The 72,089-nt window shown below is 40.2% G+C and overlaps 4 protein-coding genes across 7 annotated transcripts in view; 3 read left to right on the forward strand and 1 right to left on the reverse strand.

Annotated features, from left to right (window-relative positions):
• Positions 1–35,305: 35,305 nt before the first annotated feature.
• Positions 35,306–43,590, forward strand: skor2 (SKI family transcriptional corepressor 2). Its single transcript, XM_076079856.1, has 7 exons — positions 35,306–37,682; positions 38,403–38,466; positions 39,151–39,228; positions 41,693–41,758; positions 41,909–42,007; positions 42,217–42,284; positions 43,534–43,590. Exons 1-7 carry the CDS (start codon positions 35,709–35,711, stop codon positions 43,588–43,590), a joined length of 2,406 nt encoding a protein of 801 aa, XP_075935971.1. The 5' UTR covers positions 35,306–35,708.
• A 2,702-nt stretch (positions 43,591–46,292) lies between these two features.
• On the forward strand, positions 46,293–47,930 carry ier3ip1 (immediate early response 3 interacting protein 1). The gene is made up of 3 exons (XM_076079794.1): positions 46,293–46,447; positions 46,769–46,870; positions 47,156–47,930. Exons 1-3 carry the CDS (start codon positions 46,357–46,359, stop codon positions 47,209–47,211), a joined length of 249 nt encoding a protein of 82 aa, XP_075935909.1. The 5' UTR covers positions 46,293–46,356; the 3' UTR covers positions 47,212–47,930.
• A 2,253-nt stretch (positions 47,931–50,183) lies between these two features.
• Positions 50,184–62,914, forward strand: hdhd2 (haloacid dehalogenase-like hydrolase domain containing 2). Of its 4 annotated transcripts, none has more exons than XM_076079792.1 (9): positions 50,184–50,241; positions 51,699–51,808; positions 51,980–52,082; positions 52,239–52,344; positions 53,406–53,490; positions 53,592–53,757; positions 53,927–53,977; positions 54,389–54,452; positions 62,082–62,914. In XM_076079792.1, exons 2-9 carry the CDS (start codon positions 51,708–51,710, stop codon positions 62,183–62,185), a joined length of 780 nt encoding a protein of 259 aa, XP_075935907.1. In that variant the 5' UTR covers positions 50,184–50,241; positions 51,699–51,707; the 3' UTR covers positions 62,186–62,914. The 4 variants fall into 4 exon arrangements, with proteins under 4 accessions (XP_075935907.1, XP_075935908.1, XP_075935905.1 ...); XM_076079793.1 differs by lacking the exon at positions 50,184–50,241 and adding an exon at positions 50,248–51,548; XM_076079790.1 differs by lacking the exon at positions 50,184–50,241 and having other exon boundaries at positions 50,248–51,808.
• The window catches only part of katnal2 (katanin p60 subunit A-like 2), a 16,081-nt gene continuing 5,972 nt past the window's right edge, over positions 61,981–72,089 (reverse strand). Inside the window, exons 13-16 of the mRNA XM_076079789.1 lie at positions 64,612–64,722; positions 64,106–64,268; positions 63,834–63,936; positions 61,981–63,119 (exon numbers count right to left, since the gene is read on the reverse strand). Coding sequence (XP_075935904.1) covers positions 62,980–63,119; positions 63,834–63,936; positions 64,106–64,268; positions 64,612–64,722 — 517 coding nt within the window. The 3' untranslated portion in view covers positions 61,981–62,979. The remainder of the gene's footprint in view (positions 63,120–63,833; positions 63,937–64,105; positions 64,269–64,611; positions 64,723–72,089) is intronic.

Genomic DNA, 72,089 nt, shown 5'->3' on the forward strand with positions numbered 1-72,089 from the left:
GATGATTTCTAATGTTCAGGGAGGGACCGAAGCACAGAGAAGATGGAGGAATGGAAGGATGGAGAAATGGCAGGATGGGGGGGGGGGGGGGGGGGGGGGGGACGCAGCAGAGAGGTGCACAGGTAGGACGAACTGAGTCTTTCTATTGTTAAACCTCTCAACCCCCACTCACCTGCTGTCTGGACAAACTCATACACACATTTTATTTTACATCCTACTGGAAACCATGAAGTTAACCCTAAAGAGGCCAACTATTTGTGGCTGAATTTTGGGAAAATATGTATAAAATGTTGCACAAGACATCTCGAATCCATTGGATAGAAGAAGACAAATGAAGTGTTTGAAACTCTCACTCAGTCTAAACATCATGGAGCTTCAGTGAAGCGATGCACAACATGAGACATGGGGGGTCTTTTCAACCTTAAAGCTACTTAAAGCTGAGTTGTGCAATATTGGAAATATTAGATTTTTAAGGCGTCCAACAAAAGAACCAAGCCCAGTTTTCCAATGAAAGAAGCTAGCAGCGCTAGCTCCAAAAGTCGCTAAATCTAGCAGGAAAGTCGCCAAGTCGGCAACACAACAGCCCGTCCCTCCAAAGCCACTCCCCCAAAATAATCATTATGAACGTAAACATCGAACATGTCTACGGTGACACGCAAGGAGTGCACGGAAAGAGTGCACGCAGGTAGGCAGGCACTTAGGCCTACCTACCAGTGCTGATTTATATGACGTCTGGGCTAGCCACTCTAAATCTAATTAGATTACATTACAAAGATTATTGTGTACAATGCCGAGTATGAGATGAGTCATCAAACGTATTTGAAAGTTTTACTACAAGACAAAAGGGACTTTTTGTCTAGAAATACTCTTATTTAGCTTATAATGAGAAATAACTGACCAAGTAACTTGAGAATTTTACTTTTCATTTCCCGTTTTTGAAAGGTAAAAAAATAGGCGGGTAGCATAAGGAAAGGTTTTTAATCATTATTGTTTGTGGCCATGTGTACAATGTGTGTGTGTGTGTGTGTGTGTGTGTGTGTGTGTGTGTGATATCTATGTTTGTGATTTTCATGTTTCAATGTTATCTCTCTTTTATTTGGACACACACACACACACACACACACACACTGAAATAAAGCAAAATGACTTGAATGATGAAACCTTTAGTGAAACAAATGAGTCATCTGTGGCACCTTTATAACAAAAAACTGTTCCTAAGGATTCTAACTTTGTCTTCCTCGATAAAACGTTTTATTTGTTTTCTTGAGTTTTTCCTTATTCTAATATTTCAGGCGACACTAATAATAGCTGATGCTGCATGCTCGATACAGACTGTGAAATCCTCAGGGACAACCGCGTGATTTTAACCATATTAATGCATTTTTAAATGGACTATGGATAATTGGATGAAGGTACACAGACATCAATAAATACTACTAATGAGATAAAGGCATCGGTAAGTACTTAAACAAAGACATTATGTGAATAAAAAAAACAGTGCAGTACATTAAACATACACATGTACACGCATACATTTACACGTACATACAAGCGTACATACATAAATGTATAAATAAAAATCAGTCCGTTTAAAGCACAACATAAAATAGGTATGTTGTGGTTATGGAGCATTAGCAGTTGTATTTACCATCCTGACCATCACTTAACAGAGCTCGCTGTCTGTGTGTGTGTGTGTGTGTGTGTGTGCACATGTTTGCGGGCGTGTTAAAGCTTTTAGTGGAACAGAGACCGAGCAATTCCTCTTCTCTAACTGTCAGAGAGACCTCATCTCATCTCTGATTGTTGTTCTGTGGTTCTGGCAAACAAACACACACACACACACGTGCACGCACACCTCGAGAGTGCAGGTCCCTCCTGGTTTGCCCTCCCCACACACAACACTCCACCTCTGCCCTCACACTCCTTTTATGTTCTTAAATATTGATAAGTAGCTTTGCAACATTAATATCTTAGATGGCTTACAAGAACACTTAAATAAAATCTCACTCCCCTCTCTCCCTCTTCCTCCCCCCCCCCTCCCGGCCTCTCCTCCAGCCTCTCACTTGTTTTTCATTTGTGTAATGCGTTCGTCTGTTTGGGAAGTGGGGGGAGCAAGAGGATTATATGGAGTGTGTGTGTGTGTGTGTGTGTCTTTGTATGTTTGTATAATAAAAGTGCAGGCCGACTTCTTCCTTGATCTTTACAGGCCTTTTGGCATATAAGTGTGCAAAAGAGACAATGTGGTGTGTTTTACAAGAAAATGAAAACATGCTAATTATTTCTGATTGGCATGTATGTTATTGAAATGTCATACCTGGACACCTTAAAATAACATATTCACCCGGTAAATGGTCATACATCAATAACTCAGCGCGTGTTACCTTCAGGAAAGAATCAAAAAAACAGAAAACAAGTGTTGATGAACTGAAGTAAATGAGTTTACGCTGCATAACCCGAGTCTCCTTTATCCAGTCGTATGCTCACCACTTCCCAAACACGTGCACCTTTGCTAAAACCTTATAATTCAAACACTTCTGCATAAACGGGTGAATAGCATGCCTTCTCAAGTGTAAGACTGTTGATGCCGAAGTGTTTAAATAGTAAAGTTTAAGCGAAGATGCACGTTTTGGTAATTAGTGAGCATACGACTGGCTGAGTGAGACTTGGATCATACTGTGCATGTTGTGTGAGAGTTTGTAAACAGACGTTTTGATAAAGTTTCGCTGTTGTTAAATGTGGCCCCCATATGTACCATACAATACACGACAATACTTGATCACTTTGGGGGGGGTGAAGTATTCCTTAAAACATACATACTCGATGATTTACATTACAGTGTTAATGTTTACTTACAGGTAAAAATTATTTAAAAAACAAAGACAAAGAAAGAAGTCATTGTATTAACAGGTGATGCACTGCAACATGTCCCAATATGGAATGGAATGAAAGAAATATTCATATCCACCTAAGTCTTTTTTTTAGATCAAGAAAAATATGCATACAAAAACTGATTACAGTTTTTTTCCCCCTTTCAGACTTCAAATTATGCTCATATTAGGTTCCAACTTACCTAAAAGCACCAAAAACAATATTGTGTTCTGTAATTCTCTGTAATATTAATTCAACTCAATGTGAACACAATCGATGATATGCAAGTACTTGTATGTAATCGTACGATAAATAATCATAATTTGCTGTAATTGTATTGTGAATGCTGTATTACACAGTTTTCACTATAAGGCAGCTGTGTTATCCAATCTGTAAAATGCCCATGACAATAAACACCACTGTGTTCACTTTTAAGTCGATTTTGGAGAAACATAACTCACATCTAAAATGTTGCTGCCTTGCATTTGTCTCTGTGTCATTAGAAAAGAAACGGAGACAAAAGTGAGTGAGAGGGAGCTTGAGTGAGTGAATAGAAAGAAAACATGGACATAATCTCATTTAACAAGTGGAGAGAAGCTCATTTCACTTACAAGGGATGACAGCGACTTGTTAACACTTAACTGGCAGTACACGGATAGTGTGAGTGTGAGTGTGTGAGTGTGTGTGTGTGTGTGTGTGTGTGTTGACTTGACAAGATTTAACCCCGCTGAGGTCCCGAGAGGCTGATGGAGAGTTTTAAAGGGATTAGAACAGGATTAGAGACCAACTGGGAGGGATTAGCCCCCCCCGACTCTTATAGCTGCTCACATAGCAGATACCAGACACACAATGCCTTTGACACACTCACACACACACACACACACACACACTTACACTGTGACCTCTGGACACTGTTTTGTCTTCCTGTGTCGTCTCCCCAAAAGTGTTACACTAAAATGTCTCCTGCGTGAGTGAGAGAGAAAGAGAGAGAGGGACATTTGAGGAATTACAGAGTGGTGAAGTGGATGTCGTAATACATTAGAATTAAGAGTGTTCATAACAATACCAATAGATGATTTTAGGCAACTCACTGTGCAATCACATTAAGCAGCTGGTGTGAAAACAAATAAACCGATTCATTTGAAATGAGACATTTCTTGTGAAAATATGGCATTTCTCAAAAATGGTTTCATCTTTTTTAATAGGGTAAGAATTTGACATTAGCATTGTATGTGTATTCTCAGAACTACACAGATCAACAAGAGCAATGATTGTACTCAAAGTTTTCAGAGTCTATATGTACTAGTGCTCATTTTATTTACCTGCAGTCAACTTTTCTTTAAAAAATGCTTCAAAGTCGAATCACTCGAACAGATATGCCTAAAAATAATCTCAGAGACTCCCCACATCGTGGGTTTTATGTGAATACACACACACACACATGCACACACACATACATGCACACACAGACAAAAAGAGCCTCTTGACCGCGTATTTACCCGAGCGCAGCCTCTTCCTTCAACAAGATAAATATTTGGTCCAGAGCGTTTGCCACTTTTGTGTGTGCGCGCACTACGTGTGTGTGTATGTGTTTGTCTGTCTGTGTGTGTGTGTGTGTGTGTGTGTGTGTAGCGAGGCGGTTTTTCCGGGGGAAGCCAAATGGAGAAGAGTGATAGGCCGACGTGCGGCGAGGTTCATCAAAGTCACGGCGCGCGACGGCAGTCATTTTTCATTGGCTGAGGGGTCCCGCGCACCTGCAACCTGCAGCAGCCAGCCCACCTGAGAGGGAGGGAGGGAGGGAGGGGGGGGGGAGAGAAATGAGAGAGCCAGAGTAAGAAACAGACATGAGGAAGAGCTTCTGGAAGAAACCAAGAGCATAAAGAGAGGGGGAGAGAGAGGGAGACACTGGTGGTTGGGACAGTTTGAACGACAGCGTTCTCCCTTTTACATTTCACACCCGGGCGCTCCTCGCACCGCTGGGGGGGAGGAGGTGTGTGTGGTGTGTGTTGTTTTGCTCAAGGGAGAAAGATGGGGAGATACATTCTGAAGATGTTATTATTATACGTTTACCTTGTTTTGGGCTCAAAGGAGGACAAAAAAAAAAAGGACACACACAAAGCAAGTGCACACACACACACACACACGGATAGAGCACATATCCACGTACACACACATGCAGTCGAAACTATGTAACTCTTGTTGAGGCTACATTTCAGAATTCAAACAGAGTGGGAACATGGCTATGGATTATACCCCTTCCTCTTACTGTATTTACTGATATCCGTAATTATTCGTACTTTATTAAAGTAGCTGTATTTACTATTCTGAACATTAATATAGCAGCCAACAACTATTAGCTGTAAAGAATGTCTACCTGAGCAGAGAATGAAGTCGCTCCCCCTCTTGTGTGTGTTGTTATCCGAGCTTCTCCTTGCTTTAGACAGCTGATAACGTCGTCCCGACCGACGGTTCCTTCTCAGGTAAACATTTTTAGCATTGTCAGCATTGCCGTTGTTAGCACTGTTAGCTCTCGCCATATTGAGAGCCGTACGTTGCACCTTTAAAGAATATTCCAATTCATTACAATGTGGGTCTTAGTTTTAGCAATCATAGTCATCAACGTAATTTGCTTGACCGGGGAACCTAGCAACATTGCTTCAAGGAGACAAATAATGATAAACTCATGAAATGAGTGCTTGTGCACATACATTTGGGTATCTGGAGTGCCTACCAACCCACTATCTGTGAAATAAAACAACCCAGTCAGTGTGTTTGCAACCTGGCTGATTGTTTGACCGCTTTCACCAATGCAGACTTTGCAGTGTTATCACAACCGATATATAAATGATGGCCAAAACTATCCTTTAATCTCATCTCTGACTCCCTAAATAACTCTCAATATCTACTGCAAATAAACAACTTTTCTTGTTTCGAGCATTTCAAACGATTCAGAGGACTGAACCTGTCGCTGTTACAGCATGTCTGTCGGGAAATATATCGAGAACATTGTAAGTGTAAGAAATGTAGGTGGGCCTCCATCAGCCAGTCAGAAACAAGTGTTTTCCTTAATTATACCGTTTATTCAGAATCTGTGTTTTACTGTACCAGCTCAGAGTATATTAGGGTGGAATGTTCCTCAAATACTCCAAACAAGTTATAAGTAAGTTTAACCCTAATAGTGATTTTGTTTGCATGTATGTGTGTGTCTGTGTGTGTTTGTGGTGGAGGGGTATGTGTGTGTGTGTGTGTGTGTCACCTGCAGAAGGTTTGAGGTCATCATTACCGTGTGATGTCCATCGCGCCTGTCAACACACGTTTGATTGTACACACACCTCGCCGCTGCCCCCGGCGATAGAAACCCAGCGTCTGTCCGCTATACTACACGCTATACTGGACCCATCACTCAGCCACTGTCACACCGACACACACACACACTTACAGAGACACACACATGCAGGTAAAGACGCAATGTGACAGAAACACACGCTCACACACACACACACGGTCCAGCAGACACACATATCACTTACACACTCCCTCCCGCCGCTTGGGTTCAAGCATACACACCCTCGCTCACTCACAATAGACGGCTTACACTGGAAATGAAGCTAATCCATCACCTGGAACACACACACACACACACACACACACACACACAGCAGGCCTCGTCACCTTCACAGCTCACCTACTATCATTGTGGCATCCATGCCTGCTGGACACTGTAGCTGCTGCGATGAATTCATAAATGCACAGACACATGTGCACACACCCCCACGCATGTATGAGAATTCATGCACAAGCAACCAAAGAAATGGAAAAAGGCCTTTTTGTTTAAGTTCTGTTTGTTTTTTAAAGTTCACATACAGTGCGCTTTCATCCTTGCTTTTGTCTCTTTCGTGTCATGTATCACTTCATCTGATGGTGACCTTCAGTATTTTAGAAAGGCGGTACAAATCTTACAACAGCAGACACTTCCACAGATATGTTATTGAAAGAAATTAAAGCACAAAATACACAAAACCATGAGAGGAAATCGTGGCGCAAATGCTGTCAAACTTTTGAAAATGGCAAAAGAAATAATAGTTAAAAAAAAAAAAAGATCAGGTGCAAACAAAACGGGGGGGAAAGGAAGGAAAAATGAATGTTATCGGGACACCCAGGAAGACATTCCAACGAAAAATGATGAAAACAGGGGCTTTGGCTTTGGGGCTCTCTGACCCCTTGGTCCCATAGGTCTGTGTTGGTAGGCCCATTCAGAAATCCATCCATGCCTGTCCCCCTGCATTAATTTAAAAGTCACATGTAAAAGCCCAAAAAGAAAGAGAGGGACAAAAGCACAGAAATAGACTAGCACAGGTTTGCACATACCGTATGTACTTTGAAAGAGTTCCTGGTCACTGTAATCTTTCATTCTCTCGATACTGGCAGTGAAGAAATTGCTTGTGTGACTTAACTGTCAGAAATAGTGGACAAAATCCAAAGTCCTCGTCCCGTATAGAGTGAAACTGGTGTTGCTTTTTTGCCGTGACAAAAGCCGCCATTAACTCACCCTTGAAGTCCATTTTTTGAGCAAATGCACTTTGATACTTTCCATCACTGAAGCACATGTGTAATGAATAGTGAATAACAACGTCTGTATTTCATTTAGGCGTTTCGGGGGCCTGCTATTGTGCTCGCTTCTTCCCCAGGTGGGATTTCTAAATGGAACAGAAGGCATTGTAAATGTTATTAGTTCCACCAGTACCGTTCCCTCTATGACAGGTCTAGATATCTTTTGTTATAAGAGGCCTATTATTCATCCAAACGAAAACTCTTTCACAGCTTCGACCAAAAACACAACCCACAGCTGTGACTGATGCAAAAAACCCAAAGCAATATGATCCCCCAGAACAACAAGAACACAACAAAAATTCCTCTGAGAATCACATGGTGTGCATGTTTGACAAATGCTCGCCGGCAGCGCTGCAGTCTCGTCCGGCAGCTCGCTGAAGGCTGCGGCGAGCGTCGTTTCAGTGCTCTCTTGTTACTGGGCTGTAAATTCAGCGGATGGCTCCTGTCTCTGCGTATCGATCCGCTCCGTCACCTTGAACCTCGGTATTGACACATGGGGCGCCGCTGAGCGGGGTGGGGGGGGGGGGGGAAGCGGCAATTTACCGCCCCTCAATTATGACATTCATAGATGATGTCACAACAGGGGCACGGGGGGCTTTTGAGACGCACGCAGTTCGCCGGGGGATTGGATCCATCTATTTGAGCTTGTGCGCCAAAACACACACACACACACACACACTCAAACACACACACCAAGAAAAAGGCTTTCCGTCCTAAACAGCGCTTAATGGCACCCTGTGTGCTTGTGTGTGATTTTTATGTGCGCACACACAGAGCAACTCGATGAGTGTGTGTAGCACCTCTGACAGCCGACCTAATGTCTGCTGTCCTCTCATTCCCCAGACAGATGGTTCACTGGACCATGTCATTAGCAGAATACAGTTGGCCATTATAATGTCATATTAAATAGCAGATATTAAAACATTCTCTGCTCCCAGCTGAAACCCTTGGCTCTCTATCTATTGTTTAGCACGGCCACGTGTAGCAGTAAAAGCCATGTAATTACTGTGCAACAGGACACAAACATTTTTAATGTCCTGCTTAAACTGTACAGGTTCAATTTTGTACTGTTTGCATAGAGTAATTACATAGCTGCTGAGCTGTAGCCTGGAGCTCAATCAATCAGATTTGTGAACAGGAACATCTCTTTAGGGAAACCTGAAAAGAAAATTCTGTTCATTTTCTCAACGATGATTATGTGCAGTAGCCATTCTTGACCAATAACATCCACTATTGTTTCAAGGGTTCTACAGTGTGTATCTTTATCTCGGAGAGTGTAGAACATTTTTAAAAAAGGGGTAATACTTCTCTTGCACTTAGGACATGCCATACTTCTTTGTGGGCTGTCTGTGATGCATTCATTTAATTTCCAATTCTGAAAATAAGCCTTATACATGAAGCCTTTTTTTTTTTTTTTTTTTTTTACTATATTCAACCAAAAAGTCTAACAACACATTTTGCTGTATTTATAGTTTTCTGACTTTTTTTCCCTCAGAAAAACAAAGGTTGAGACAAATATTTGGAATAAATATTTTTACGAATCTACATTCCAACTTTGACACAATAAATGACAACAAGACACACGTTCCAACAGAAAGAGAGTGGCCTGTGTTTTATAGCAGTGTGGTTTCAATAAGTGCATTAGGAAATGACTTTGTATCTTTTCCAGCTCACACACCAAGTTTGACTTTCAAGCAAATGTCAGTATTTAAAGCTGAACAAATACAGCACTCATCCATGCTCTTCCAGTATTATCAAAAAGAGCAAACGACTCTCTGCTTTTAAGGCCTTTTGCTTCCTTTAAAATAATTATGATCCTTCAATGACCCAACATTGGGTGCTGACCTTCACATGAGGTACACTGCTATATTGCATTACAAATGGATTTCAAATTGAAGCCATATCAGATGTCACATATCTGATTCAGTAAGTAGTGGCCAGGGGCCGCCCAGCCATCGTTAATACTGTATTCACAATCCATTGATGAGATCATGAAAAACCGGGTGTGTGCATGTTTCTTGTGTGTTTGCCCTCTTAAGACTCACCCCCGCATATACTGACACTCATAAATACACACACACACACACACACACACAGAACGAGAGACACGCTCCCCAGGGCCCGAGTGCTCTCAGTGTTGACCGTTGAGGATGTGGGTCAGAGTAAAGAGGGCAAAGAGAGAGAGGCTCTCAAAGGGCCCCCACAGATGGGCCATAGTCACACACACACACATGCGCGCACACACTCTGTGAGGTCAGGGTTCACCTGGAGAAGCTCTGGTCACCGTCCATCCATCAGTTTTATTACTGAGCCATGTCAAAACAGAGTGGACGAGCGATGGAAGACAGAAACAGATTGTTGAATTGGAGAAAAAAAAGACCAAGAAGGGGCTCTTAAGACAGTAAAAGTCTAAGAAAAATGTATGAATACGTTTCCTAAGTGTACTTTGTCACTTTCTGTCTCTGCAAAAACTCACATGGCCTGCATGTATTTATGCATGTCTGAATGAGTTCATACATCATATGTACTTTAGAATGAGGTCTCTTTTAAGTGTGTGTTTCTGTGTGTGCATATGTCTGTCTCTTCTTATTTCACAGAGTTCTCCCGTGGGAGAGTGGCGGCCATTTTGTCCTGTCACTCCCCTGTGCTTTTTCCTTCTTCGCCTGTCCAATAATGACAGTTTAATTTGCCAGCCAATTACACCTGAGCGGTATTTAAATGAGCCAATCAGGACTTCTGACAGGATGACTAGTCGGTCCAGTTAGCACTCAGGCGCAGAGGTCGATGTACTCTCCGACGCACTTAGTGATACTGATTGTACTGTTTGGAGGCTTGAGTATACAGTATTTTATTCCACTCTATTCTTTTCTATTCACATCTTTTTAGCAGACATATCACTACTGACAGTATACAGTATGTAAAACATGCAGTATTCAAAAATAATTAAAAAAAATGATGTGAATCTTTAAAACATCTTTCAATTCATTAAAATAATTATAGTTTTTTTTATGGGTTGTGTAAGCAAGTTTGAAAGTTCCATAATTTTTCCCTTTGGGTTTAGAAAATAAGAGGAAGGGAAAGTAGAGCAAAGGCAACGAAACAAAGCAAAACGAAACAGGACGAGAGATCGACGGGGGTCGATCCTGATCCCCTCTTGCCCCGTGTGTAAATAACGTCTAAGCATCTTATCCTGCTCATTTATGTAATGGGGGGGACTTTACTGAAACACTGTGTACATAAGCTTCTCGAGGCCTTAGATGTATTTACACAAGCATGTGTATGAGTGTGTGCGTGTGTGTGTGTGTGTGTGTGTTTGTGTGTGCGTGTGCACTACTTGATTAAACAGCCCCTTTAATCTCAGCTGCTTCCTGCTTTCCCAAGGTCCCCTCCAATAAGAGTAACTACCTCCTGACCGCACAATAACTGTAACTGTGCTTTTTAATACCGAGCGATGGTAAGTAAAAATAACCTGAGTCTAATATCTTCAGATTAAATACATCTTTTACAGTCTAGCTTTGACCTGCTGTGCTGCTTTAAGCTGTTCACACACACACACACACACACACACACACACACACACACACACACACACACACACACATAAGCACTATGCATGGATGCATTCACACACACTGAACACATATACTTAAAAACACAGTGGCATAACCTCACTTAAAAATATTAAATATAGCTAGAAGGCTTTGCAAATTGCACTTGTGACCTGACCTGCGAGGCTTTTTGGCACCCTGGAAAAATGACTCTGCTTGATGAGTACATAGCAACGTTGCATGCTCTAATTCTGCTGTATGCAGTAATGAGTCACTGTAAGTTAAACTACAAACAAGGCGCTAATGCTGCCAGAGTTGCAGATTTAATTGCCACCGGGACCAGGAGTTTGACTCTCACCCAGGTCTGATGATGTAGCAGGTTCATGTCGGCGTTGTCCAGTGGGATGAACTGATCGGACATACTTCATAGAATGAAAAGGAAAAAGAGGGATAGAAGGTAAAAAAGCAAATAAAAGACAATCAAAATGGGCAAACAGAAGGAAGAGACAGAAGGGAAATCAGGTGGCTCGTGTTTTATCCGTTTCTTAATTATTTCTGTAGTTAATTTCCTTTTGCATTTAGAATTTTCTTTAATACTGTTCATCTGAGATTCATGCCAATAAACAACTGAATGGAAGGGATGGAGGAAGTGTGGTAAATTGAGAGAAAACTAGCAAGAACAAGAAGGGGGAAAAAAAGAGATTATTAGCAAGAGGTAGATGTGAGATTGGGAAGAAGGGAAATCAACTGAGGGACAAGAGGAAGAGAGAGAAGAAGATGTTGGCAGTGGTCCAGTCATCATGCCGAGTAAATAGTTTGACTCTTATCAAATTGAGGGTTAAAGACTCAACGTTACAGTATGCTCTAGCAGCACACACACACACACACACAGCGTTGTTCCGTCATGACATGTGGACACCTCTGAATCAGGGGCCGTTGCACATACACACAAGCGGGCACACACACACACACACCTGGAACAAAGCATGCTGGTCTTTCCCAAGAGCGAGTGGAACCCCACTGCGCGACTGAGAGCCTCCTCCATTAACTCCATCGCACACACATACACACACATGCATGCACATGTCTATCTCTCTTTATGTCATGGTCACAGACGCAGGAGAGGAGAGGAAATGAAAGGAATAAGAGAGACTAGTCGAAAGTCGAGAGGAAAGAAGGAAAGGATACAAGAAGATTAGAGAAAAGAAAGAAGGGAGATCAGACAAGACAAGATAAAGAAAACAAAGGAGAAAGGAAGAGAGAGGGAGAAATGAAGAAGAGGTGATACGATGAAAGGAAAGAAGGAAAGGATAAGAAGCGAGAGGAGAAAGGAATGAAGCAAAAAAAAAGGACAAAGGAGAGGAAAAGACATGAAAACATAAGGAGAAAGTAGGGAGGGAATAAAATAACTTTAAAGAAAGCTGAAAGTTAGAGGCAAGATGAAAGGCAAGAAGAAAAGGGGAGAGGAAAGAAAATAAAGGAGATGTGAGTAGGAGAAGAAAGGAAAGATGTAGTGGAGAAGTGAGGAGAAAAAAAAGGAAAGAAGCAAAGGAGAGGAGTCAAGATGAGGAGGAGGAAAGGAAAGAAAACCAAAAAAGCCACGAAGAAAAAGAGAGCAGTAGAGGAAGAATGCAAGGACATTAGACAAGACAAGATGAAAGAAAGGCAGGAGAGGAGAAGAAAGACAGAAAAGAGGAAAGGAAACAAGAGAAGAGAAGAGAAGATGTGAAAACAACAGGGAAGTAAAAGTGGAGAGAGAAGGAAGGAAAAGAAGCGATGAAGAAAAGGTGAAAGATGAGCAGAAGAAGAGCCAAGGCGCAGGAGTGCATCAAGCGTCTCTTCTTTGTTTGTGCTCCATCTGTGGCGGCGTGATTGCAAACAAAACGAGCATCGGCAGCTCAGTTAGTTAGTTAGTTAGCTGGGGAATCAGTGAGTACTTAGGCTCCAATTATCCACTAAATCTGCCTCTCTCTCTAAATGAGATTATTGCCACACACAGAAGCTGTGGCTCCCATTGGGTTCCATTAACTTTGATTACTCCTCATTATTTACTTACAGCTCTGCCACTGTTATTGCTTTCACACACACGCACAGAGAGGGAAGACAGGGGGGGGGGGTGCAAACAGGGAAACACACACATATAGGTATATATACAAACATACATTAAGACTGAGGGAGATTTACTTAAGCACAAAGTGTAAGTAATAAAAAGTAAACAGTAAAACTGCACATGTAAAGACCATAACAGTGAGAGAGGAAACATAAGTTCTGAGAAAAGCAAAGAGGGAATATGGAGAGAGCAGAGAAAGAAAAGAAGAAGGGGGGGGGGGGGGGGTGTATGTGTGTCTCAGTGGGATTGAAAGTGGGAGTGAAAACAAAAAGAGGGGTGAAGTACAGAGAAAGTGGCTGTTTAAGTAGAGAGACGGAGGGAACCGTCAAACACCACCATGAACATTTCATTTCATTGCACACATGCTGGTAATAGTTTTCGGGGGGGGATAGCATCGACTGAAAGAAGAGAGGGGGAGCTCGAGAGAAAGAGGGAAAGGAAGCAACGACGGAGCATTTGGGTCATCATAGAACGGAAACACAAGGAGAAGTAGATGGAAAAGAAGAAAACGACAAAACGGACCGAGAGAGATGCAGCATGAATCATTCCAGATGCATGGGGGGGGGGGGGGGGGGGGTGCTCATATTCATGTTGAGAGACACTTGCAATGTAAAATGTCCTGCCGATAAAAGTGCCCAATCAGAAAACGCTCGTGTTAGTTGTGTTGGAAGGCAACGATGAACATTTTGGCGTTTAACTTGGCGGGGTTCTTGGGAATAACAAAGAAATAATTGACCAGATTACAAGTTCGATGGGACATTTCTGATACCTGTGGGACAATTGAATGGATTGGAGAATCGAGTGGAAGCACAAATATGATATCATCATAATAACAGCAACCATCTCTTTAACTTGATGTCTTCCTGAATAAATGTTTTGATTGAACCATTTTTTAAATGTATTTTGCATTCATGCGTGAAGCAGAAAATGCACGACAGAAAGGAGAGAGAGATGAATTACATTGGGAGGGAGGCAGAGAGGATCAACCCCTCAGCAAACATATTTATTTTTTCCCTTTCTTTGACGAGGAAAGTAACACTTGTGTTTTTAAGGAGGCCCCTCGCCACATAAGAACCCCCCCCTCCCTCAATCCTTTACTGTAGAGAGCAAACAAGTTTGTTTGGTGACTGGAGAGCCGTTCAGTTGTTGTTTTGGGGCCGTGCCCAGCGCTCACGGCACACACCACTCTAATGCCACACTCTTTGTGCACTGAGCTGCCATTCAGGCCAAATCACCAGGGCACAAGTGTGTGTGTGTGTGTGTGTGTGTGTGTGTGTGTGTGTGTTTGAAACCTATTACCACACCAGCATCAAGAGATCACAGCTGTTTCGCCTCCGAACTTTCTGACGGCAAAAAGAGAGAAAACTATCCGGAATGCCAGGAGAGAGCGAGAGAGAGAGAAAAAAAGGAAAGAACTCAGCTCTGAGGCCTAATTTCACCGACATTGTCCCTCGCCTAATTGCAAAAATCCCTTTGTCTCCCCTTCCCTCCCTGTCGTGCGGCTCTGTGGCGCTCCAAGGTAAAAAAGAAGCCGGGTTCTAATTTCATTTCGGTTTGTCTTAGGACAACTCTTAGATGTTTAATTCTATCCCAATTTCATGTAATCAGGCAAAAGACTTCCCCAGAGGGAGGGCAATGCAGGCCAGGGCCAGGCGTGTGCTATTTGCAAATGTAATTGGTCCACCTTTATTCTGCTCTCCCTGATGTTCAGGCAGGCCTTTTCTCTTTTCTCTCGTTTATCCTCCATTATCTTCACATCCTTCCTTCCATCTCTTTCCCGTAGCCCCACATTCTCCTTTCCTTCCCATCTCCTTCCTTTCCTCCGCCCCTGTCCCTCCCCTGCCCTCTAGGCAAAGCCAGCGTGGTTGTTATTGTGATTTCATATTTCCTTCTCATCCCTGCCTTTGCAGCCTCTGGACATTGACTACAAAATCCATTATCATTTGTATATTTTAATTATGCAAATGAGGATAGCTCAGCTGGCCTGTTGGAGGCTGCAGGGGAGAAAGCAGGAACTCCATTGCGGGTGATTACAATTCATCCGCTCGTCTCGCTTTAATTGTAACAAGCTAATTACCTTGTTTCCATTTAGTTTGAACAATGCCAAAAAGAAAAGGGAACAGTGATAGCTTTGGCTAAGTCACGTGGCGACGCTAGCTCACAGGCACGGAGAGGAGAGGGATGGTGGAGGAGGGAGGAGGGAGGAATTAAAGGTCGGAAAAAAAGATATTTGCACCGTTAAGAAAAGAGATTACAACTATATAAAAGTTGCCACTACACAACACATCCTCACACCGATGCGTCGTATCACAAAGCTTGCTGCGCGGCACAAAGCTACTATGATGTTCTATGTGCTCTTTTGGCATCAGTTTTGAATGTGTCAGCGATGGTGTGTCACGATACGCTCGTTACATGTATACTGTATACAAAAAAATGAATAAATACATTTCAGTCTTCACAGGAAGTTTAGCCCACGACCCTGAACAGGGTAAGCGGTTATGGGTAATGGATGGATGGACGGGAAGTTTGGGTTTAGGCAACAAGACCACTTAGTTTGGTTTGAGAAAGGAGCGTGGTTGGCGTTAACTCGCGTGACTATCGGGTGACAAACGGGTCACCTGACTAGCGACTTATAGGAGTTAAACAACATCATGTGACTAGCGACTGTCGGGAGAAAATGTCAGCTTTACTTTTCGCTTCGCAGGGGACAGGATCAGTGGTCTCCTCGACGAAAGTCCTATATGTTTGACCCATCCACCACTCCTCTCTCTCTCGCTTTAATCTCACAGTTGATTGGTTGGTTGGTTGGTTAATGCAGTGCGTTGCCAGATAATGTTGCATTGTGTTTGAGTCAGATTCAACTTTTTTACTACATAACCCTGTGTTTTTATGGCCCCAGCCCTCCGCGTCGACCACCCCTGCTGCGCTAACTCAGTGGTCTGATTGGAATGAAGGAGGGGGCTGTGCTGTGATTTTTCAGGGCTGATGCTGCTCTAAACACGGTCACCCTTGGCGTTCAAGAAGTGTTGTCTGGGAACAAAAAGGATAATCTAAACGTGGTTACATCACTGAGTCACTGAAAACTACGTGAACACCTGAACTGGTGCCTTAATCTGGATATTGAGTTATTTGTGTGCATGTAAGCCTGCTGGTGTTGATGATGTTTACGTCAATAGATTGACCTCTTGCCTTATGTTGCCGAAGAATTGCGTTCACCTGACTGAACAACAGTTTGATCAAAGAGGGTTTAAACACAGTGCTGAGTTTGCAGTGATTGAATGCTTCTTTCTCTCAGGGCTTTGAGGCGGAGTAAACTATTTTTGCATACCCAAAGTAATTACTGTTCTTGAACCCGTTTGATTACAGTCCTAACCTTTCTGTAAGGTTGCAGTCTTTGTAGTTTGCTATTTAAAAAGTGCTACAAACATGGTAGCAATGTATGTTTTTGTAATTATCTTACTGTATTTAAAGGCACTCCTGTCACAAATCAAGCAAACATTGTTGCAGTGGCATTGAGATCTTAACGTGGTTTACACAGAATAATGAGGCTTTTGAGCTTTCAAATGATGTACAGTTTGTTAGTTGAGTTAGGGTCACCTAGATGCCATCTCAAATAATGTAACACGCCCACTCACGACCAATACTTGGGCCATCGAAGAAGTTTCAGCTCCCCTTCTTTCTGTCGTACAGACTCAGGAAAGGCCGTTTTTCTGCCGACACAAAGAAAAGCCCTGTAGACTCTAGAAAGCAGCTGAGGCAGAAGTGAAGGAAAAAGCAGATTATTGTATTCTTGAAAAAAAAAAAATGAAATTGAGGACAAAAAAAGAGAAGAACAAAGGATATTATCCCGTACTTATATAGGCTTACAGTGCATAACAGGCTCATAGTCCGCTTGGATCCCTCTTCGTGAGTCCAGGTTTGTGTTTCATGCCAGAGGTGTTCAGTCACTCCGTTCAGAGGTTTCTCACTGAAATGAGTCCAGGGCTTCTGGGGATCAAGACCAGGCCTCAGCTGAGCAAGATCTCATTATCTCTCCCGCGCACACACATACATACACGCACACACTGTACAAAAGACATACGCACACCCACATGTGTTCCCACATTCACACAACCTGTCATGCCACAGTGAGCAGCATGTCACAATCAGGGACCCTTTATGTATGTCACCGTGAACAAGTCACTCCCATGTGAAGTATTTTACAGATTCTAAAGGAGACGAAGTGTTTTTTGCTACGGGAGCTCAAACGGACACACTTGTTCTGTCATTGTTTCTCTTGTCTTTTTACAGTGTGCTGCTTTCTTATCCTTACCTTCACACACACACACACACAGTCATTTGCATGCAGGTGGAAATGAACACTGATGTAGCCACACACACTTTATCCACAGACACTGACATGCACTCAGAAAATACCAGCAGTCATTCCTCCAAATGACACACTCGCCCATTCCACTCATAGACGTATAGACAGGCTCCTACACACAGCCACACTAATACACACACACTCAAATATTTACCTTCTCTCCTGCCTCTACTAGCCAGCATTGGTATGCTCCTCTTGCCAACTCCCACCTTCTCCATGCCCACCTACTTTGCAATGCCATGAGGGAGAGACTTGAAAGGTATTTGAAACTGTCTTCCTTAATCATTTCCCGGATCCCGCAGGACACGCCGTGTGACGTGACGAAGGAAGGATTGAGCGGGGGGAAGAGGGAGGGAGGGAGGGAGGGAAAGAGGAGGAGGAACAGAAGCGATGTCACACATCAGTCATGTCCTCTCCAAGGGTTCAGGAGGAACGCCCAGTGACACAGATGGAAGGAGTGAGAGACTATAAGCTAAAACATCCCTGGATTGTTTTGCAGGTTTTTTTTAAAGGTTGCAGTCAAATAAGTGGGATTTTAAGTGTTTTTTTTATAATTGAGTGGCATGGATTAGTAAAAGTCACAGGGCCAGAAATGAATTTGAAAAAAAAAACATATTGTTTTGTGACACCAGTTATAATCTTTTTGCAATGAGATCTAAACTGGGTCATGGGCCTCTTTCTGCCACCACCTCCATCCCGTCCCCATCTGTGACATAACTAGTTGTATATGATAATGACATTACATCCCTCGGACAGGATGGATTTACTCCCTATGTTGCATGACCATTACAAGTTTAATAATCCAATCTTCTGCTTCGTGCTCAGACTTTAATCTTCTACAGAACCATTTTAACCAAGCACTTAAATTAAGGAAATTCAGCCTCAACCTGCGCGCTATACAGTAGTATTATTTAGGGTTGAGAATACGTCTGCAGCACTTTCTGAAATACTCCTTGCTGTACTCTAGTGTGGTGAAGGAGTTCATGTTACCTAGTGAAGCCTGGAAACTATTGTTGGGGGCAACATCTCCTGTTGGGATATTCCAATGCAAATGGATCCCAGATAAGTGGCCCGACTATCTTTATGGAGCAGAGATCTCAGGAAAAAGCAACCTCGTCCTGTGGTCCCACACTTATGATGTTTGGTGTAGGAGTCTGGTGCGTTGCCAACTGGGTGGCAGGTCCTTGGAGCGCTTAACCCTTTGCTTTAGAAATGTTTGTTGGCATGTGGAATGGCTCCTCCCTGGAAATAACTAGAGCTACAGTGAGAATGAGTAGTTCTAGCTAGAACCAAACTCCTGAGTAAGGACTGACGTCTGTTCATTTCAGAGTAGGTAGTGGGCTAGATTGAGAGCAGGAACGGCAGTGAAAGCTAATAAATAGGTCCAGTGTGTTGTGGGTGGGTGTTGGGTAATGCCAAGGTTGCCCCTCGTCGCCAATTCTGTTTTTACTGGTGATATAGTTTTAAAATGAAGATACCTTGCCTTAAAATAAAGAGCACCTCCTCAAACATGAGATAAAATTATTACTTTTTGTCAAATATAATACTACACTAAGCTTCAGGGGAAAATGAGCAATTACGCTACTTATTGAGACATCTGTTTAAACCAGCGTCTATTTACTGGATTGTTAATACAATGAGATGCATCAGGACCTTAACTGGGGAGTCCTTTGATCAGTTTGATGTGGTCGTTCACAGTGGGTAATCAGAGCAGCATCTCACAATGTTCAGAGAGGGATCATTTTTTAAAATGGAGCCAAATCGCCCAAGAAGTCAAAGTCGGGTGCCGATTTGTGAGAATACAACTCACCCCTGCAATACAGGTCACACACCAGGCTGAAGTTAATATAATCATTATAATCAACAGTTGGTGATTGCATTGAGATGGACTCTTTAAGGTCGTTCCTGTTCTTTTGTTTGACAAATGCCTCTCTCTCAATACCGTGTCTCTGTCCATGGTGCTGAAGTACAAAAACCGAAGCCTTGCCAGAACAATTAAAGCCTTTTTATACTTTTTGAAACAGAAATCCAGGGATCTATTGTCTCTACCTTTTGAGTTTGAAAGGACAAATAGTTAATTGTTTGTCCTGGCAATCTGCAGTTATGAGACTTTGGTACATGGGCTGCATATATGTGTTTACTCCTAATCCTGAAAACCTATGTCACACAACAATAACACCATAACGGAAACATCTGGGGCCAATAATTCTCATCACTTTCTACTTACATTTGCAGAGTTAACTTACATTTCTAAGCCATGGACGTGCATGTTAAATGTATACATGTGCGTATCATTGCATGTGTTTATGAATGGTACTGCTCCAATACTCCAGCTGTCGGAATTTGTTCATGCAATATCTTTTTATGATTTGTTTATATTTTTCTTTGCACATTTTTAGGCTTAGTTTGATAAGAGGTAGTGGGGAGACAGAACAAGTGTGGGCAAAGAGTAGGGTGATGACATGCAGCAAATATAATACATTTGTAAGAATTTTTTGAGTGAAAAATATTGAGTGTCAATTATAAGATGAGAATAATTTCATCTCAGAAGGTCAGGGAATACTTACCCTTAACTTTTGCCCTTTGCACGGCAATCCGCCACTGGCCAAACCTCTGATCCCATTATACATCTATATGCAGATGCCACGCATCTATATTTTAAAGCTGCTGTAAATACCAGGAAGTCTTAATGTGCCGAGACAGAAAGAGAGTGATTCGATATCTGCTGTAAATACGCTGCGATCACAGATCACCCAGCACAGCGGCTCAGTGACTCGATGCCTCTGACCTATATGAGCAGCATTACTGTAAAACGCCATGTGTCTCCATCTACCTCTTCTCTTTTGTGGAAAACCTCATAACTCCAACACTTAAAGTGTAAAGACTTGAAGTACACATGACCTTTTAAATGTTGAGCAGGAACTCAGGGCCCTTGTAGCACATGTAGTCACTGATAAGCTGTGTCACTCATGTTACTGCGAGCTTCAGTGACGACAACATACGTCTGTGGCCATATGTCACCCAACTGTTACGTGTGTGTTTGCTTGTCTGTGTGAGTGTGTTGGTTTGCTGCTGTTTAACAGTACATTATGGATGAATTGAAAACATCCTTCTATGGTGGTGTGAGTAATAATAATAAAAGAATATCCACATATAGTACTGCATAGTGTAAGTGCGGTCACTATTAGGTTGGTCCTTATGAATTATTCTTCACATCTTTCCTTGACCTCATGATGTTTTCAATGAAGTTCAAGGAAAAGACATAGTCACTTCTAAATGTAGGCTTACCTGTGGCTAACATTAGCAAGCCAGCTAAGAAAACACAACAGACAACTCTGGGAGTATAAAGAAACTCTACTCGTAACTGAGAAAAGTAATCACATTACTGTAATGCATTACTAAATAATGGGTTGCTGCCCAACACTGCGTCTATATAACCCAATATGATGGCATAGCTATTTGCTCTGTTAATAGAATTTGATAAGGTCATGACATCTTTACTCAGTATGTGTCCATGTGAATATATGAGTGTGTGTGTGTGTGTGTGTGTGTGTGTGTGTGTGTGTGTTTATGATCTGGGGTTTGTAATTGGGGGCAAAGCATTTAGGAAAACACACCCATACTTATTAATGAGGCAATATTTCACTCTCAGATTGATATATTAATCAACTAAGAAATAATCAGGAATGAAATCTCTGTCATTTAATTAATACGGTTTTGATTAATGCAGCGAACAACACATTAACTGGATTCAAGATATTTCAAAAGTCACATGTCCAGGCCACACTGTGCGTGATGTACAGTATGTACACAAGCATGTGTTTCAAATGTCAACTAAAGCTGTGCCATTTCTGGATTATGTGTTGCCTTTGGCCGATGATAACCTTTATGTTTCAAATACATCTCAGAGGCTTATGAAAGTTTGATCTGCATCAGCCGAAGAGACAACGGCCATATGTAGCTAATTCACAGCCTACAAGTGTGTGTCCATTAGGTATGTTTCACTATAGGATGAGTCCTTTACTTACTTTTTGATTTACACACATATACTTTACAATATACACAATGCAATCTTCATTTGCTGTTTAGAGCTAAAGTGTGTCGTGCTGTGAATGGGCTGTTCAGCCATGTTGCTTTCTCAAAAGTGCTGTTTGGTCTGAAAGTGGTTTGGAAGAAACAGGTGCCAATTAGACTGATTCATCTTTGAATCACAGTGATAACGCCAGAAACCTACCAACAGATGTGTCTGCCTGTTTGTTTCAGGTGTACGGGATATTTTATTTCCCGTAGGTTGTTATTAGACTGACGTCTGCTTGACCAGACCACATCTTTTTGTACATGTTCTTTCCCAGAACATCCCTTCAATAAAAGACTCTATCAGCATCATTTTTAAGGCTCTTACATTGAGTGTATGCCCTTTGTGTTTCAAATAAAACTCAGAGGTTTATTATGCTTCCACTGTGGCTTAAATGCAAGGATGAGACTAAGCATAATCTTTGTACATTATATTTTTATATTTAGAAATGCAAGGTTAAAGCCTTATTGGTTCCTTAAATCAATGGACCAGATTTTTTTAAACAACCTGCGTGCTATTAAAGTACTGGAGTGCTTTTTCAGAAAATTCTCTTATATAAGAACGTACCGGTGACAGGTATTAAAATTCTCTTTCATTATCTGCCACTTCCATGCACAGCTTCAAATCTGTTAGCATATGTCAACCAAATGGCTAAGACGACCAGCAGACAGCCCATTTAAAATATCTACATTTGCTTAAATATCTTATTTGTGGCCTCTGGGTTTCAAATACATCTCAGAGGTTTAACAGCAGGTTGGGATCAGAGCGTGAGAGAGGGCGCGGATTTAAACGTTAGCGTTCATTTAGAGATCAGACACTCAGGGGATCATCTTAAAACTGTGTCTGAAAAATAACCATTTTAAATCGCCTTAAGATATTTTGCACCACATGACCTTGCATTTCTCTCCTGTACTCGTGTTTGAGTGTGTGAACCAAACATATACTACCAAGTGAACACATTAACATTGCACCCATATGTGACTGTACTTTTGTCACCACTTGTAAGCAATCCAGGGATGTAATTCTATGGTAAGTGGAAGTTACATTAGTCTGGATAGGGTGAAATAAAACTGTGAATAGTCATGTGCATATCAGTTTAAGACGCAGTAGGAAAAAACATGAATGAACCAAACACTTCACATGCCGGTCAATGTCTGGTCAATAGTAACTCCTACATTTCAATTTGATTTGGACTTTCCATCCAGTTTTTCTAATAGAGAGTATGCAGTTATAATATACAATTATGCTACATTTTTGGGCACAAACAAGATGTATAATTGAACACCATCATGAGGCACCTTTAGAGGGACTTAGTATCCGCTAGGGGGAAACATGTGCAAGGCAAACAGAATATAGGACCCAGGACAGAACCTTGGGGAACACCCTCAAATTGTCCTGACTCACCATACATGAAGATGTCTTTGGAGACTCTGATCAGTTTCAGTGGAGTGCAGCCAATGAAAGACAACACTTTTAGGATTTCTGCTATCAAACACAATTTGGAAACAGATCTATAATGTTGGAGGCAGAGACGGGGGAAGTGGGTTGAACAATAGTTTGTTTGAAATGAGCAGGAACATGACTGATGTGGACCAATGGGAAACAGCCCCAGACCAAAAGTATTCCACTGTCTACATACTGTTGGCCGTATCGTGTATACAGGAACCTGTTGCAACCTGTAACCCCTTTTCTATGTTAATCTTCTTGCGTGTGTGACCTCCTGTTACCAGAAAACAGAGCACTTTCATTGTTTCTAACGCTCTCGTGATTAAACTTCTGGGCCAATCACAATTGCAGAAGCCCTGGGATTACCACTGCAACATCTGGGGACTATGCAAATGGCCCGCATATGTTTTTAATGTTTCGATTTAGAAGTCAACATGTTACTCTTAATTTCATCAGAGAGAGGAAGAGCGGGTGAGTGAGGGTGGCGAGGGGAAGGTCCGGGGGTTGATAACACTTTTAAAATAAGTAAATCACGACTGATGACAAGAGACCCACCCAAAGTGTTCAATGTCCCTGAGCACTTAAGGAAACCCAAATAGCCCCATCTGTCAATTTTACACTCTGTGATTCTTACTTAGCGCACAGAGCCCTTGTAAGTGAAATATGCTGTGGGGATTTGATAAAAACCAAATACACACTCCAACGACACAAACATATTTATGCTCTCAGCTATGATTTTTAATCCATGCTTTAGAGTGAAATGCAGGGCAGCAGGGCCGTTTCAGGACAACTGAAACAAAAATGAACGTGCTACTAAAGCTGTTTACTCCTCTCCATGTTGTGAGTTGGAGTTGATATCTAGCTCTTCCTAACAATCCACTCAGGTTTGATTATGAGGAAGTTATCCTGTGAATGGTTTGAAGATCAGAAACTTGGGCTGTGGTTTGTCCAGATCAGAGTGTGAGGATTTTTCAATTCAAAAGAGGAGGATGAAATAAATGTAATTCCAGTTGTTAATGGATCTGTCCTCATCCCTGCTATGTAGAACTTCTAGCATTTCTATGAGGCTGTACTTGGACACAACTGTGCTTTCAGCTAAATGCTAATTTGCTCACAGTGACAATGCTAACATGCTGATGTTTAGCTGATTATATTTACCAGTTTCACCACCTCAGTTTAGCCCATTTGCTACACAAAGCACAGCTGAGGCTGATGGGAATGTCATAAGTAGAGCAGGTATTGTAATCTACCAAAATATTGGACGATTGAAGTTCTGACCAGATGATGAGGCTAGATCAAGGGAGATCGCTAAAGTCATTCGAATTTTGCCTCCAGGAACCTTCAGTATCTGTCCTAAATTTCATAGCAATCCCATCCCAAAGTTGTTGAAACGTTAGGACCCCTGAACCAAAAGTGCCGAGCTGCTGGTTGTGCAAGAAGAAAAGCCAAGGGATTGCCAACGTCATTAGGAAACATTGCCAAGGAACCATGAATGTATGTGCCCAATTCCATGCCAATGGAGCTGGAAGATGTCAAGCTATGTCATTAAATGAGTGGAAACTTTGACATCCAGGATCACCGAAGTCATTAGGATGTCTCCTCTGGGGATGAACGTCTGTGTAACATTTCATATAAAACCATCCAATAGTTGTGGATATATTTCAGTCTGTACTGATGTGGGCTGATAGTTAGGTTAACTTGACATTAGGCCTCAGCGTGACCCTATTATTGTGACCGTGTGTGTCGATCCTTTTAGACTGGAAATCATATAGTCACTAGTTGAACAACAATACCAATGTGCAACAAGTTTACAACTAAATCCATTCTGAAGGTATTGAATAAAAGATAGTTAACTGCCCAGATAATCACTCTACAGTGTAATCAAACTCAAAATAAGTAATGTAATAATATGAGGATAATGTACTATGTATGAATGAATCTCAGTAGGTGTCCAGTGCTGGTTTAAAACATCTTTATTCTCTCCTTTATTCATAACATCTGTCGTTATATATATGAAAAATAGATTACATTAATGGAGATGGAAATGTTGATCCACCAAAAACAGACATGAAAAACATCTTGTAGCGTCTAATATTTGTGTTCGTATAAACAGGGCACAGTGTGTTTGTGTATGTACTTATGTCGGGGAGCATGCGTTGTACGTGTTTATACATTCTGACATGTGATCCGAGCTTGTTTGGATTTCCCCATCGAAAAACAATAAAGACTCACTCATTAGCGCCGTCAGATCCGTGTCACATATCCCGCATGTCTCTGCCAGCCCTGTTGTTAATCCGTCAGTTCACACACTGACGTAGAGGGGTATTTCACTTCAGTGGATCAGCAGTAATTCAGCAAGAGATCAGGCAGAATAATAATAACAATAATAGTGATAAAAGCTGTTTTGACGCTGAGTTTTAATGTGGGGGATTAGCACTGCAAAAACAATACAGATCTACCCATATGTGCTGCGAAGGATCCTGTTTGGAAGAGCAAAGGTTGTTGTGTCAAAGAAACATGGTATGTTTTGTTTGTGAAAAGTCATGACATACAGCAAGGGGGTAATGTAAAATGACGTTTTTTAAGTGGCGATTGTTCCTAAACTTTATCAAGTTGTTCCAATATGTATAAGTACTTCAATGCCATAAAAACATGGCAAACAAATCAGTAAATAACTGAAAGTCACCAAAATAGTTTTAGTAATTCCTACATGTTTGATAAAAAAAAGCATGCTGTTTTTTTGTGTTATTTGCATATTTGCAAAACCTGCTGTGTGTTTTAATCTCCAGCTGTGTGTGTGTGTGTGTGTCATTGTGTTTGCCTCTTGTGCGCCTGTTTGTGTCCTGCATATGTGATCCAACTTAAGCCACCTCATCCTCACACACACACACACACACACACACACAGAACAAAAGACAGCTAATATGTGTTGTTATTTAAACACCACAGCTGATAGGCAGCTGAACAATAATTATTTTCTGGAACAATAATTATTACCATTTAATTCTGTTGTTTACCATTTTGCCCGGTGGCCCCTCTTTAAAAGCCAGCCTCTATCTATAATGGCGAGCCCTTGAGCAGAACTGCATTTAACACAAATATCAAATAATTAAAAATCAAATAATTGGAAAATAAAAGTGCACCCTTTTTGTGATTGAACATTAATTGCCTGTGAAACAAGTGAGCTGGTTCTTCACACAAAACTGCTCATGGACAGGTTTGTTGTCAGATTTTATATTTGTCCTTTTTTCTTTTAAATAATGTTGTATAATGACATATTTCTGGGTTTTTTTTCATATTAACGTTGATGATTTTTTGTCAAAAACAGATGACCAAACTAAATGTACCCAACTTCAAAAATCCCAATGCTTTAGTATCACGCATGACATCCTACAGTAGATGTTAAGTTGTGTCAGTTCACTGTTGTTGACCATTGAATGTGATTTTTCTCTGGTTATGTTTTTTAACGCCGTACAAACAATAGATAGAGATCAACTCTATAATCTGGCAGAGATCTGTGATATTGTACTGTATGTTTGAAGGGATTACAAGCCGGATCACAGGATTACACAATTAAAGCTCGTGCGGAGGTTTACGCTGATGTGACACTGTGATGACACAAACACCAGGTACGCACACACACACACACACACACACACACACACACACACACACACACACAAACCAGGCGCATGCTGGAACTTAAGCATGTATTCTCTGACAAAGTAAAACAAAACATGCTGATGCAGGAACACATGTGACAGACACATCATTGAATCACAGACCTCCAGCCTCAACCTCTCAAAATCTTTGCAGCTCTTCAACTATATGCCATTTAGAATGACCAACGTATACAGGGACAACACATGAACAACCAGCATAATGGGACGATGATGCGATAATTCAGGGTAAATGACCAGAAGCTGTTTTTGACGTGTTGATGTAGGGTGAAGACTTTTTTTCCTCTGAGCAAGACGGAGGAAAAAAAGGACGGGACAGCAACAGTACACTAATGGGATGAGCTCATGTTTTAACTAATCGCCACAGGGACAATTACAGAGGTTTTTACACGTCCACATTTGCAGACAAACACATGCTGATTGATATCCTAGTTGATGAGGTCGATGCCACTCTTCTCTCTCTCTTTTGCTTCCTCCGTTTGAGTTCTGTGGAAAATCAAATCTCTCCTCTCTCTTTTTTTTTGTGCGTCTCTGCATCACTCTCTATGTTTCCTGGTGATTAAGCGGTAGATTAACCTCCAGTCCGCATTAATAATAGACGAATAGAAAAAGCCCTGGTTGTTCCGCTTCCTGTCTGCAGCACTAATAGAGCCCTTAACGTTCACATTAACGTAGCTCTTGTTTACTCGGGCCGATGGACTGACAAGTCAGAAACGTGGAAAAGCGGAAAGACGAGACACATGACTGCATTGCGTGTAGCATAATGCATGTAAACTAACATGCATATGAACTACGGACACGTGAACGTCACACCCATATGTGAGTGCTCTGTGCATGCCAGTCAAATTCTTCCACACCAAACTGGGAAAAACATCTGCTTTATGGATCTTGCTTTTCGACATATATTTTAAGTTGATCAGTACATTGAGCACCACACTCAACCCTTACATGTCAGTTGTTGCACATGAGCTCCTATAAAGAAAAAGACAACACCTCTAGTGCCATTAATCTTGCCTTTTCTTTTAAGATGTGCTCGCACATTTTCGGGATTAAGCTCCTCATGTGTGTACAAGGTTAATAACGGTGAGGAACTGAAGTTTTTGTTGAAAAACAAGCTTTCACACAAACACGTGCGCATACACACACACACACACACACACACAAAGTGAGGGAATACTGGGTACAGCTCTTATGGGACGACATTTGTGGTAATTCATTCAGAATCCATTTTAACGCATTGTGCAGGCCTAAGTGCCAATCTTCCTTTTTGGTGAGTTTCCATGATTTTATGTCCCATATAAAACGATGCAGTTTGCTCCACAATGGCCTATTTAAGTTACATTACCGCCGAATATTCCCCAGTAAAGAAAATTAAGCCGTGATACTGTGAGATCATCTCGGTTAGTCTTCTCCCCGCCGAGATGTGTCGCGTTGACACCCCGCGGAGAACTGAATGATTCTCTTGGACGAGAGATAATAGTGTGATTCAGTGTGTCGCTTGTCTGTCTCCCTGTCTCCCTGTCCCTTTTCCTCACTTTACCAAGCCTGATCCAATAAAGAAGTTGTATGTTTAGTGCTGTATAGAGCTGTTAAGCATTATTAGGCGTACTAGGGTTTACAAATTTAACAGTATTGTATGTATAAGTTGTAACTTTTTCCAAGTTTTTGTCACAAACGCACTCATACAGCAGGCGATCTGTAGTGTGAACATTTTTGAGGTTTTTAATAGATTTCCCGGCATAGATTGAAATCCGAGCTTTCCAACAAGCACTTGAACATGGATGAAAACACTCTTGGCTCTCAAGTCCATTATGAAGAGATGGTAATGAAACTTTGACCATGAAATATCGCCAACAATTACTCACTGGAACGGGTTTGCCATGTCAAGTCACTTTTATCCGTAATGCTTTTATAGTTAAGTTGTTCATCTCTGTGGTGGAAATTGTGAAATTTCAAAAAGACACACACACAAACACACACACACACACTACCCATACCCCTCTGACCTTGGAGGCACTCTCCTTGCCTTTAAAGCGCACTGTAGCGCCCAGCAGTCTGTCTGCTACTGGAGCTAATTGGCTTCAGCTCAGTGTTCACTGTTAACGTCTCATTACTCATTCCACTTAGAATAACTTCCACAAGTTTGCTTGTGTTCTGGGGTCATTAAAAGTCAAGCAAGCCTTTAATTACGAAAGCGGATCGTTCAGTAAGTAAAGTTGCATCTCCCAGCAGCTCTGAATGTACGGTGTATATCCTTACTAAGTCCTGTGCAGAATCACACGTGCAACACAGTGATCCCACGGTGAACGGCACCAAATGATTGTGATTGATTGTGTTTTATATAACTATGCAACGCCTACACCGCTTTATAAGGAAACAGCAACACTGAAACTCAAAAGCACTCACACCCCTGCACAAACGGCCCACACCAAACAAAAAATCGGATCATTAGAGGGATTAAAAGACAAAAGGGTGCTTTAATTTTTGGCCTCCCTTTAATTACACAATGGTCAGATTGATTATCAGAAACTTGAGGGGGAAAAAAAGATTATTTTCTCTTGAATAATAAAGACAAATAAAAAAAAAAGATTTAAAAAATGAATTAACAAAATCCTATGGGGCTTATGTATTCAATTACAAAGGATTTATGGTTGATAAAGACACTCAGCTTCTCTGAGCATTGCATCATGTGTTTTTTTTTTAAATTTTTTTTTTTTTTTTCAATAATTCACTCAGACTAATGTTCCAGATCTTCTGTGAAATATGGGCATCTTTAGTGGTGGGTCTGCCCTGCTAATTGGTACAACCGCCTCAGGCGAGCTCACATCTAACAAACTGAGCATCGTTCACCGGGCTGCGTCTCTCTTGCTATGGGAACACTGTAAAAATAGAAAGATGACAAATAAAAGCTTAATTAGAACGGATGGCTGTACATGCCCACCCTTACTGGTGACATGGATATTGCACGTGTGCCGTGTGTCCTCGTAACATTTCAAATAATCTGAGAAATAAAACGAAAATTGACCAAAATGTTATAATACAGAAATAGACGTGTTGATTTTACAGAGCGGCCCATTGCTTTAAAGGGGCTGTACATATAGGCCAACAAATAGCATTAGCGTATTGATACTGCAATAACACTGATATGACTGGAGAGATGGATGCATGCATGGTGGCACAGTGGAACGCGCACACGCACTCGCGCACGACCCATAGGCCTATCTGTAAAAATCCACAATCCTTTTTTCCTCATCAAGGGGAATGGGCAGACTTAAAAATAAAAAAAATAAACGTCAATAATCGTCATTATTAATTTCTCCTCTTTATTTAAGATGTGTGTTAATTGCAATGCGCAGTAAATCTTCGCTGCAGATGAACAGAAGACTGCCGTTCATTAAAAGACGTGCGGCATTAAGTAAGGATTAAAACTGGGGCATGCAGGGCGACTGTGCACCATATTGTAGCCTACATCTGCCTTTAAATCCACAATAAATTAATAAAAGCAATGGTGGGTTGTTACAGGATTGGCTGGAATATGTAGTTTGGCACATGGTTAAATACCGATTTGTGATTTATTTTTTTATTGTCTATTTTTAAATAAAGGATTAATCTGAACAATTAATCTGGGGCAAGAAAGAGTAATACATTAGTAAAAAGAAAAAAAAATACTTTCAGTTTCATTTGACCAATAACGTTTGATTAAATACGTAAGATACAATTATTAGTATTTTTTTATTTTTTATAATCGAATGAAAAAAAGAAAGAAATCAGTGCTTTGTGGTGATTCGGGCTGGCTCCAGTGCGTTTTGAGAAAAGAAGGTGATGCATTTCAATATGGTAATCACTCACCCGGGGCATGTTTCATTTATTGACAGATTTGATGTTAAATGTCTCAAGCTCACTTAGTGTTGTAGCTTTTAATTTATTATGTTTTGAGCTCTCTCTCTCACTCCCTCTTTCTCCCTGCTCTGACCCTGCGAGGTCACACAAGCAATTCTTTTTTTAAACGCATGATTAATTTCTCAGTAGGGCGACGGGCTACAGCATTATGAAAAAACGTGAAATGTATTCCAAAGGGGCTAATAGCGCTATTGTATTCCAATAAGCCCTGTTCCTGCTTCACATGGTTTAGACATGCTCCGCTTTTGATAACATGTCAGACATCTTTCTCGCGGGGGGACAGAGAAAGTCGTGCGTCATTATGCTCTTTACAAAAAAGAAAGTCGTTTAACAACACCGGGAATTCGCTATGATTTTATTAGATATGTCAGTGTAGCCATAAACTTAGCTCATTAGGTTTTTATAATATTATAAGTCAACATTGCTCCGTGAGAGGGTGTCAACGTTTCTCAGCACATAAATGATAATATATTTCAATTTATAAAACACGTTTTATAGCCTATACATAGACTAAGCTATACCACAACTCTGCAGCAAATGTACAAAAGTTGAACCCATAACCTTCAAGTTACTACCCTTCACTGATACCATTGGACATACAAATACCATGAAAGTCACATACAAAAACACATATAAACATATAAAATAGTACATTATACAAACACTTATCGATACAGATAATTATTAGCTTTTAAAGCTACTCCACCTGGTGTGTGCACCCTATTATTTCCACTCATCTCTCTATTGTGACGTCATCCGTTTCAATCGCTGCAGCCCGTGCGTGGTACCCCCCCCCCCCCCCCCTTGTCCCATCGCAGCCAGTGTTCCCGTGGCGTCCGCGAGACAAAAGCACGCGCGGTGACAGCCTAAATTGGTTTGAAAAGGAGCAGATGGGTCTCATGCCCTATATGCTGTGTCGTTTACGCGCGCACACACACACACACACACACACACACACACACACACGAGCCACACGCACACAGATTTAACACTGAGCCTAAGAGCGACCATGTCATGTTTATCAAGATGGTATTGAGGGGGAAATATGGGCGAGAATAAATTACAACCAGTCTCAATATCCAACAGCCTTTTAACCAGATTTAGAATTGTTTAGTAGATGCATTTACATTTATTTTTTTTAAACGATTTAATAACAAGTTGGATCAACTATTTTGAAATGAAGTTTCAGTGTTGTGATTTTCCTTATCTTAAATAAATTACAAAACATTTAGAAAAAAGAGGTTTTGACACACTTCAATTTAAGTCTATCCCAATCACTCACAGACTTGTAAAAAATAAAAGGGAAAATTGCAAGTTATGGTAACAATGCATCGATGTGAAGGAATCCTTTAATTGGCATGCTCACAGAATGTGCAACTGAAATAAACTTACATTACCAGCTGCTTCGTTACATCCATGCTTGTTTTGGCCCTCTATTTCACCTTTAACCCCCCCCCTCCAGTTCAGTGGTAAACTGTGGGTCAACACACCTGTGTTATGTTAAAGCATGTATTTGTGAATAAGCATCCTATTTTATCAGCCAATGGCAGAACGTTTTTTCTATGTCCCAGACATGAAACATGGGCCACAGAAAACAATTGTTCCGAAAACAACTTCATTAAGTTGTTTTTATTAACACTGACAATCAGTGTTTGGGACACTTCCCTGCAACCCTGCAGAGTTACATGAGATCCTATCTTGCATCCTGCATACATCTGCTGATGACTGAGGCAGCTCATATCTGGGTTGCAGACTTCATATTTAGGTCTGTCCCTTCATATCTGTAATTTGCCTGCATATTTTTAGTGGAAGAAGTAATTGAGCAGCAGGAGCAACATGCCTGGTTTTAGAGGAGCAGGGGTGTAGCGAGGAATTCCTCAGCCCGCAGATGGAATACTGACCCCCCCCCCCCCCATTTTGTTCAGTGAAATAACCTCACACTGCAACTTTTGAGGGCCCTCTCCAGGTGATTTGTCCCTGCCTTTTATAGCACTGGGCACTATGTGGGAGCTCCTCTGACCCTCAATTAGGCTACAACATCTGATCTTATGGCTATATGCTTCCTTATATATGCTTATGTTTTACTCTGTTTAAAAGCCACATATCCGATGCCAAGCTCCTCTGTTGGGTGTGTCTGCTGCTGGCAGTTTGTTGGTAATTGATTTGCATCTCAGGGGTTATGAATTAAAAGTCACACTCCTTTGTTGTTTATAGGGTCCCCCCCCCCCCCCTCCTAACACACACCACCACTAAAAGCATGTGCAGTCAAACCTGCAGACACCCATCTGATGGCGACAGCTTGTCTTCAAATTAATACTCATTAAGTCACTAATTTAGTGGCAAACTAAGATGATTTTGACTCTGGTTCGTCTGCTGTGCTGTTATTGTAGTCGAGGAGATTAAGACTTTCATCCCTGTTGGTGGGGGTCATTTCCTGCACGCGCGAACGTGAAGACTGTGGGTATTCAGGTTCGTCCGCTCGTGCTGACGGTTTGAATTCCCCAGCATTGGAGGGGCAGTTAGTCGGATGTCATTCGTGTCTGTTCGGTCCGAACGGGGCAGCACAGCGCGTGAAGGAGAGGAGAACTAAAAGTGTGTGTGGGTGTGTGTGAGAGAGTTTACGTGTGTGTTCTGGATGGTGGGCTGAGCTCGCGCTACACGCCAATCAAACACGAGGCAGAGAGAGAGAGAGAGAGAGAGAGAGAGAGAGAGAGAGAGAGAGAGAGTGGGTGGGGGAGAGGGAGAGAGGAGGATTAGGACGGCGCGTGGTGTCTCTGAAAAGCGAATAAAACCGGCGCGAGCGTCGCAGTTTACTCACATCTCACGAGCAGCCCACTCGACAGTCGGTACCGATCCCACGTGTTTCTTCGGATACAACTCAGTGAGACCTGGTCGTTCGTGAGATAAAAATGAGTTTTTTAAAGCTGTGTAGGATAAATCGATTTCTCTCGTGACCGGGATATTTTTTGACGCGGTGGCCGTTTTAAGGAGTATTCTCGGGAGTCAGAGGTGAGGACTGCTCCATCATTTCGGCTGTAAAGTTGGTTAAAATGTTGGTAAAGATGGAAGCTAGATACTTAACGAATACTGCGAGGGACAGAACACAGGCTTTAAAATGATTTTTTTTTTAAAGAAAATGCTTGAGAAGATGTGTGTGGATTTTTCACATTCCGTTGCATTAATTATTACCATTATTATTATTACCATCGCATGTTAATAGATGAACAAACCTCTGCCTTTAATACTGTTCCATCGATAAACACGATGCCTGACTGACGCGTTAATAAAGGCCTGTTACTTTGGTAGAAATTAAACTTGTCTCGGGCTGAGCTGGAATTGTAAACATTTAAATAGCTTTTATATTTTGTGTAGTTTGAAGCCAAACTCTGAACTCATGAGTTGGAATGTAAATGTCTTAATAGGTGTTTTGCCTCCTGCGTACTGATCCTTATCCGGCAAACAGTTTGCTGTTCGGCCCACACAATTCCAGCTATATTAGTGCGCTGCTATAAATTGTTCCAGTTCAATCGGGAACCTTATGTTTTAATAAAACCTTGTGATTCCGTTCTGTGTTTTGCTATTATAGTAATGTTTTCTTGAATATAATGTGCAAATAAGTGGTTGTAAACGTATCAGCAATTTATTTGTTCAAGCAACATTTTGTGAAATGATTGAACAAAACTGAAAACGTTTCTCTCGCCATTTTTTCTGAAGTTTTCTTTATTCATAAAGCATACCACAAATGCGCTGCGATGCACTAGTTTAATTGAGCTGTAAGCAAGAGTTCTTAAATACATACATTTCAGAAGTTGTCATCTTTATGAAATACTAAAACCCATTTTCAAGTAATATCTATTTTACACCACTTTTTTACTATGCAAATTGTGCTTTTTATTCTACATTCAAAACATTAAAATGTATTAAAATACCACCACAATTCATTTTGATATAACCCAGCACATGGTTCCACTTAATCTGTCTCTTTACAGTAGCTACATTTCCTGCCATTTTTGTGGTATTGCTTTTTAAAATACATCTTAACAAATTGAAAGATTTAAAACATTTGAAGGAATACAGTATTTAGCCAGTGTGTTAACCTGAATGTGCTACCACATTAAAGTGCCATAACCAATTTTTTTTAATGGGAAAATGAAGGTTGATATAGTTGCCAAAAAACTGCCTCCTAGACTGCCTTAAAATTCAGTCTGTGCGTGTTCGCCTTTAAATATCACTGGGGGTCAATGATGAACTATTTAGGTCTCACTGTTTTTCTAAAGGATATTTAAATATGTCAAATTTAAACATTCATTTTTGCCAATATGTTTGGGTGGAAATGTGAATAATATTGTACTTTTATTGTAACCGTTATGTTAGAAGAGTGTGTTATCCTCTTTCACAGTTTGTTCAGTGGCCAACTACTGTCGAAAACATACACACGAACACACTCATTACCTCAGAGCTGTGAATTGAAAGCTGTAAAATAATACAAAGGCTATATTTATGGGAAAATAAATACATTTTTCTGATGTTCCTTATTTGATTTTTTTTTAAATGCAGAGGAACTACGTCAGAAAAAAACGGTTGTAAAACAAAAACACTTTACTTAGTATAAGAGAGAAATGTTAATTCAGTTCCTCAATTTAGTTTATCATTTTTCTGTGGCCACAATTATTTTGTAAGAGTAGTTTATTAGATGCCAAATCTATTATCTAATATTTCGAAGTGATGTTGAAGCACTTCTAAATTTAGCAAGTTCCAGAAATAAAAAAAGTATTTTTCTGTAAATTGTTTAACAGATACATTTAATTTAAATACAATTAATTTAGAATATCTTTCAGTATTTCAATGTGCACTTTTATTTTTATTTAAAATTTTTTTTTTTTTTACAAATTCCACACATCATCATATAATTTCTGGTCACACCTACGTGGTAGAACTATTGTATATTATAGTTCATGATCTACATATTTCATATTATTTGTAATACAGAGAGACAGGACGTGTGTGTAAACAATTTTTTGAAGGTAAAAAAAAATGAACAGATGTGGATCTTTCTTTCTTCCTTTCTTTTTATGCAGGTCGTACAAACAGTTTTCCTCCAAGTATGGACAAGACCCATCTTTCGAGCACTAATGACATCATAATGACGAGCTCAACAGGCCCCTACCAGCAGGAAGCCCGGACACCACCCAGACCTGCCCATCTCCACTCCTCATCTTCTTCCTTATCCTCTCCCTCTCCGTCCTCTTCCTCCTCACCCCTCAAGCCAAACCAGGTCGGCCAGGTCATCCTATACGGCGTTCCCATTGTATCGCTGGTCATTGATCACAATGAGAGACTTTGCCTGGCGCAGATTTCCAACACACTCCTCAAGAACTACAGTTATAATGAGATTCATAATCGTCGCGTGGCACTGGGCATCACCTGTGTCCAGTGCACTCCGGTTCAGTTGGAGATTCTTCGTCGGGCCGGTGCCATGCCCATCTCGTCGCGCCGCTGTGGCATGATCACCAAGCGTGAAGCCGAGCGCCTCTGCAAGTCCTTCCTGGGAGAGAACGCACCGCCCAAACTGCCCGACAACTTTGCCTTTGACGTGACACACGAGTGCGCCTGGGGCTCCCGCGGTAACTTCATCCCAGCACGCTACAACAGCTCCAGGGCCAAGTGCATCAAGTGCTCTTTGTGCAACATGTACTTCTCCCCAAATAAGTTCATTTTCCACTCCCACCGCACACCAGACGCCAAGTACACCCAGCCCGACGCTGCCAACTTCAACTCCTGGCGACGACACCTCAAACTCTCTGACAAAATCCCGGCCGATGAGTTAGCCTTCGCATGGGAAGACGTCAAGGCTATGTTCAACGGAGGCAGCCGGAAGAGAGCGCTGCCCTCTTCGTCCCATTGTTCCTCCATGGGTTCTATGAAGTCTCTCCATGGTTCGGGAGTGCCTCACATGATGGGACCTGATCTGGTTGCTCAGAAAAGAGCCCGCTTCGAGGACGACGATGACATGGATGGGGGCGGTCTGTCTCCCCGTAAGGCACCACGTAGCTACCCTGTCATCCCTGTCCCAAGCAAAGGCTTCGGCATGCTGCAGAAGTTCCCTCCCACGTCGCTCTTCCCCTCGCCTTACCCCTTCCCGGCATTCGGCCTCTGCCAGCAGAAAAAAGATGACAGTGATGTTTCAGGTGGCCAGAAAGGAACGGGGTTGTCGGGTCTCTTATGGCCTGGCCGCAAAGACACCTTTTATCCTCCTTTCTGCATGTTTTGGCCACCAAGGGCAGCAGGAGGGATCCCTGTCCCCACCTACCTCCAGCCTCAACCCAACGCCCTCTCCTCCCTGGCAGACAACCCGTCTCTCAGACAGGCCTTTTTGGATCTCTCAGACCCCAGCGAGCCTGGAGCTGTAGCTGGCAGCGGCAACAGTGTCAGCGCAACCATGGCCCCCGGCAGCGGGACTACAACAACCAGATCCGGGCTGTTTGACCCAGAGTGTACAACAGTAGCCCCTGACCTTCGCCCCGTGACGTCAGAGGGCTGGCTCAAACTCCTGGACACCCCCGCCCTCCAAACCAGGAAGCCGAGCTACGGCTCGGCCTTCCGACCCGTCGTTAAGGATGCCGAGAGCATCGCCAAGCTCCACAGCAACGGCGGAGCAGTCGCTGGGACAACAGATGAGGACTTTGTCGTGGTCGCCAGGTCAGACCGCCACCAGCGGCTCTCGCCCAGCAGCAGCTGTAGTTACGGAAGTGACAGTGGAGGAGATGGAGAGGCGGAGGGAATGGAAAGCGAGGAGGAGGGGGAGGTGGACGTGGAGTCGTCGAAGCAAGAGGACGAGGATGAGGAAGGGACCTTCGCAAACAGGCCGCCGCAGGCCCAGACCAACCTGTACCTCCCCGCATTGAGCGAGGAGAGGGGGAAGGAGAGAGGGAGTGGCGCTGTGTACACCAGCACCTCCCCTCCCTCCTCCTCGGACCCCACCCAGCAGGAGTCCTCCAGCCTGCCTGCCTCCCCGACTGCGAGCCTGCCTCTCTCCAGCTCCACCCCGCCTCACCGACAGGACCCGGCTTACAAAAACGTAAATATCCCCCCAGGCCACTTTAGCTAATTATTATTTAAATGGTGTTGCAGTCAGGCAGTGATGTGATCTGCATAAGCAGATTGATAGGCTGGTTTCTCCCTGTAGAAATTGAAACAGTCACCCCACTCTGATCCTGGCTAATAGGCCCAGGTGTGGGTTGTTTAAATGGCCACGGTGTGTTTGTTCTCCCTTTGTCACCCCAGCCTGTTAGGGCAACTCTAATCTTTAACCTGTCGACTCCCACATTAACCAGGCCTCTGAGAGGGCGAAAGGAGGAGGGAGGTAGAATTATGAGGAGCATTTTAAACCAGAAGAGAACGAAATCATCCATTGAGTAACATGCCGCAAACACAGCTGACTGATTTCAAAGACGGAGGTGGAAGAAAAGGGTTTAACCATATATTCCTAATTGGATCATTACAAATGAATGCTACCATTGGCTGATAAAAAAGCAGAGCGCCAAACGGGGAGAAGACATTTGCCAAGAGATGAGTTACACTTTAGACTCCAGATTAATAATAAAATAAAGCAGGTTATATATTTATTATAGAATAACAAATGAAAACCCATGTTAATATAAACAATAACCACATCAAAGAATATGCATTACAAAGTCATTACTATGTGTTTTGGACTTGTTGTTCTGCTTTGTTGTAATTTAACTATATGATGCATAACATGTATGTGGAATTCTGACTGACTGTATGTTGTTTTCAGGCTCACAAAAATAGAGACGAAGGACTACCAGCGTACGCAACCAAAGACAACTCCAGCATCTCTGGTGAGCACGAGACATTTTCATCTTCTGTTAGAAAATGACAATGAAATATCAAATCAGTTTTGTGCAATTCACCATGTTTAAACTCTAACATTGTATTCTCTTCAAAGCTAAAAAGAATCACACACTATTAATAATTTGCAAAACCAAGATACAGTTTCTTTTTCATATATAGTCTGTGAAAACAAAACACTTTGCTCGCTCTGCTGTTTGCACGGGTTGCCTGACATCGTTCACCCAACAGTTGTTTTACAATGTCTTGGTTCCATCAAATGTTTGAACAGGTTTTACACTGTTTCATCAAATAGCATTACCCAATCTATTCCAGCAAACTGTTACACACTATCTGTTCCATCAGACGTCTGAGTCAGTTGTATTATAGCGTCTTTGTTTCATTTAGTGTCTGAGTGAGTGGTTTTATAGTGCCTCCGTGTCCCTGCGACGCTCATATTCCTGTGACGTTCCATTTGCTCCTCTCATCTCCCACTCTGACCCTTTCGCTGAGGAAAATGCCTTCGTGTGTATGTGGTGCCGTGTGAGCACACCACCACAAATCACACAAAGGACACACACCATGCGCACACTTAGTTATCTCCATGTGTCCGGATAACCAGCTCAACCAATGGGCCTTACTGGAACTCTCTTCCAGTCTGTCTCACTGTCTGTCTCTGTTTCGTTTTCTCTCAGATGAAAACAAAGAGCAGAATAGTTTCTTTGTGCCGGAGAGTGAAACCTCGGCGCCCGAATACTGGAGGGAAAGCTCAGGTACGAATACTCGCTTGTGTTTTTTTTCTTTTTTTGGTGGTTGCAGAGCAGCTGCAGGTGGTAAAACAACAATGCAATCAATGAAGACAATACTGTAAAAAATGTAAATGACATTTTAAGTACTCTTAAAAGTATGATTATTAGAAATTCAGGGTTCATTTAATTTCAGCATTTGGCTTTACTCTCGTAACTAATCTGAATCTCACATCGCAGAGCAAATCTGCTCTCTTTATAAGACTTCAGATGGAATCATGATCAAACATTTGCATCAGGGAAATAAAAAAAAAACAATCAAGCTTGTGACTAAATGGAAGTTAGCAAATTAGAACTACAATTTTTAATAACATATGTAGAGAGCAGGGAAAGAGAATATTTGCAGTCTGACATTAAAAAGGTATCAATATTGAGAGGTAAATCAAAATAAGAAAACATGTGGCATCATAATGGCATCAAAAGCAACAGTCCCTGTTGTCATTCAGCACACACAGGATGGATGAAGATGCACCGTGTATAATACAGAACGCTTATTACAAACGTATAACCTGATATACATAAGTGTCAATGGCATTTCTTCTTATTAGACAAGTGAGACTCGCAGTGAGAGAAAGCTCCTCAGTCTTCAGCTTCATCCTCCTCATTCTCCTCCTCCTCCTCCTCCTCTCAGACGTGAGTTAAGGGAGTCATATAAATACACAGAGACGAAACAGCAGTGGAAAGCGGATTCTGCCGCCGCTCTGCCACGGCTGCTCTCTTAAGCGGCGTTGTCGCCGGGGCTGTTACTCTTAGGGGGGCCGTTATAGTTCAACAAGAAAACATCAGCTCAGAGATAAGCAGCCACGCTGGCAATCTCCATCCTAGACCCATATCCCCGCCGACATAATTGCCTTTTTTTTTTCCCTCCTCAGCGCAAAAAACCTTTTCCCGTTTGAAAAAGATCACAGCTTATTGCCTTTTTATATCTGTCAGGAAGACATTAAAAGTGCTTTATGACATCTGTGCCAACATTTATATCTATCCCCCCCTCCTCACTCCCTCAACCCCTACACACACACACACACACACCGTAATGATCCCTGCGCATAATGTATAATGTATTTCGAAAAATTACACGAAACAAATTAAATGAGACCACCTTTCCCCTGATTGCCAAACGTCTCCCTGGGCGGTGGGAAGCTCTACGTGATTAGAAGGCCTGATTCCTCTGAGTCCCCCCCCCCCCCCCCCCCTCCACTGTCTTTAAACTCTCCCTCTGTTTCTAGGGAGAAAAAATAATCTAATTTTCCATTTATGTAATGCAAACCGCCTTGGCTTTGACTATTCACGGTTAATTGACTGTCAAACGAGGTTGTTATCCTCGGGCACTGTCTGCAAATTTGCTTGTCAAATGAGACAGAGAGAGGAGAGGAAAGGAGAGGAGGAGTGAGGAGAGGAGAGCTCTCTCTGCTCTAAATGAGAGAGAGAAGCATGGGGAGGCTTAAGGAGCCGGGGATATGAAATGACTGGGGGAGAATATACACATCGAGTTTGCTGGATCGCTTCATTTAAGGCGCACAATGCCTCATTGTCACAATTCAGACGTTAGCGCAAACACATTACATACATACATGCAAGAACAAAATAGGAACTTTTAAACGGCTAAATTCGAAAACAGCGTGTGATGAAGATGTTTGTTGAAAGAAAAAGCGGATGGAGGATGGTGAAGTTTTAAAGCAACAAGTAGATTGCCTACAGCAGTAAAAAAAAAAAAGCTTTAAAAAGTACACAGACATAATATACACACTGTGAACGTCTGCATGACGATAATAATACCCTTTTACATTGACAACAATACACCAGCCAACAAATAACATTGCTGACATTATAATGTAAATGTGTGAGAGCGCGGTAACCTGCAAGCTTGCAATTTGTTTTAAGCAAATGAGTGGAGTGGCCTTTTAAACTTCCACTTTTCGGCACAGACCTTCACTTCAGCTCCACAAGCTACGACATCGATTGACTCTAGTTTCTGAACGCGAGTCGTGTTCGTTTGTTTTCCTTAATAGAGAGCAATATGGTCTGACAGCATGAAGAGATTGAACCTCTCGAGCAGCGAGTGCAGTAAAGGTCTCCAGTTTACAGTGCCGTCAAATTGTTACCGCAGACTTGCACCGACATCTAGAGGCCAAAGAGCGAATTGCAGCGCTCGCACGCTGACGGGGCCAGTGAGGGAGAGGACGAGGCGATGCAGAAATAAAGAAACGATCCCTCAGGACCGATGGGAATTCAGTCCATGACCAGATTATGATTCTGTGACTCACACATGTGTTGCATATTCAATATACTGCCTGATGTTGTGTAAGAATAGGATGGAACAACAACAGCTATAGGTGCCACAGTGTAGCTGATGTACTGTAACTGTATGTCTGACATTAGGAATGGCATGTGTGGGACAACAATCTGAAATGAAGTCTCTCCGTGTTTTCAGGCGATCGAAGCCAAGGTGCTACCTCTCCTGTGCCGCTAAAGAAGGATGTCGAGAACATGGAGAAAGGTAAATATTTTCAGCTTGTAGATAAAATATGCCCACTCCTCTCAGATGGATTGACCATACCGATACGTGCATACTGCATTTATAACAAACAGCCCCCTTTTCTCTTTCTCTCCCTCGTATTTTCATTTCTCCTCCTTCCTGCTCCTTCAGAGGAGCTCCAGAAGGTTCTGCTGGAGCAGATCGACTTCCGGAGGAGACTGGAGCAAGAGTTTCACGCTCTGAAGGGCACCTCACCATTTCCTGTCTTCCGTAAGTCACTTTTCTTTTCTTTTTTTTAACTCACCTGGCTTTCCTTTTTCACTCTCTGAAGGGCAACTTCTCCTTCGCTGTCTTTCTGAAGAACTCTTCCATTTTCTCCTCTCTTTCCCCCTCCTTTCCTACCGTCTCCTTCATCCTTCATCGGCTGTATTATAATAACTGTGCTTTATCAGTTACTCAACTACTTACGCTAATTTCAGATAATTTCCAAGACCAGATGAAACGAGAGCTCGCCTACAGAGAGGAGATGGTTCAACAGTTACAGATGGTAAGATTACTAATGACACAATCAGTGCTGAACACTGATGGAAAATAAATATCATTGTTACGCCTTTAAACGACAAATGAAAAACCCTTTTATAGACACATGAATATAAAAAAGCCTCGCTGCTCGCTTTGAAAAACAATCATGGTAATGATTTTCAGAAGGAATATAATTAAGACTAATTATGAAGCGCTTTCCAGTAAAATATAGTTACACTATTTGAACAGGGAAAGAAGAACTTAAAAACACATGAGGAAATGTGACAATAACAAACCAATTTACACCACAACTACGGTGGACCGTAGACATAAATATGAAATCCTAAGCCATGTCTTGAGACTGAAACAGAAGTAGACGAAGATTAAATAAAGCCATCAATACAGGACTGAACCGGACGGCTCTCCCATTGCTTATTTGTCCATCAAAAGACGGAGCCAATCATCTAGTTTGTCTTTCACGGGTGAGAAGTTCCTCCGCAGTCGTCTGAGTGTTTCCGTCCACATCAATCAACCGGAGCAGCTGGCAGACAGGCTGACAGACAGTGTTTGTCTTTGCGTTCTGACACATGCAGCGGCACACGCTCGCGTGCACATGATGTCAAACACACAGCACGTATACACACACCCAAGCACACACGAGAGCACGCTGCATTTGTGTACCCGCAAAGGCAGACGACCGAACAGGCATTCAAGCTAATTTATAAGGAAACGCACGTGCACACTAGTGCACATGCACGGAAAAAACGGATATTCAAAGTTGACTAATGTGTCTAGAGCCAGCAGATGGATCCGTCTGAGAGTAATGATACATTCATTTCACACAGACATTCAAATGAACTCCAGCAACATTTTTGATTTATGTTGCTGCAGCAGGTTTTAGAATTTTGATGGAATATCGCACCCAAACATCTCAACAAGAATATTTTATTTTTCTATTCTAAATCATCAGTGTAATGGAAACTTCATATTATTTACAGTAAGTTGCTTCTTTTCACAAACGATTTCTGAAATAAAATAATGTTATTAACCTTCAAATAATATTATTTTAAAACTAAAAAGCCATTTTGCAAGGAATTTCAGATGACAAGTCACAAAGGTCAAATGCTTATAGCGTTCTGTTGTGGCTTTTATTAGGTGACCAGTTATTTGGGGATGTTTAATATCAAGGTTTACGAGGCTATATGCAGATCATATACTGTATTGTATAATATGTATAAAGGAAAAAAATATAATCTAACATTTCTTTCTTTCAGATTCCCTACGCAAACATCATCAGAAAAGAAAAGATCAGCTCCCATCTAAACAAATAGCTAAACGGTGAGTGCTTTTTAATTAATTTGACAATGCAGCTTATTAATGGAGAAATATCAACATGGTAGATGTCAGGTGAGGATATAAGCATTTCATTATTTATAACACAAAGCAGCTGCGAGTAAGTTCAGCAAAGTTTAATTGCCTTTGAAATAGTTCTAATAGATTTTTGGAAGCTGACTCCATATTTAGCCTGAATTTGGTTTGTAGCCGTACCGGGGATAAACATAGACTATCTGCAAATTAAACTAGTTTTCTTTGCCGTAAGGTGATAATTTAATGGCAAATGGTCAAATTAAATTATATTTTGTTTAACTTGCGGGACAATTAGTTATCCTGGTCCAGCAAACTTCAGCCATCTGATAGCTACAGCTTAACATAGCTTAACACCGTCCTCTGGACCCATTGTAACAGATTAAAACACTAAACCAGGACATGACACTAATGTTGTGTTTGCATTCATTTATTGTCTTCACAGCCTGAACCCACAAACTCCCATGTGAGAGGAAGCAGCTGTCTGGATTTCTGTGAATACCCCAAGAAGAAGAAAACAAAAACACTCACATGAAAACCGACAGAGAAATATATAGAGAGAGACTCAAACAGAAAGGAAAATTACGTTATATGAAATATAAGTACTTTTTTAAGTTTTCCTTCAACAGTGTTTTTTCTGCCTCTGCAGTACAACCTCTGTTAATAGCCCTGCACTTAAACTCTGTCCGGTACAAACAGCATTTTGACCAGTTTCTACTGCCGTGCTGTAGCACACTGGCTTCCTCCCGGTTTCCTCTCCCCTGCGTCCAGTTTATTCCCCGAACTGAAATGGGCCAAAACTGTTGACTAATGGGGAAACAGAATGACTCCTCCTCTTTTCATCATTGCTGCGCTGGCAGTCAGACTCAAAGCTTTACCCAACCCGGACCAAAGCGACCACAACCTTTCTGGTCTTTTGTGAATTTTAGGGCTGTTGACGAGCACCAGGAAGGCAGCTGTAGACTTTGTCAGAAAACTCTTCTTTTCCGAGCTCTCAACAGATGAAGAGCAAGAGGAGAGAGTCAGAGAGAGAGTAAGACTGGGCGTTATCGTCTATGACTCTGACTGCTGCTGGCCCAACTGTACATACACCACACTGTGGATGAGGACAGACTTCACACTAAGATTGTCGTGTGTTGTTATTGTTGTTGCCTTTGTTTCACCAAATGGGGTCCCTGAAGAGAAACCAACACACTAACCTTTATAGACTGGCAACAGGGATTCCCCTCATCATGTCCAGTCGTGTTTATTGACCAAAACAAACTCCCATGTGAACACAAATCAGCATTACCACCGTTTATATTGTGGAGGGTGTGAGTCATTACTGATGAGGATAGATGTTGGTGGGGACTTGATGCGGCCATGTTTAGTCTGTTCGATGACCCAACTTGAATATGCCATGAAGAACAAAATAATAGGGGAAAAGTACTGGTGTTTTAGGTTTTAAAGTATTAATATAGGGTGGCATCGCAAAAAGGGCCTAACTCATTTTACAGTGGCAGAACAGTTCAATAGTTTCAGTATTTGGGAGTGACCAAAAAAAAAAGGCTACGTGGTATTGTGTTCAATGTTGCTGCACTGATTATTTTTCACCTTTTTACTGATACAGGAGGAGAATCCTTTGCTCAAAGCCACCCTTAAGATACTTTTAGCCTCCACCCATATTTTCTATCCTTCATCGCACATGCTTCACCTCCACCCAGAGGTGAAGGTGATGTTGCCACCATCAGCTAGATATGTGGGATGTCTCCAGATGGTGAATCGACTAGTAAAGGCCAATTCTGTGTACTTGTTTGCTCTCCAAATGAGTCTCTGGTTCCGCAAGTGTGTCATTGTTGTATATCTACTTGTAAATGATTTCACCTGACTGTATAAAATGTCATAGTGAGAATACTGAACCTCACAGGCAGTCTATCTATATGTGTTTGTTTGTTTATTTATTTGAGTACCAGGGCCTAAGACCCTGATTGTGAAAATATAATTTATTATAATGTTAAAAGAAATAGAAAGCAACATGTTGTTGACGACGACGATGATGATGATGATGGTGCAGTCAAGTGTATGTCAGAGAGAATTGAAATGAGAACTCACCCACCTTGTTTATAGAATGCAATGAATGAATGGATAAAGTTGTCATTTACTGAGAGAAATGGTATCATTATAAACTGTTAATGCAGATGTATTTAAATATGTTCTTGTAGTTTCTCTACTATTTATGTGTAAATTAAAAGTCTATACAATAACCAGCATGTGGTTTCCATGATTAGGCCTTTTTTGCTGTTTATGGGAATTAAATCCTTTTAGCTTCATGCAAATATTTCATTCAAATTAAGAGTATAAATACACAGTCACACTGATGCTAATAGCTATAAAACACATGGATTGGTAAAACAGACAGATGACAATGTTAAGATAATATAAATATTAAATTATTATGAAAACATTACATATTTAGACATGACCACAACATAATCCGTTTGGTTATTTTGTTTTTAATATTATGGATTTAATAGTCAATGTTGACAAGAAGAAAAAACGGGATCTTATGGTCTTATTTTTATATATAATGTTTTTTAAATTGTTTTAGTCCGTGAGACACAGAGCGCTTGCATAAGATCACTTTCTTAAATTATTGCGTACAGTAAACGCCGGGACGTCCTTTACTTCTGTTGCACGACCTCCGCTGCCTGTTTACGGCAGCTGTGGGAGTGGCGAACGAAGAAGTTGCCAGCATGGCGTTTACTCTCTACTCTCTCATCCAGACCGCTATTCTCTGCATTAATGCTATCGCTGTGTTGCACGAGGAGAGGTTTCTCAGCAAGTGTAAGTAGTCTGCCCTACTGTAGACAACCTCCATCATGCGTTTTATTAAAATAACGATGCATAGCACGCTAGAAGCAGCTAGCTAAGGTGTATAACAGCTAAACTATTTACCTTTGTACTGCATTGAATGGACTCATGTTGACATGTTTATGGAGCAAATTGAGGTTCATGAGTTATAATTAGTGTGGAATAAGTTGATTTGTGTTGTTGTTGCTACCCCCTTTTTCCTTTCTTCTTTCTATATGCGTGTCCTCCCCCCTTTTTGTTTTCTCCTCCCACCTCCCTCTCCTCCCTTCTGACCTCTTTACTCTCTGTCTCCAGTCGGCTTTGGTGTTGAACAGGGAGTTGGAGGTTTTGGGGATGATCCAGGAGTCAAAGCCCAGGTCCTCACCCTCATCCGCTCGGTCCGGACTGTCATGAGAGGTTAGTTTCCTTTATGTCCCTTAGGATGAATATCTTCTACGATTACAGGAAATGCTGTGTGAATGTCATATTTAGTAGGGCTGGCTATCCTATCAATCAGGCACTGATTCCATGAATGTCTGACTTCCTGATACATACACCATAACCGTACTTTTTACGATTCCTCACAGTGGGTACAAATGTCACAGTTTTCAATTATGTTCGAAGTATAATAGCCAGGAGCACTAGTATTTAGAGGTCTAGGATTTTACAATGTGCTCACTCTTTTTCTTCCTTTTCTCACAGTGCCATTGATCATAGTGAATTCGGCCAGCATCGTCCTCTTGTTACTGTTTGGTTGACGGCGTTCCACCAAATGCCAAAAATGAAGCCAGAGGACCAGAAATGTGACACACACACACGCACACACACACACACACTGAGCAATATCCGTCATTCAGAGACCTTTTCCAGCCATCAGCAGGATGCAGAAGATCATGGAAATAGAAAACTTCAGTCAGCCTGCAGGTGTTTTCATCCAAAGAGAAGAACCAGCCCGTCAGCCGGTTTACGTTATTACTGGTGTGGACTGAACACTTTGACTAAACCTAACTTCACCTGCTTGTCAGTGTGACACAAAAGGAGAAAATGGAAGTGATTATTCATCGTACCACCACACTTGATGATGATTCTCTCGTCATCCTTTTTTTGTGCTGTACGGAGTGTATTGTATAGTCCTTGTTTTCACACATTGAAATGCAATGATTTGTGTTAAATGTTGTATCATAATGTTACAAATGAGAAACATTTAAGGAGTGTTGTCAGCAGTAGGGCTGCATAGTATTTATTATGTGCTATTGTATTGCTATCTCGGGCTATAGCTATCTTTTTGAAATTTTCTAATTTAGACATTTTTGGGTGGGGGGGTTACACAAACAGTGTTTTTTTAAGACTGGCTCCTGTTTCAGTCAGGGACTACAGATGAAAAATAGCCTTTTGGCTAACTGGGGCATTTACAGGAATGTTGTATTAATGTGCACTTTCCCTGCAAAATAAACCAATAAAATAAGTTTGTATTTTAGACTTCAGTATTGTGTGAAGTTATTATGTGTCCTGAGATGTAAAAGTATTTGCTCAGAAATAACATTGTGGCCACTGGGTAGGGAAAATACATGTTTAATTAAAGACTATTGTCAAACTGTTAAATTAATGAAATATATATTTTTCTTATGTTGCAGTTTGACTTCTCACAACAATGCAGTATTATATGATGGCCAATATGTAGACTTCTGTACCAAAACAGCTGAACTACTACAATTCTTCACTTAAAGCCTGGTTAGTTGAACATTATCTTAAGCCGTATACACCTTCAACACCTAATGGGGACATTTAGCTTGAGAAGAGGCATTGGTTGGACTATTATCTGATCGGTTGCAATGAGGAAAATCCACAATCCCGATTGTCATTCTCAGTTATCGCTTCCTATTGATGTGTAAAAATGTTCTGGGATTTATCTGTAAGAATTAGTTTAGATGTGTTTAATCTAGATTTTAAGACTAACCAAAAGCAGCTCTAAACAATGCACTGTGCACAAACTGCTTGTCTTGAAATAAATAGTCAATTTATTATAATTATTTTATGTTGTCTTTTTAATATAAAAAAGAGTGGCTTAAGCCAAAGTGCTTTACAAATGACCCCCTTCTTGCTGATATGGTAATGCTTTTACAGCAGTACTTTTACTTCCACTTGAGCTAAACTGGACCTTATAACTTGTATTTACGTGTGATGCTGTTTTACGGCTCAACTTCTACTCTGAGTAAATATTGACGTATTTCTCTCGACTCGATGTTTGTCCATCTATCCCTGCTCCACTTCCTAACTAATCCCCATATGTTGTGAATTATCACAGTTTCCACCCCCAAGTAACCCCACACACATTTTCATAAACAATACTGCAGTTTTGAATCTAAATACATGGGAGAGGGAGTGAAAGGGGATCTGCTGGAATTAGAAGCATATGTTTATCAGGGGGATTTGCACTGTAAAGCCACTTTGATCTGTGATTAGTCCGAGTTTAGCCGTGGGTTCATAGTAAAATCTGTAAGCGATCATACATGAATATGTATCTGCACATCACAGGTCAGGATGTGTGGTGTTTGGGTGTCTGGCCACGCAATGATAAATCATTAGAATGTGTTTTGTGGCCGGATGTGCCGTTTTTAATGGACTTAAAGATGCACACATTTTCCTTTTTTGTCGTTTTTTAAGTTTAATGAGTTTAAGTCAATAAGACAAGCTCAACTTTTGAAAGCTATACATTATTATACTATATATTTTTAATAATTGAGTATTATGCATCTATATAACTAAAATATAAAAATAAAAGCCTAATGTTTTGAGACTATACACCATGATTTCTGTCCATCAGAACAATATAGATAAAGCTTTTGATTCAAATTTAGAATAAGTATTGAAATAAAAAATAAATCAAATTGTTTAATGCATTTTAACGTTATATACTAACACACAATTGTGGAAGGGAGACAAAGCTGGAGGCATGTTGAAAACATATTGTTCCCAACAGTAAACTGTTTGTAACCAACAAAGTTCCCAAAAATGCCAAGAACCGATGAAAGCACCAGAAGAGAGAAACTGAGCAGTAAAAGAGGTTAGCAAAAGAAAAAGAAAAAATCTGATATCAAATCAGAAACAAAACATTCCATGAAAGCAAATATTTTGATGAGGGATTAAAAAGATGGTGCTTATTTAGATATTTAGTCTGACCAAAGACATTCATAGTGTGAAATTAGTTTTCCAGTGCTATGTTTACACAGTTGAGGAGCTGCACAATATTTTTGTGTAAACCAAAACTGAAAACTAAAAAACAACATTGGGAAACTGTTATTCACTGGAGGTATAAAGAGGATTTGATCAGTGCTGTCTGGCATCGTGCAGAGAGAGTTTTTTTTTTTATCGTTTTGATAATACCTCCCCCCATATTAAATCTCTCTGAATGCCCTAAAAGGCCCACTAATACGATACATCTGTTGGTTGTTAGCGGGATGGGGCACATATGTTTTTTTATTATTATAATGAGTGATTAAGTGGTTAAGGATTACCCTCTTATCTGATTATAACATAGAAATTGGAAAAAAATAATAATAATAGAAAGTGATGTAAAAAAGAGAGAGTGTTATTGAAAAAGAAATCAATAAAAGGAAAAACAAAACATTAAAAACTGAAAAGATACAGGAATTGAAAGAGAGAAGAAGCCGTCGTGGTGTTTGAGCTGTAGAGCAGCACTGAGCTCATAGTGACGTATGACGGCAACACACTTTCACACCAGCGAAGAAGAAATCGTCAACAGGAAGTAGGAGCCGCAGTTGCTGAAGGTTAGCTGTGTAGTTTGCCGACTTTCTAAACATCGTGAACTGTATTCAGTTATTGTGCCTTTTGTGCAACCAAAACTGCAACATTTTGTATCAGCAACGAAGTTGCTCAGTGTGCGGAACTGAAACAAGTGAACGTTGCCGGCTAAATGAATGCAACTTTAGCTTTTCTTTTACCGTAAATGCAGGTTTAACAGTGATGTTGACGATGAAGACTGTTTGTCCTGCAGCTGTTTTATCAATAACATTTTTAGACAAATTTAGACGATGAATAAGCTATATAGTAATAATGGGATGATTATGATGCTGTGTTGTAAAGCTTGCCTACTTCAATGTGAGCTAACCCCTTAAACACCACCAACAACCCTTTATCTTTACAACATACATCATGTTCTGCATCTGCTTATTCCAACACTTCCCTGACGCTACAGGAGCTGCACAGTGCTTACACTGGGTTAAGTTCTGCTTATCTTTTTCACAGCAGACATTGACTTGTGGTAGTAGGGGAAAAAGCACAAGGTCATTAATACACCTGATGTATTTAGGAACTTTGTGATCTCCAATTGAAAATGAGGTTGTGTGTATTTGAACAACGTTTATTCACACTTCTGTGTTCATTCAGGCTAAAGTCATATAAAGACTCAATACTTACAGACACACCAGAGGTTGAGAATTGTGAAGCTTGTTAAGTTACAGCCCCAATTTCCCTTTACGTTCCTGCCACACGCACACACACACACACACACACACGCAGAAAAATAAGCTTATTCTCAGCCTGGCACATTCCTCACAGCACGGTTTCCTGTTTTTAGTAGAGCTAAATAATAGATCCGTGTGTGTGTGTGTGTGTGTTTAAGCTGTTCTGGTTGGGTAATAAGAGCATTAATTGTATCCTCACATTGATAACTACATGACAGAAATCCAAGCATGTCTAAATAATAGGGGATCACACAGTAAAATAGCGGTAAAAACACAATCCTGAAATCTGTAGTCGAGGCAGGAAGCCATCAATTCTGGGGACAAACTGGTCAATAATCCTCTCATTTTGGCCAATATAGTGTTTGAACAACGCAGTAATCTGACTAAGTCTGCCTCTACCTATGTGAATTATGATTAATGTATAAGCTCTAAAATAATACATTATTATGAAAGAATAAGCTTTTTTTAAACTGAGTCAAGCTCCATTTACAGTGGACCGTGGTCATATTTAGCAGTTTAGAAAATCCTGATCGGAGGCTGCACTCCAAGCAGCTCTTATCTAACAGTGTATCGGTGGCTGCAGGTTCTTTTCTGTTTTATGTTCATTCAAAGTAAGTGAAAGTAAAACTACACTAACCAGATGAATCTTGTCATATGAGTGGATTTCTATAAAGAATGTAGCGAAATCTGGAAACGTTATGGGTTGCCAGTGCACATTTGTTTTCAAGAGTGTCAGAAGTTCACCATGTCCTCCTGTGCAGGTCTCCAACATGACGGGCAGACGGGCTCTGAAGGCGGTGCTCATCGACCTGAGTGGAACTCTACATGTAGAAGACGCAGCAGTGCCTGGAGCGCAGGACGCCCTGAAACGGTAGGAAAGCGCTCCCACACCAGGGAAGTGGAGGATCTAGAGTCTGCACCAATGAAATAGAAATGAACAATGTTGCTGCCAGTCTTTTGAAGGAAACCACTATTCTAGGATGGTTGCATAATTCAATTTGTTATTATAAGATGTTTGCTTTTGTGTTTTCGGTGCTGTCAGGTTACGGCAGGCGTCCGTAGCTGTGAAGTTTGTGACCAACACAACAAAGGAAAGTAAGAGGCACTTACTGGAACGACTACATCGTCTCAACTTCGACCTCCAGGTGAAACATCCAAAGCCGTGTATTTGATTTAGTGCAGATGTGTTTGCTGTGATGTTAAAGTTTGATTCATAAAGGTGATTCATTAAAGATCAGCACTTGAAGTGATTATTTTGCTGTTTATGACCTCTGGAGTGATGCTTTGGTTCCTGACTCCAGGAGAAGGAGATCTTCACTTCACTGAGTGCTGCGAGGAGTTTGTTAGAGCAGAAACAACACAGGCCGCTGCTGCTGGTGGAGGACAGTGCACTGGAAGACTTCGCTGGTACGAAAGCTGTTAGTTTGCACTTGTGTGTGAAAGAGAAAACATGTTTCAGTTGGAGCTTTTTTTTTCGATGTTTATTCTCCATTTTTCTTTCTTTTGAAACTTTGTTTCAACAACCAGAATGAAAAGTCCCTCTTTAGTTCATGTGGAGGATATTCTATGAACCGAACTTGCCTCGAGACTTCAGGTATGACGTATGCAGTTATACACGCTCAGGGTTGCAGTTCAAAGAAAGTAAACAGAGATCCGACAGGTTTAAAAGATAAACAACATAACATTTGACAACAGCCCCAATAGGTTGCTACAACTATAAACAATAAAAGAGTTCTGTAAAAATAAGCTGATCAGCTGACAGTTAAATGCGTTCAAAAACTCTATGTTACCGCTCTCCCTTAGGCCCACCGGAGCTCTGGCTACCTGCCTTAATATAGGAGTGGTAACAAGGGGAAACATGGGGAAACAATGGGTTTTAGCCCCAGGCAAGGCTCCATGTTGGATTTCCATAATGAAATATAATTGTAAAACCCATTTATTAAACCCAAAGCACAAATAAGTTAATACACTCAATATCTAACGGGGCAACAAAGATACAATTCCTCATATTCTGCATTTGGCTCCTACAATTATTCTTATTGTTCATCATTATTGGCACTCTGCATATTGCTGCTGTTAATCAAAAAAACATGTATTTCCATTCCAATCTGTCTTTTTTTCAGCAACTACAAAACCCGCCTTGGTTTTTATCTTGACCACCTTTTTTTTTTTAAGAGGGTTTGTTGATGTTGCCTAAACCCATCAGATTGTTTTAAGAGTCACAAACCTGCTGTTGTAGCTGATCTTGACCTCTGAAGTTATTATTTTTATTTGCATCACTGAACAATCTATATGTAATTTCATTAAATTTAACTGACAACTGTTTAGTTGTCAAAAAATACGAAAGCTCATATTGTGTCGAACACCAGAAAACCCAAACTTAGTAAATCACTTGCTAAATGAAATGATCATATCAAGGTGAATACTGATTTACTAATCCTACTGTATGTATGTCTTTCCATCTCCAGGCATTGAAACCTCCGAGCCAAACGCTGTCGTCATCGGGCTCGCTCCAGATCACTTCAACTACCAAACACTCAACGAGGCTTTCAGGTGGTCAACTTGTTCATTAAACACATGCTTCAAGTTATTGAGAGGTTTGCTGGCAGGTTACTTAAGGTCAAAGTATGTTAACCGTGTATATTTCTCCCCAGAATGATTCTGGATGGGGCTCCTCTCATTGCCATCCATAAAGCTCGGTACTACAAACGTAAGGATGGTTTGGCCCTTGGCCCCGGGCCCTTTGTGACGGGACTTGAGTACGCGGCGGACTGTAAAGCTACTGTGGTGGGAAAGCCAGAAAAGGCTTTTTTCACTCAGGTTAGAAATTTATATTTTTACGGGGTTCCAAGTTAAAAAAAGAAAAAAAAGCGTTTGCATTTATCACAAATAGTTTTTTCTGGTATTGTCTGAATTGATGTCATGGTTATGAAAACATTATTAAACTCTAAATGAGACCTATCTTCTTTTGGTTCTTACCTTTAAACAGGCTCTGTCTGATTTGGGTTGTAGCCCCAATGAGGCTGTCATGATAGGCGATGTAAGTATATTGTCAACTGTGATTCATTAACAGCAAATTAATTAAGTTCAATTTGAATGTTCAACATTTAGTGGAGAGACTTGTAAAGGCTGGAGTGGCTCATTTCTATACACAAGGGCACGGAGAGTGTGAGCGACCTGTCACTTAAAATGTAAATTTATTTTGTAATATCATATGATTTTTCAAACATACCTCAATTTTTTACTATTTGATAACAATATGAATAGGCCTTTAGAAAACATCTTGCTTTTGTAACTTCCACCCCAAATATAATAAAACTTTTGGGTATTTCTGTTGTAAACAACTTATAACTATTTCCACAGCAGCCTGGGAACACGAGTGAAGTAACATGCACACTTTAATTAAAGTGGGTTCACGGTGGTTGGTGTCCTTTCGCTGTTTTTATCATAGGATGCCAGAGATGATGTGGGCGGGGCTCAGAATGCAGGAATGTTGGGAATTCTGGTCAGAACCGGTAAGAAAAAACGTCCTTAAAGTTTATTCTCTTCCCTCCATTAGTTTCACTTATTCTGTCATACAATACAGACTTTTTATGACTTTGTTGGACTTCCTATACTTTGACGACTTTATCGACTGTACTATGAATATTTTGTGAATTTATTTCAACATACTAAGCTGTGACTGTTATATAGCTTCTTTTTTTTACATACTATATTAATACGTTTTTCAACAGACTATTATGTTTTTTTTTTTTCGACATGCTTACTATGACTTTTTCCTGACTTCTTTCAACATGCTAAACTCTGACTTTTTTCTCAACATGCTATGCTATCACTTTCTTCTGACTTTTTCCTCAACATGCTATGCTATCACTTTCTTCTGACTTTTTCCGATGACTTTTCTGACTTTTTCCCGACATACTATGCTATGACTTTTTTCCACAAGGAATGCGAACAGCAGAAACAATTTTCTGGCCAATATGGCTGATATCTTAACATCAAAAATTATACACCAGGGAAACATTATCCATCAACTTTGAGCACCAAGCATCATTGCTGTGAGCAGAGTCTGCCTCCTCTTGTCCCACCGGCGTCCTGCATCCTCCTGCGGTCTGCCTGTAAAGTGCTCCTTAATCCACGATGCCACAGTAGAGCCAGGTCTCTGAAAATATATCTTGACTTTTCTTTGACATGGTATACTATGACTTTTTTCGACATGCTATACTATGACTTTTTTCGACATGCTATACTAAGACTTTTTTCCACATGCTATACTATGACTTTTTTCGACATGCTATACTATGACTTTTCTGACTTGCTATAACTTTTTTCGACAAGGTATACTATGACTTTTTTCCACATGCTATACTATGACTTTTTTCGACATACTATACTATAACTTTTCTGACTTTTTTTCGACATGCTATACTATGACTTTTCTGACTTGCTATGACTTTTTTCGACATGCTATACTATGACTTTTTTCGACATGCTATACTATGACTTTTTTCGACTTGCTATACTATGACTTTTTTCGACATGCTATACTATAACTTTTCTGACTTTTTTCCACATGCTATACTAAGACTTTTTTCGACATGCTATACTATAACTTTTGTGACTTTTTCCCACATGCTATACTATGACTTTTCTGACTTTTTTTCGACATGCTATAATAAGACTTTTTTCGACATGCTATACTATAACTTTTGTGACTTTTTCCCACATGCTATACTATGACTTTTCTGACTTTTTTTCGACATGCTATAATAAGACTTTTTTCGACATGCTATACTATGACTTTTTTCGACATGCTATACTATAACTTTTCTGACTTTTTTCGACATGCTATACTATGACTTTTCTGACTTGCTATGACTTTTTTCGACATGCTATACTATGACTTTTTTCGACATGCTATACTATAACTTTTCTGACTTTTTTCCACATGCTATACTAAGACTTTTTTCGACATGCTATACTATAACTTTTCTGACTTTTTTCCACATGCTATACTATGACTTTTTTCGACATGCTATACTATGACTTTTTTCGACATGCTATACTATGACTTTTTTCCACATGCTATACTATGACTTTTCTGACTTTTTTCGACATGCTATACTTTGACTTTTTTCGACATGCTATACTATAACTTTTCTGACTTTTTTCGACATGCTATACTATGACTTTTCTGACTTGCTATGACTTTTTTCGACATGCTATACTATAACTTTTCTGACTTTTTTCGACATGCTATACTATGACTTTTCTGACTTGCTATGACTTTTTTCGACATGCTATACTATAACTTTTCTGACTTTTTTCGACATGCTATACTATAACTTTTCTGACTTTTTTCGACATGCTATACTATGACTTTTCTGACTTGCTATGACTTTTTTCGACATGCTATACTATGACTTTTTTCGACATGCTATACTATAACTTTTCTGACTTTTTTCCACATGCTATACTATAACTTTTCTGACTTTTTTCCACATGCTATACTAAGACTTTTTTCGACATGCTATACTATAACTTTTGTGACTTTTTCCCACATGCTATACTATGACTTTTCTGACTTTTTTTCGACATGCTATAATAAGACTTTTTTCGACATGCTATACTATAACTTTTGTGACTTTTTCCCACATGCTATACTATGACTTTTCTGACTTTTTTTCGACATGCTATAATAAGACTTTTTTCGACATGCTATACTATGACTTTTTTCGACATGCTATACTATAACTTTTCTGACTTTTTTCCACATGCTATACTATAACTTTTCTGACTTTTTTCCACATGCTATACTAAGACTTTTTTCGACATGCTATACTATAACTTTTCTGACTTTTTTCCACATGCTATACTAAGACTTTTTTCGACATGCTATACTAAGACTTTTTTCGACATGCTATACTATAATTTTTCTGACTTTTTTCGACATGCTATACTATGACTTTTCTGACTTGCTATGACTTTTTTCGACATGCTATACTATAACTTTTCTGACTTTTTTCCACATGCTATACTATGACTTTTCTGACTTTTTTCGACATGCTATACTATGACTTTTTTCGACATGCTATACTATAACTTTTCTGACTTTTTTCGACATGCTATACTATGACTTTTCTGACTTGCTATGACTTTTTTCGACATGCTATACTATAACTTTTCTGACTTTTTCCCACATGCTATACTATGACTTTTCTGACTTTTTTTCGACATGCTATAATAAGACTTTTTTCGACATGCTATACTATAACTTTTGTGACTTTTTCCCACATGCTATACTATGACTTTTCTGACTTTTTTTCGACATGCTATAATAAGACTTTTTTCGACATGCTATACTATGACTTTTTTCGACATGCTATACTATAACTTTTCTGACTTTTTTCCACATGCTATACTATAACTTTTCTGACTTTTTTCCACATGCTATACTAAGACTTTTTTCGACATGCTATACTATAACTTTTCTGACTTTTTTCCACATGCTATACTAAGACTTTTTTCGACATGCTATACTAAGACTTTTTTCGACATGCTATACTATAATTTTTCTGACTTTTTTCGACATGCTATACTATGACTTTTCTGACTTGCTATGACTTTTTTCGACATGCTATACTATAACTTTTCTGACTTTTTTCCACATGCTATACTATGACTTTTCTGACTTTTTTCGACATGCTATACTATGACTTTTTTCGACATGCTATACTATAACTTTTCTGACTTTTTTCGACATGCTATACTATGACTTTTCTGACTTGCTATGACTTTTTTCGACATGCTATACTATGACTTTTTTCGACATGCTATACTATAACTTTTCTGACTTTTTTCGACATGCTATACTATGACTTTTTTCGACATGCTATACTATAACTTTTCTGACTTTTTTCCACATGCTATACTAAGACTTTTTTCGACATGCTATACTATAACTTTTCTGACTTTTTTCCACATGCTATACTATGACTTTTCTGACTTTTTTCGACATGCTATACTATGACTTTTTTCGACATGCTATACTATAACTTTTCTGACTTTTTTCGACATGCTATACTATGACTTTTCTGACTTGCTATAACTTTTTTCGACATGCTATACTATGACTTTTTTCGACATGCTATACTATAACTTTTCTGACTTTTTTCGACATGCTATACTATAACTTTTCTGACTTTTTTCCACATGCTATACTAAGACTTTTTTCGACATGCTATACTATAACTTTTCTGACTTTTTTCCACATGCTATACTATGACTTTTCTGACTTTTTTCGACATGCTATACTATGACTTTTTTCGACATGCTATACTATAACTTTTCTGACTTTTTTCGACATGCTATACTATGACTTTTCTGACTTGCTATGACTTTTTTCGACATGCTATACTATGACTTTTTTCGACATGCTATACTATAACTTTTCTGACTTTTTTCGACATGCTATACTATGACTTTTCTGACTTGCTATAACTTTTTTCGACATGCTATACTATAACTTTTCTGACTTTTTTCCACATGCTATACTATGACTTTTCTGACTTTTTTCGACATGCTATACTATGACTTTTTTCGACATGCTATACTATAAATTTTCTGACTTTTTTCGACATGCTATACTATGACTTTTCTGACTTGCTATGACTTTTTTCGACATGCTATACTATAACTTTTCTGACTTTTTTCGACATGCTATACTATGACTTTTCTGACTTGCTATGACTTTTTTCGACATGCTATACTATGACTTTTTTCGACATGCTATACTATAACTTTTCTGACTTTTTTCCACATGCTATACTAAGACTTTTTTCGACATGCTATACTATAACTTTTCTGACTTTTTTCCACATGCTATACTAAGACTTTTTTCGACATGCTATACTATAACTTTTTTCGACATGCTATACTATAACTTTTCTGACTTTTTTCCACATGCTATACTATGACTTTTCTGACTTTTTTCGACATGCTATACTATGACTTTTTTCGACATGCTATACTATAACTTTTCTGACTTTTTTCCACATGCTATACTAAGACTTTTTTCGACATGCTATACTATAACTTTTCTGACTTTTTTCCACATGCTATACTAAGACTTTTTTCGACATGCTATACTATGACTTTTTTCGACATGCTATACTATAACTTTTCTGACTTTTTTCCACATGCTATACTATGACTTTTCTGACTTTTTTCGACATGCTATACTATGACTTTTTTCGACATGCTATACTATAACTTTTCTGACTTTTTTCGACATGCTATACTATGACTTTTCTGACTTGCTATGACTTTTTTCGACATGCTATACTATGACTTTTTTCGACATGCTATACTATGACTTTTCTGACTTGCTATGACTTTTTTCGACATGCTATACTATAACTTTTCTGACTTTTTTCGACATGCTATACTATGACTTTTCTGACTTGCTATAACTTTTTTCGACATGCTATACTATAACTTTTCTGACTTTTTTCCACATGCTATACTATGACTTTTCTGACTTTTTTCGACATGCTATACTATGACTTTTTTCGACATGCTATACTATAACTTTTCTGACTTTTTTCGACATGCTATACTATGACTTTTCTGACTTGCTATGACTTTTTTCGACATGCTATACTATGACTTTTTTCGACATCCTATACTATAACTTTTCTGACTTTTTTCGACATGCTATACTATGACTTTTTTCGACATGCTATACTATAACTTTTCTGACTTTTTTCCACATGCTATACTATGACTTTTCTGACTTTTTTCGACATGCTATACTGTGACTTTTTTCGACATGCTATACTATAACTTTCCTGACTTTTTTCGACATGCTATACTATGACTTTTCTGACTTGCTATGACTTTTTTCGACATGCTATACTATAACTTTTCTGACTTTTTTCGACATGCTATACTATGACTTTTTTCGACATGCTATACTATAACTTTTCTGACTTTTTTCGACATGCTATACTATGACTTTTTTCGACATGCTATACTATAACTTTTCTGACTTTTTTCCACATGCTATACTATAACTTTTCTGACTTTTTTCCACATGCTATACTAAGACTTTTTTCCACATGCTATACTAAGACTTTTTTCGACATGCTATACTATGACTTTTTTCGACATGCTATACTATAACTTTTCTGACTTTTTTCCACATGCTATACTATGACTTTTCTGACTTTTTTCGACATGCTATACTATGACTTTTCTGACTTGCTATGACTTTTTTCGACATGCTATACTATGACTTTTTTCGACATGCTATACTATAACTTTTCTGACTTTTTTCCACATGCTATACTAAGACTTTTTTCGACATGCTATACTATGACTTTTTTCGACATGCTATACTATAACTTTTCTGACTTTTTTCCACATGCTATACTATGACTTTTCTGACTTGCTATGACTTTTTTCGACATGCTATACTATGACTTTTTTCGACATGCTATACTATGACTTTTCTGACTTGCTATGACTTTTTTCGACATGCTATACTATAACTTTTCTGACTTTTTTCGACATGCTATACTATGACTTTTCTGACTTGCTATGACTTTTTTCGACATGCTATACTATAACTTTTCTGACTTTTTTCGACATGCTATACTATGACTTTTTTCGACATGCTATACTATAACTTTTCTGACTTTTTTCCACATGCTATACTATAACTTTTCTGACTTTTTTCGACATGCTATACTATGACTTTTCTGACTTGCTATGACTTTTTTCGACATGCTATACTATAACTTTTCTGACTTTTTTCGACATGCTATACTATAACTTTTCTGACTTTTTTCCACATGCTATACTATAACTTTTCTGACTTTTTTCCACATGCTATACTAAGACTTTTTTCCACATGCTATACTAAGACTTTTTTCGACATGCTATACTATAACTTTTCTGACTTTTTTCCACATGCTATACTATGACTTTTCTGACATGCTATACTATGACTTTTTTCGACATGCTATACTATAACTTTTCTGACTTTTTTCGACATGCTATACTATGACTTTTTTCGACATGCTATACTATGACTTTTTTCGACATGCTATACTATAACTTTTCTGACTTTTTTCCACATGCTATACTAAGACTTTTTTCGACATGCTATACTATGACTTTTTTCGACATGCTATACTATAACTTTTCTGACTTTTTTCCACATGCTATACTATGACTTTTCTGACTTGCTATGACTTTTTTCGACATGCTATACTATGACTTTTCTGACTTGCTATGACTTTTTTCGACATGCTATACTATAACTTTTCTGACTTTTTTCAACATGCTATACTAAGACTTTTTTCGACATGCTATACTATAACTTTTCTGACATTTTTCCACATGCTATACTATAACTTTTCTGACTTTTTTCGACATGCTATACTATAACTTTTCTGACTTTTTTCCACATGCTATACTATGACTTTTCTGACTTTTTTCCACATGCTATACTATAACTTTTCTGACTTGTTATGACTTTTTTTTAAACATTCAACGAGACAAGGATATTTATTGTCTTTGCGACAAAATGCAGTTGTAGTCCATTCGCTGCCAGAGTAAAAACTTGACAAACAGTTGTACATTCCTGAATGAATTGGCATCACAAGGAATGTGAACAGCAGAAACAAAACAATTTTCCGGCCAATATGGCTGATATCTTACATCAAAAGTTATACACCAGGGAAACATTATCCATCAACTTTGAGCACCAAGCATCATTGCTGTGAACAGAGTCTGCCTCCTCTTGTCCCACCGGCGTCCTGCATCCTCCTGCGGTCTGCCTGTAAAGTGCTCCTTAATCCACGATGCCACAGTAGAGCCAGGTCTCTGAAAAGATATCTTGACTTTTTTTCGACATGCTATACTATGAATTTTTGTGATTCGTTTTTCAACATGCTATATTATGATTTTTTTTCAACAGACTTTGTTTCTGACTTCAGAATACAACCTCTTGACAAATAAACAGTTTCAGGTCATTTTTTTGTTGCTTAATCAACCTGTTACACTTAAAAAAAAAAAAACTGTATTATTAATACTGTTGGTTAGTTTTATTGATGGCATTTCACCTTTTCCCCTGTCAGGTAAATACAGAGAAGGAGATGAGAAAAAAATCAACCCTTCTCCCCACCTGACATGTGACAGTTTCCCAGAAGCTGTTGAACACATCCTGAAGAACCTGCTATAAGCTTAGACGTAACAACAGAGCTCTACAGTTTCTTCTTCCAGATCAAAAATAAACATTTACACAGAAATGTCTATTTCAGGGTGGAGAACTACTTTTTCAAGTCCAGAGTGTTAAAGTAAAGCATGCATATAAGAATTACCAACCATCATTTGCAACAATAACAAATGTTTTGTCATTATGTATGAATACAAGTTTGAATAGAAAGATATCCAGCATCGTGTATGATTTTTGGAATGCTAAAAAGTAAATGTAAAGCATGCATTTTAGAAGTACCCACCATCTGTTGTCATTATAAATAAATACGTGTTTGAATAAAAAGATATTCAGCTGTTACTGTTTATTACATATATGATCATTGTACATAAAATACAAGCACTGGCACAGATTGCATACAAATTAGTAGCACTGGCTCAGAATATCAAAGTTTAAAGCTTCTTGTTTTTTGGGTATTTTACTTTTACTTTTTTTCCTTCACTCATGTCAACAGATAGACAAAAATGCAATAAATTCTCTAAATCTCTCTTAATTCAAGAAGTAAAAACATTGGCTACAAAATTTGAGGGGTGGGAAGATTTTTAATTGACTGATTCCACCCGAAGTTATATCATGGGGACATACTGAGTTCATTAAATTATAGTTTTTGTTTTATGTAATGTGTGTGAGCTTAAAATAAGTAATTTAGAAAAGCCCTAATAAAGAGCACACTCTTACCCTGACTCCCACTAACAACAGTTGGTCCTGTCAGATATGCTGTAGCGTTGGTATAAAGTCTTTTTTCAAAAATGCCCCGTGTGTCAGACAGACTCGTACTCTCTCTCCCAGGCTGTGTATCTGTCCATCAGGTTCCTGGCCGAGGGTTTGGTGTGTGCGATGACGTCCAGGAAGTCAGCTGTTGTCACAGTTTCCAGCTGAATGGCGGGCATGTCACAGTCTCCTGTGAAGGATAATGTAAATCAAGCTGCAGTGTATATAAGGGACACTTGACAGAGATCATGGCTGTTGTAGGGGTCCATCTTGCGTCGTAGAGCCAAGACTACTTTACTTTTGGTGTGCTGCAGCAAATGCCTTCACGCCTACACACCAAGACACCTAATCTAGAACTAATATTAAGGAAACTCATGGCTGCCATCATGTTTACCCAATCACATTTCAGTAAAACCATGGAGGGCGTTACCTCATTTTTCTCAGACAAAGAAAGACTTTCCAGTCAATTTCATCTCTCGAGTAAAATAAAGTTCACAATGAAGTAAAATGCCTACTGGAAATGCTGCCGTGGTTATCAGTATGCCATTCTGTAATGGCCCAATACCCAGATTTATTCTAAACACATTAAGCCATAAAAGTACAAAATTTGGCGCTTTTATAACAAAATGAATAGGATGCTATGCTGCCCCACTGCTGGTGTTTGCTGTAAAATATCAAATATAACATGCGTTTCACCTACAACGCAGAGGCGTACCTACACACACGCCCACATATCTTTAGCACCTGAGGTGCACTGTGTTGATGAGGCGTTTGTTACAGCTTGCCAAAGTACACATATACACTTACTCTAGCCGTAGCAAGTACACAGTGAATGTACTGTGCGTTAGTTGGCTGTATCATTTGACACCTCATAGTGTCACACAGTGTGTGTGTGTTGTCCTACCGTCCTTATGTGACTCCAGAGCATCAAAGATCTTGCGTACTGGTCTCATGGCGGCCTCCTTGCACACCAGTCTGAGATCAGAACCAGAGTAACCCTCCATCTCCTGCAACACACGCACACAAAAAGCAGGCAGATATTCTTTATTCTCTCCTCAGTGGCAGCAGACATTAATGACACGCAACACAATAAGTCATTTTTTTCCAGGCAACAAAACAGACGAATAAATGATTTCAACACTTTAAATTGTCTTAACGAGTCTTCCTGTAACACACCTTCGCCAGAGTTTCATAGTCCAGCTCAGTCCGTAGCTCCACCCCTCCTGTGGAGCTGAGAGGAGGCAGCCAATGAGAGATCATGGCTTGGCGAGCTGACAGGGAGGGAAGACTTACTAAAATCCTCTTCTCTAACCTCCTCAGCATGGCATGGTCCAGTTCCCTGAGAGGAGAGTGAGAACAGTTGGAGAACTGTAGACGGCAGTTTATTTCTCGTTTACTTTTAGTCCAAATATCCTTTTTGTTCAACTTGTTTCCTTATGTATTCTTTTTTTAAATCAGGTTAACAAAGACGGCGAAATATGATATTATTTTAGGAAATAATCTCAACCCAACGAGAACTGAGTTGAGCAAGAGAAATAGAGTTATAAAGCAAAATAATGATTGTACATGCGTGTCCGCCGTTCTTCACAAACACACTGATTTGTTGTTGGTATCATTGTTAGAGATATAATACTGATAGCCATTGAGGTTTGTACATGCGTGTGTTTATGTTGGAGTATTACCAAGGCATGTTGGAGACAGCCAGTACAAACACAAGGTCCTCGGATTTCGCCAGTCCGTCCATCTGAACCAGCAGCTCAGTCTTCATCCTGCGACTTCCCTCATGCTCTCCTCTGAAAACACACATCAGTCTGCTGTTATATTAGGTTCATATTCACCACATCAGCCTGCTGTTATATTAGGTTCATATTCACCACATCAGCCTGCTGTTATATCAGGTTCATATTCACCACCACATCAGTCTGCTGTTATATCAGGTTCATATTCATCAGCCTGCTGTTATATCAGGTTCATATTCACCACCACATCAGTCTGCTGTTATATTAGGTTCATATTCACCACCACATCAGTCTGCTGTTATATCAGGTTCATATTCACCACCACATCAGCCTGCTGTTATATCAGGTTCATATTCACCACCACATCAGTCTGCTGTTATATTAGGTTCATATTCACCACCACATCAGTCTGCTGTTATATCAGGTTCATATTCACCACCACATCAGCCTGCTGTTATATCAGGTTCATATTCACCACCACATCAGTCTGCTGTTATATCAGGTTCATATTCACCACCACATCAGCCTGCTGTTATATCAGGTTCATATTCACCACCACATCAGCCTGCTGTTATATCAGGTTCATATTCACCACCACATCAGCCTGCTGTTATATCAGGTTCATATTCACCACATCAGCCTGCTGTTATATTAGGTTCATATTCACCACCACATCAGTCTGCTGTTATATTAGGTTCATATTCACCACCACATCAGTCTGCTGTTATATCAGGTTCATATTCACCACCACATCAGTCTGCTGTTATATCAGGTTCATATTCACCACCACATCAGTCTGCTGTTATATCAGGTTCATATTCACCACCACATCAGCCTGCTGTTATATCAGGTTCATATTCACCACCACATCAGTCTGCTGTTATATCAGGTTCATATTCACCACCACATCAGTCTGCTGTTATATTAGGTTCATATTCACCACCACATCAGTCTGCTGTTATATCAGGTTCATATTCACCACCACATCAGCCTGCTGTTATATCAGGTTCATATTCACCACCACATCAGCCTGCTGTTATATCAGGTTCATATTCACCACCACATCAGTCTGCTGTTATATTAGGTTCATATTCACCACATCAGCCTGCTGTTATATCAGGTTCATATTCACCACCACATCAGCCTGCTGTTATATCAGGTTCATATTCACCACCACATCAGTCTGCTGTTATATCAGGTTCATATTCACCACCACATCAGTCTGCTGTTATATCAGGTTCATATTCACCACCACATCAGTCTGCTGTTATATTAGGTTCATATTCACCACATCAGCCTGCTGTTATATCAGGTTCATATTCACCACATCAGTCTGCTGTTATATCAGGTTCATATTCACCACCACATCAGCCTGCTGTTATATCAGGTTCATATTCACCACCACATCAGTCTGCTGTTATATCAGGTTCATATTCACCACCACATCAGTCTGCTGTTATATCAGGTTCATATTCACCACCACATCAGCCTGCTGTTATATCAGGTTCATATTCACCACATCAGCCTGCTGTTATATTAGGTTCATATTCACCACATCAGCCTGCTGTTATATCAGGTTCATATTCACCACCACATCAGTCTGCTGTTATATTAGGTTCATATTCACCACATCAGCCTGCTGTTATATTAGGTTCATATTCACCACCACATCAGTCTGCTGTTATATCAGGTTCATATTCACCACATCAGTCTGCTGTTATATTAGGTTCATATTCACCACCACATCAGCCTGCTGTTATATCAGGTTCATATTCACCACCACATCAGCCTGCTGTTATATCAGGTTCATATTCACCACCACATCAGCCTGCTGTTATATCAGGTTCATATTCACCACCACATCAGTCTGCTGTTATATTAGGTTCATATTCACCACATCAGCCTGCTGTTATATCAGGTTCATATTCACCACCACATCAGCATGCTGTTATATCAGGTTCATATTCACCACCACATCAGCCTGCTGTTATATCAGGTTCATATTCACCACCACATCAGCCTGCTGTTATATCAGGTTCATATTCACCACCACATCAGCCTGCTGTTATATCAGGTTCATATTCACCACCACATCAGTCTGCTGTTATATTAGGTTCATATTCACCACATCAGCCTGCTGTTATATCAGGTTCATATTCACCACCACATCAGTCTGCTGTTATATCAGGTTCATATTCACCACCACATCAGTCTGCTGTTATATCAGGTTCATATTCACCACCACATCAGTCTGCTGTTATATCAGGTTCATATTCACCACCACATCAGCCTGCTGTTATATCAGGTTCATATTCACCACCACATCAGTCTGCTGTTATATCAGGTTCATATTCACCACCACATCAGCCTGCTGTTATATCAGGTTCATATTCACCACCACATCAGCCTGCTGTTATATCAGGTTCATATTCACCACCACATCAGCCTGCTGTTATATCAGGTTCATATTCACCACATCAGCCTGCTGTTATATCAGGTTCATATTCACCACCACATCAGCCTGCTGTTATATCAGGTTCATATTCACCACCACATCAGTCTGCTGTTATATTAGGTTCATATTCACCACATCAGCCTGCTGTTATATCAGGTTCATATTCACCACCACATCAGTCTGCTGTTATATCAGGTTCATATTCACCACATCAGCCTGCTGTTATATCAGGTTCATATTCACCACCACATCAGTCTGCTGTTATATTAGGTTCATATTCACCACCACATCAGCCTGCTGTTATATCAGGTTCATATTCACCACCACATCAGCCTGCTGTTATATCAGGTTCATATTCACCACCACATCAGCCTGCTGTTATATCAGGTTCATATTCACCACCACATCAGTCTGCTGTTATATTAGGTTCATATTCACCACATCAGCCTGCTGTTATATCAGGTTCATATTCACCACATCAGCCTGCTGTTATATCAGGTTCATATTCACCACCACATCAGCCTGCTGTTATATCAGGTTCATATTCACCACCACATCAGCCTGCTGTTATATGAGGTTCATATTCACCACCACATCAGCCTGCTGTTATATCAGGTTCATATTCACCACCACATCAGCCTGCTGTTATATCAGGTTCATATTCACCACCACATCAGCCTGCTGTTATATCAGGTTCATATTCACCACCACATCAGTCTGCTGTTATATTAGGTTCATATTCACCACATCAGCCTGCTGTTATATCAGGTTCATATTCACCACCACATCAGCCTGCTGTTATATCAGGTTCATATTCACCACCACATCAGTCTGCTGTTATATTAGGTTCATATTCACCACATCAGCCTGCTGTTATATCAGGTTCATATTCACCACCACATCAGCCTGCTGTTATATCAGGTTCATATTCACCACCACATCAGTCTGCTGTTATATTAGGTTCATATTCACCACATCAGCCTGCTGTTATATCAGGTTCATATTCACCACCACATCAGCCTGCTGTTATATCAGGTTCATATTCACCACCACATCAGCCTGCTGTTATATCAGGTTCATATTCACCACCACATCAGCCTGCTGTTATATCAGGTTCATATTCACCACCACATCAGTCTGCTGTTATATTAGGTTCATATTCACCACATCAGCCTGCTGTTATATCAGGTTCATATTCACCACATCAGCCTGCTGTTATATCAGGTTCATATTCACCACCACATCAGCCTGCTGTTATATTAGGTTCATATTCACCACCACATCAGCCTGCTGTTATATCAGGTTCATATTCACCACCACATCAGTCTGCTGTTATATTAGGTTCATATTCACCACATCAGCCTGCTGTTATATCAGGTTCATATTCACCACCACATCAGTCTGCTGTTATATTAGGTTCATATTCACCACATCAGCCTGCTGTTATATTAGGTTCATATTCACCACCACATCAGCCTGCTGTTATATTAGGTTCATATTCACCACATCAGCCTGCTGTTATATTAGGTTCATATTCACCACCACATCAGTCTGCTGGTATATCAGGTTCATATTCACCACCACATCAGTCTGCTGTTATATCAGGTTCATATTCACCACCACATCAGTCTGCTGTTATATCAGGTTCATATTCACCACCACATCAGTCTGCTGTTATATCAGGTTCATATTCACCACCACATCAGCCTGCTGTTATATCAGGTTCATATTCACCACCACATCAGCCTGCTGTTATATCAGGTTCATATTCACCACCACATCAGTCTGTTATATTAGGTTCATATTCACCACATCAGCCTGCTGTTATATCAGGTTCATATTCACCACCACATCAGTCTGCTGTTATATCAGGTTCATATTCACCACCACATCAGTCTGCTGTTATATCAGGTTCATATTCACCACCACATCAGTCTGCTGTTATATCAGGTTCATATTCACCACCACATCAGCCTGCTGTTATATCAGGTTCATATTCACCACCACATCAGCCTGCTGTTATATCAGGTTCATATTCACCACATCAGCCTGCTGTTATATCAGGTTCATATTCACCACCACATCAGTCTGCTGTTATATTAGGTTCATATTCACCACATCAGCCTGCTGTTATATCAGGTTCATATTCACCACCACATCAGCCTGCTGTTATATCAGGTTCATATTCACCACCACATCAGTCTGCTGTTATATTAGGTTCATATTCACCACATCAGCCTGCTGTTATATCAGGTTCATATTCACCACCACATCAGTCTGCTGTTATATCAGGTTCATATTCACCACCACATCAGTCTGCTGTTATATCAGGTTCATATTCACCACCACATCAGTCTGCTGTTATATCAGGTTCATATTCACCACCACATCAGCCTGCTGTTATATCAGGTTCATATTCACCACCACATCAGCCTGCTGTTATATCAGGTTCATATTCACCACATCAGCCTGCTGTTATATCAGGTTCATATTCACCACCACATCAGTCTGCTGTTATATTAGGTTCATATTCACCACATCAGTCTGCTGTTATATCAGGTTCATATTCACCACATCAGCCTGCTGTTATATCAGGTTCATATTCACCACCACATCAGTCTGCTGTTATATTAGGTTCATATTCACCACATCAGCCTGCTGTTATATCAGGTTCATATTCACCACCACATCAGTCTGCTGTTATATCAGGTTCATATTCACCACATCAGCCTGCTGTTATATCAGGTTCATATTCACCACCACATCAGCCTGCTGTTATATCAGGTTCATATTCACCACCACATCAGCCTGCTGGTATATCAGGTTCATATTCACCACCACATCAGTCTGCTGTTATATTAGGTTCATATTCACCACATCAGTCTGCTGTTATATCAGGTTCATATTCACCACATCAGCCTGCTGTTATATTAGGTTCATATTCACCACATCAGCCTGCTGTTATATCAGGTTCATATTCACCACCACATCAGTCTGCTGTTATATTAGGTTCATATTCACCACATCAGCCTGCTGTTATATCAGGTTCATATTCACCACCATATCAGTCTGCTGTTATATCAGGTTCATATTCACCACCACATCAGTCTGCTGTTATATCAGGTTCATATTCACCACCACATCAGCCTGCTGTTATATCAGGTTCATATTCACCACCACATCAGCCTGCTGTTATATCAGGTTCATATTCACCACCACATCAGCCTGCTGTTATATCAGGTTCATATTCACCACCACATCAGTCTGCTGTTATATCAGGTTCATATTCACCACCACATCAGTCTGCTGTTATATCAGGTTCATATTCACCACCACATCAGTCTGCTGTTATATCAGGTTCATATTCACCACCACATCAGTCTGCTGTTATATCAGGTTCATATTCACCACCACATCAGTCTGCTGTTATATCAGGTTCATATTCACCACATCAGTCTGCTGTTATATTAGGTTCATATTCACCACATCAGCCTGCTGTTATATTAGGTTCATATTCACCACATCAGCCTGCTGTTATATCAGGTTCATATTCACCACATCAGTCTGCTGTTATATCAGGTTCATATTCACCACATCAGCCTGCTGTTATATTAGGTTCATATTCACCACATCAGCCTGCTGTTATATCAGGTTCATATTCACCACATCAGTCTGCTGTTATATCAGGTTCATATTCACCACCACATCAGTCTGCTGTTATATTAGGTTCATATTCACCACATCAGCCTGCTGTTATATTAGGTTCATATTCACCACATCAGCCTGCTGTTATATTAGGTTCATATTCACCACATCAGCCTGCTGTTATATTAGGTTCATATTCACCACCACATCAGTCTGCTGTTATATCAGGTTCATATTCACCACCACATCAGCCTGCTGTTATATCAGGTTCATATTCACCACCACATCAGTCTGCTGTTATATTAGGTTCATATTCACCACATCAGTCTGCTGTTATATCAGGTTCATATACACCACCACATCAGTCTGCTGTTATATCAGGTTCATATTCACCACCACATCAGTCTGCTGTTATATCAGGTTCATATTCACCACCACATCAGTCTGCTGTTATATCAGGTTCATATTCACCACCACATCAGTCTGCTGTTATATCAGGTTCATATTCACCACATCAGTCTGCTGTTATATCAGGTTCATATTCACCACCACATCAGTCTGCTGTTATATCAGGTTCATATTCACCACCACATCAGTCTGCTGTTATATCAGGTTCATATTCACCACATCAGCCTGCTGTTATATCAGGTTCATATTCACCACCACATCAGTCTGCTGTTATATCAGGTTCATATTCACCACATCAGCCTGCTGTTATATCAGGTTCATATTCACCACCACATCAGTCTGCTGTTATATTAGGTTCATATTCACCACCACATCAGTCTGCTGTTATATCAGGTTCATATTCACCACCACATCAGTCTGCTGTTATATCAGGTTCATATTCACCACCACATCAGTCTGCTGTTATATCAGGTTCATATTCACCACCACATCAGTCTGCTGTTATATCAGGTTCATATTCACCACATCAGCCTGCTGTTATATCAGGTTCATATTCACCACCACATCAGTCTGCTGTTATATCAGGTTCATATTCACCACCACATCAGTCTGCTGTTATATCAGGTTCATATTCACCACCACATCAGCCTGCTGTTATATCAGGTTCATATTCACCACATCAGCCTGCTGTTATATCAGGTTCATATTCACCACCACATCAGTCTGCTGTTATATCAGGTTCATATTCACCACCACATCAGTCTGCTGTTATATCAGGTTCATATTCACCACCACATCAGTCTGCTGTTATATCAGGTTCATATTCACCACCACATCAGTCTGCTGTTATATTAGGTTCATATTCACCACATCAGCCTGCTGTTATATCAGGTTCATATTCACCACCACATCA

The sequence above is a fragment of the Anarhichas minor genome, unplaced genomic scaffold, assembly GCF_050575085.1.
Source record: "Anarhichas minor isolate MPS153535 unplaced genomic scaffold, ASM5057508v1 ptg000073l, whole genome shotgun sequence".
NCBI classification, from domain to species: domain Eukaryota; kingdom Metazoa; phylum Chordata; class Actinopteri; order Perciformes; family Anarhichadidae; genus Anarhichas; species Anarhichas minor.

What these genes read in the sequence shown, in the direction of transcription:
- hdhd2 (XM_076079790.1), top strand. Translation starts at nt 51,636, where the DNA reads ATGGGTTGCCAGTGCACATTTGTTTTCAAGAGTGTCAGAAGTTCACCA. An exon ending in GTCTCAACTTCGACCTCCAG is followed by an intron (nt 52,083 to 52,238) that starts GTGAAACATCCA and finishes TCCTGACTCCAG; the next exon opens with GAGAAGGAGATCTTCACTTC. An exon ending in AGGCTGTCATGATAGGCGAT is followed by an intron (nt 53,978 to 54,388) that starts GTAAGTATATTG and finishes TTTTTATCATAG; the next exon opens with GATGCCAGAGATGATGTGGG.
- ier3ip1 (XM_076079794.1), top strand. Translation starts at nt 46,357, where the DNA reads ATGGCGTTTACTCTCTACTCTCTCATCCAGACCGCTATTCTCTGCATT. An exon ending in GGAGAGGTTTCTCAGCAAGT is followed by an intron (nt 46,448 to 46,768) that starts GTAAGTAGTCTG and finishes CTCTGTCTCCAG; the next exon opens with TCGGCTTTGGTGTTGAACAG. An exon ending in GGTCCGGACTGTCATGAGAG is followed by an intron (nt 46,871 to 47,155) that starts GTTAGTTTCCTT and finishes CTTTTCTCACAG; the next exon opens with TGCCATTGATCATAGTGAAT.
- skor2 (XM_076079856.1), top strand. Translation starts at nt 35,709, where the DNA reads ATGGACAAGACCCATCTTTCGAGCACTAATGACATCATAATGACGAGC. An exon ending in AGGACCCGGCTTACAAAAAC is followed by an intron (nt 37,683 to 38,402) that starts GTAAATATCCCC and finishes TGTTGTTTTCAG; the next exon opens with GCTCACAAAAATAGAGACGA. An exon ending in AGACAACTCCAGCATCTCTG is followed by an intron (nt 38,467 to 39,150) that starts GTGAGCACGAGA and finishes GTTTTCTCTCAG; the next exon opens with ATGAAAACAAAGAGCAGAAT.